The sequence below is a fragment of the Doryrhamphus excisus genome, linkage group LG3 (genome assembly GCF_037039965.1).
Source record: "Doryrhamphus excisus strain RoL-2023G ecotype Guam linkage group LG3, RoL_Dexc_Guam_v1.1, whole genome shotgun sequence".
Lineage (NCBI taxonomy): Eukaryota > Metazoa > Chordata > Actinopteri > Syngnathiformes > Syngnathidae > Doryrhamphus > Doryrhamphus excisus.
The window spans coordinates 12330719-12402807 of record NC_136359.1 but is presented as its reverse complement, the minus strand read 5'-3'; the positions used below and the strand labels follow the sequence as shown (position 1 = coordinate 12402807).

General features: G+C 40.8%; 2 protein-coding genes and 1 long non-coding RNA gene across 3 annotated transcripts; 1 reads left to right on the top strand and 2 right to left on the bottom strand.

The window, feature by feature from the left end:
- Positions 1-21166: 21166 nt before the first annotated feature.
- Positions 21167-36395, bottom strand: prodhb (proline dehydrogenase (oxidase) 1b). The gene is made up of 14 exons (XM_058072001.2): positions 36046-36395; positions 32239-32450; positions 30666-30700; positions 30160-30285; positions 30003-30067; positions 29801-29917; positions 29649-29719; positions 28665-28746; positions 28025-28117; positions 26886-27032; positions 26615-26790; positions 25686-25784; positions 25521-25609; positions 21167-24039 (listed from the first exon to the last, which is right to left on the bottom strand). Exons 1-14 carry the CDS (start codon positions 36337-36339, stop codon positions 23849-23851), a joined length of 1797 nt encoding a protein of 598 aa, XP_057927984.2. The 5' UTR covers positions 36340-36395; the 3' UTR covers positions 21167-23848.
- Positions 36396-40499: 4104 nt separating this feature from the next.
- On the top strand, positions 40500-61816 carry scarf2 (scavenger receptor class F, member 2). Its single transcript, XM_058071164.2, has 11 exons — positions 40500-41197; positions 45539-45597; positions 45696-45797; positions 45986-46505; positions 47759-47977; positions 48126-48254; positions 48710-48813; positions 50647-50761; positions 51053-51150; positions 55609-55764; positions 57007-61816. The coding sequence occupies exons 1-11, from the start codon at positions 41091-41093 to the stop codon at positions 58230-58232; spliced, it is 2835 nt and encodes a 944-aa protein (XP_057927147.2). The 5' UTR covers positions 40500-41090; the 3' UTR covers positions 58233-61816.
- Positions 61817-63374: 1558 nt separating this feature from the next.
- LOC131128378 (uncharacterized) lies at positions 63375-71114 on the bottom strand. The gene is made up of 3 exons (XR_009129635.2): positions 71023-71114; positions 70587-70759; positions 63375-64117 (listed from the first exon to the last, which is right to left on the bottom strand). It is a non-coding gene; the product is annotated as an uncharacterized LOC131128378 (long non-coding RNA).
- Positions 71115-72089: the final 975 nt, after the last annotated feature.

Here is a 72089-nt window from a genome sequence, read left to right as displayed (position 1 = left end):
GAAGTAGGAATGGTGAAGGTGTTGTGGAGAAAGGTGGTGATAATTGATTTGTCCGAGCTATAATAACCTGGACACTGACCTGATTCAAAATAAAACCATATTTCAATTACATTATTTAAATTATGGTGTTTCTCTACATTGTAAATTTGCATTCCATTCCCAGAGCCACTTATTTTAAAAATAATAAAAACATATATTGAAAATTTCAATGACAAATTATTCAAATGACACTTGTGGCAACCTTTATGGATTGTACTGAAAATGCTTCGAAGATATGCTACCATACATGTAATACAGACAAATGGGCAATGAACAATGGGTAATTAGTGACCAAGTCCAGATATTCAACCTTATGGTGGCCATGTTTCTCCACCAATCCTACTCAGATCTTACCTTTAGTCACCTAAAGGTTAAATCAGGGGTCTCAAACTTACAAATTTACAAACTTACAAATACTCAAATTTACCTGGGGGCCACTGGAGCTAGGGTGTGGGGAAGGCTGGGCCGCATCAGGTTTTCCAAAAAAAAAAACGCATTTATTAAAAACAGAAAAATATACAAACTTTTTCAGTGCTTTGGTTCCAATTTTCTACAATAAAAGCTCTGATAAAACATTCCACTGTTCTCAAATATCTTCATTTTTATTTTTCTGCACAAAATAAGATGAAAAATAAAAATATCAAATCAAGAATAAAGAAAATCAATCAATCAGTAATAAATAAATATAATAATAATAATAAAACAGCAAATAATAAAAACTTAAGAAACCACAAATAGTTGGTGGATAGACAAATTATTTTTTTCAGATTAAAATTAACAAAGCATTATTAGAGCCCTGTAGACATGACAAAACACGACTATAGTCACATTTATACTCTTTTTATTTACAACATATTGCGCAACTGCAGGGTCTTGAGACACATGCTAACTCGCAAACTAGAGAGCTAGCGACCTAAACGGTAGCCTTCAAGTTATTTCCTTTAAACTTAAATAGCCAAAAACTTACCACTTCCACATGGATAGGGAGGATAACTATTAACAGTTATTTAACCTTTAACATAAACATTAATCAAACGTAATATTTTTTTCCGGGTACATGATACCATACAGCATCCATATCAAACTTGCGTGGGCCGCACTAACATTAAACTTTCATATCAAGGCGGGGGCCTCAAACTAGTGTCCTGCGGGCCACATTTGGCCCACGGGCCGCGTGTTTGAGACCCCTGGGTTAAATCTTCTTGTGACAACAACCTAAATTGACAGCGGATAAGGTGGATTTATGAGGACTTTGCGTCAAACTTTCTGATTAAATAATAATAAATAAAATAATAAATAATAAGTCCACCAGCACAGATACTTTCAATTGAATTGCTGTCAAACTGTGTGTGTTCGGAACAGTATTTGAAATCTCAACATGGGTAAAAAAAAAATGGTTCCTCTCTTAATTTTTGTCACAAGCACATATTCCAATAACCTCAAAGCTTATGCACTGATGGAAATTTGTCTATGAACAACCAATCAAGTAGACCATGTTTACCATGTAGACCATGTGTGAGTATTCTATATCTTGACTTGGTTAGCATGTTGGCCACACAGCCAAGAGATCGGGAAGATCTGGGTTTGACTCTCTGCTTGAGCATCTCTGTGTGGAGTTTGCATGTTCTCTCGTGGTTCGGTACTCCAGTACTCCGGTTTCCTCCCACATTCCAAAAAAATGTTAGATTAATTGGCGATTCCAAATTGTCCATAGGTATGAATGTGAGTGTGAATGGTTGTTTGTCTGGCGACCAGTCCAGGATGTACCCTGCCTCTCGCCTGAGCATACCCCTAATGAGGATAAGCGATATAGAAAATTGATGGATGGATGAACCTGGTCAGTTAAGGTCAAGGCTGCTTAATCCAGGATGAGGTTTAACTTCTGCTTTTGTTCCCCTTCCACAACTCCTACAGTCACCCTCTGAGAAAGGAAGCGTGAATTTACAGGTGATGATAGGATGGAATACCAGATGAATTTATGTGCGAGCATGCATGCAAGATTGGGAAGCTGTGTGTACTGGAAAAAAAAAAAGGCGCCAAGTATCATCTGTAGACGCAGACAGATGTGCATCACTGCTCGTGAATGCCTTTGTTTACATTCTGAAATTGTTTCACGCTTTTCACCCACACCTCATTGCGTCCTACAGCTCAACATCGCAGGAAGCGTCTGTCTGTGTTTCTTTGTAGAGCGACAGAGACAGGCAAACAAATAAAAACGGCTTCAAAGACATTCCATCTAGAACGAGTCTTGTCAAATGAACACAGGAGATATATCGTTGCTACACTTGGTGGGTATTTTGGCTCTCTGCTTTTCCTATAGGCTTGGCAACACAAAAAACTGAAAGCAAAAGACTGATTTAAAAAAGGGGGGGTGTATCATCTAAAAAAAAAAAAATCCCTACTGATTGAAGATTATCCATCTAATGTGTAAAGCGCTGTATGGCGAGATCTAAAGATCATGGGATGCATGACTTGTCTCACTGTTTGAGATAAAATGATGGTTTAATACCTGCATAACATGAGGACTGTTGAAGATGTTGTTCAGTTTACGGCCATTGAAATAGCCAGTGGATGGCACATCAAGTACATTATCAGTATGAGAAGTTTAACCTGGATGTTGCAAATTATTGTGTCACTTCTTGAAGGTCTTTACAAAGACATAAATATCCATAGTTGGACGCCTCAAGCACTTTCCAAAGGAAGGTGACTGTGACAGTTGACTGTCACATCCATTAGGTCCCAATCAGATCAAGAAGTAGAATAAACTACATAGCAGCTGCCAGTGTCTCTTGCTCAAGTCACTCAATAATGGACTGAAAATATCCTGTCCATCAGAAAAAGGGTGTTCATTGCTCTTTTTCCAAATCAACACATCATGGCTGGTTCTGGAAAAACTGATGCTGTGGCAACATTATCCTGTTAATGTCTTTAGGGGTTGTTTGCAAAGTCAGAGCTGCTTCTGGTAATAGTAATTGTAATGGTTTTATTTCATTTGAACATGCATCAGATTACAATTGAGTGCATCACATACAATCAGTAACTGTTACATTTGTTCACTTCCTGCTTTCCATAATACAGTTTAAGGTTTTTTTGTTTTTTTTAAATAATGTACCTTGTACTGAAGTACGAGTTGACCATACAATGACATAATGGGTACCATAGTAACTGTCCATATAGTAATATATATAGCACATCATGACTTGTTCAAGACTCTTCATCCTTGTATTTAGCAAACATCAACTGCTTGTATTGTTTCTTGAATTGGCTCATCGTTGTGCATTGTTTGAGGTCCTTACTCAATCCATTCCATAGTTTGATTCCACATACTGAAATGCTATGGGTTTTTAACGTAGTCCTAGCATATAAGTGTTTCAAATTTAGTTCTTCCCTGAGATCATATTTCTCCTCTCTTTTAGAGAAGTATTGGATGACATTTTTAGGTAATTGGTTGTTTTTAGCCTTATGCATTATTTTAGCTGTTTGAAGATTAACTATATCAGCAAGTATTTTAGAAATAAGGAGCTTCTGGCTTTAATGTATGGTACATCTGGACTGTTGAAATTATTTCTCAAAGAGTGCTGATTGGGCAGGTCATTATTTTACGAAGGTAAAAACCTGACAATATTTCTCGTTTTGGGGAAAAACTGTTTTGTAGGAACAGTCCATCCAGAACTATCAGACTGTGAGCTATGGCATCGCTACTGTCAATGATAATACACATAATATGGAAATGGAAGTGCACAAAGGAGTATTTTAACACACATTAAGTGTTTTGTGCACAATATAAACCTTGTAAACCAACGTACCACAGTGTTTTCAGCATAACCAGTTTTTTTCCCCCGTCGGAGTTCAACAGCTGTGGCGATGTGGATGTCCAAGCAAATTCTGTACTAATTCTACATTTTATCACTACTTCCTGGTATGACATTCTAAGCAATATGAGACCAATAGATAATCCATTAATAACCAAGAGAAATTCACATTTCCAGCAGCTCTGCAGAAACATTTATGACATTTCTAATGCCTAATGAGGTTTTGGGTGGCTTCCTGTACCACTTTGCACAAAAATGCACCGTAATAACAAAAATGTAATCCCATTTTTTTGAGTCCTGCTGAATTGGTGTGAAAGGTTTTCTTCACCCCGTTTTCTCTGACATCCTACCCCAAAATGATTCATTGTACTTAGAGCTGTAAAAAATATGTAAAGCATTAACAGGGGTGACTAATTTATTATTTATTTCATGGACAATTTTAACATAATTGTTAGGTTTAGTCCACAGGGAGAGCTGTGTTTCCATCTGCATAGCAGTTAAAGCTGATGTTGAATATAGTGAAAATATGGTCACAGGAAAGTAAGTACCAGTAGTGAACTAAAGGGCCCGAAGAAGAGAAACCAGAGGAATGTCATTAGTAACAAAGGCTGAACGAGACTTAAAGGACTGAGTGAACTTTCCATGGTAATTGTGTGAATGCTGAAAGCTAATATGTGACTGTAGTCGGCCATTTTCATCAATTTATTTCTACTCTTTTTCTTTCTACTTCTTTTTATTCTGCCTCATTTTTTGTCCGCTAACTACTCCTCCATTTCTTAACCAATTCAAAGAAAATTCAAAGAAAATGATACGTTAAATATTCCCACATTTCGTCTAATTTCAGATTTTCTGTCTAAATTTTCCCTTTAACAATGACTAGGCAATTCATTTTTTTTTCAATAGGCAATTTAAATGGTGTCCTCTGCTGGTGAAAAATCACTTAAAATTTTCCATTACTTGTTAAATTCCTGCTTATGCATTCATCACCACCTATAAACTAATTGAGGCAGCGTTGCTTGCATTCAAAAGCGAACACTTGACCTTCCCTACCAAGTTCTGCTGGTCAATATTTTACAAGTTATGTTTAAACTTTTATTTTCATCAGGAGTTTTCAAAGAATGGGCTGAAAAATAACAACACAGCAGTTGCCTTTATAAATATCCAGAATAAACCCAGGATTTGCATCACAAATGGCAGATGTGCTATGCAGCTTCCCCCTGGGCTACGATGCATTCAGTGCAAGCAAGGAGATCAAGGTTCGAATGCGCTATAACGGCCACATGGGAGCAAGCAGATGAAGAACAATGGACAAGCGAGAAGTGTGTAAACTGAAATTGTTTTCCATAAAAAGATTTGTAAACTGCTGGCACACCTTGTAAGCAGCTTGTGCTCGGACCAAACAATTCCAACCAGCATTCTTGACTCACAGGTCTCTGCGGATGAATCTGTTTAGCTTACAACTTCTATGCAGTTTTGTCTTGCCTATTTTCTAATGGATGTTTATGCAAGCCTGACAGTGTTTATGTGCAGTTTGTGGTCCTCAGCCCGCAGCATGTCTCCTAGCTGTGTGTTTATTAACAGCAGGTTAGCAGAGAGAGGTGGAGGCGGCATGCAGCGCAGGCGAGGCTATAATGATGAACTTCACCGTGAGTGATAATCAGAGCTAAGGTAATCCTTGCATGCAACTATGCACACAGCCTGTGAATGAAGCAAATGCCACCAAGAAGGTGCATACACACCCGGAGGCTCCCTTCTTTGCAATCTGCCTGCGTCTTATCAGTCCAAGGATGCAGGGAAATCAGAGCTGCACAATCTCCCTCCCCTCAGGAGCCGAACTTGTGGCCCCTCAAAGGCTGTTATGATGATGCACACCCTGCTCCTCTTGGTCCTCCACTCGTACCCACTTTGTTCTGTTATCACACGAGAAATCAGACAGATAGCACTGCTCAGAAACCCTTCCTGTATCTGTAGTTTCAGGGACTTTGGAGCCAAGACCTCACTAATGCAGCCCAAAAGCCAGAAGCTTGTTAGGCAGAGCTATTTCTAAACAGAAAAATAGTGAAGATAGGCTGACAGGAGGCAAAAGTTGAGTGCTGGAGAGGGTGCAGTAGGGAAGATGGTGGAGGATATTGGCACGTTTTAATATTGCACTACAGCTATTACACAAATGTTTTTTCTATGGAGGACATACTGTACTGTAAAGCCAGAGTGACTTTGACAGATTTATTTAATTCATGCTGAACGTCCTAACATGACTTAATGTTGATTTTCAACAGCTTAATGAAATATCAGATCGGGAATTGGTATTGGCTAAAAAAAATCTAACTAAAACTAATTAATTCGCTACCATTTATACTTTTGCGTGAGAGGCACAAAGAGGTGGAGTTGCGCCAAGCAGGTTATACATTGAAGGGAAATTTTAACGCAGTTTAGTTGCAAATGTGAAAATTGTAAATAGTTCATTATATATATATGTTATATTTGTAAAAAAAAAAATTCATTTACCACAACCATTTGTTGTGGCATCGTTGGTTACACATTTTGTCTAAATATATATGTCTACATTTGTGTCAACGTGTAAGTCATGCTTCAAATGTCTCTTTTCTCAAAATGCTGTTCTTTTCCCTTTTTGTTAGGAGCCAATATTTTGCTGAAACGTACCTATGTTCTATTACTGATTACTAAAGAACGGAGAAAAGTAGAAACATGGGATGAGAGTCTGATCTTTCTTTCGGTATATACCATGTCTAAAGAATGAAATATGATGTGTGCCTTAAAAAAATCTGTCAAAATCATCATAAAAAAAGACCATACCAAGAAGGACAGCTTTTGAATTTTTTTTCATTAAACATTACAATACTTTAAATATCATTTAAAATTAGATTTCACAATTTACGTATGTAACCCATGATTTGATTAATTGTGTAATATTAAACATTACATGACATTAAACATGTAATACATACGCTCCTGATCACACTGTTAAGAAATAAAAAAACAATCATTCAACTTAAATAGGCTATTCAACGGCTGATCAAAAGTTTAAGACCATTAAAATCAAATGTTCAAACGATGACTCCGTAATGAGTGAGTACGCCATTCTTGTGAATCACCTCAAAAATGAGTTTGGCCATGCTTGATGCCAGTGTTTCCAGGAAGCTCATGGGAATGTTGCTCCAGGTGGTGAAGATGGCTTCAAAAATGTTTGAGTAAGCAATTTATTGCAAACAAAAGGCAAAAAAGCTTCTTTCTCTCTTTGAACATATCCAGATTGTTGAGCTGCATAAGCAAGGCCTCTCTCTGTTGAGGTTTATTTTAAACTTCTTAATGGTCCTAAAGGTTATGGAACAAAAAAAGCCAAGTAGTAGACCCCCCAAAAAATGTCACCAGCCCTGAGCCAGTGGATCAGATTGGCTGTCCGTCAAGGCATGAGATGATTCTCGACCTAAATGAATTTTTGTTGTTGTTGTTGTTAATCCTGTCCTGTCCAGCCAATGGGGCAAATAGTATTGTTGATCTAGATACCCTTTCAGAAAAGTAAATGAGGGTTGTTACTGGTGCTCAGTGCAGTCCAATAAGCATCAGACAGCATTTGAGAGAAAAGCATTTTTAGAAGAAAATACATCAACAGCCTCACAAAATTGCCTGTTTAGAATTTGCATGAGAGCACCAAGCATGGGATACTGAAAGGTGGAAGAAAGTTTTATTCTCTGATGAGACAAAAATGGAACCTTGATAGAAGGCGATGAAGGAGATACCGCCTAAGATGTTTTCCACACAGCACAGTGGAGGGGTGCCATCATGATCTGGGGGTTCTTCTCTGGGGAACAATGGAGCCTCAATATGTGGTGATGATGCAAAGGGGGCATCCCTCATGACTGAAGGTCCTCGTTTGTGTCGGAATTACTGGGTTTTACCAAAGGAAAAGCTCACTCTTTTGGACTATCCTCTGTGTTCTCCTGATCTAAATCCAGTTGAGAGCATTTGGGAATGGATTGCAAGGGAAGGTTACAAAATTCCAATTCCAGACAGTGGAAGACATCTTCACCACCTGGACCAAGATTCCCATTCATCATTCATTCTTTTTCTGCCGCTTATCCTCACGAGGTTGCGGGGGTGCTGTGGCCTACCCCAGCTGTCTTCAGGCGAGAGGCGGGGTACACCCTGGACTGGTCGCCAGCCAATCACAGGGCACATATAGACAAACAACCATTCACACTCACATTCATACCTATGGACAATTTGGAGTCGCCAATTAACCTAGCATGTTTTTGGAATGTGGGAGGAAACTGGAGTACCCGGAGAAAACCCACGCATGCAAACTCCACTCAGAGATGGCCAAGGGTGGAATTGAACTCGGGTCTCATAGCTGTGAGGCCTGTGTGCTAACCACTCAATCACCCACACTGGTATCAAGCATTCCCACACCAATTTTTTAGGTGATTAACAAGAGAGGTGTTTTTGAAAATCTATTTTATTATGTGTGTATGGGAGATGGGGGTTCCAGAGTATTTTGAGCTATGATCTTAAACTTTAAGATCCAACAGTGCAAAATGTAAATTCTTCCAATTATTCAACTGGTCTTAAAATGATTCTATTTCCTCCTATGGAGCAGTGTTTTTACAGGCATGCTCGGAGAAAAAGGCGCTGTAGTACATCAGCAGATAAAAAGAAGGCAAATCCCCTTCCTATGTGTCACAAGAGCGTCCCTTTCAATGAGAGCTAAATCCATCAAGTCAAATGGCGGGAACCCCCCATTTCTCTGTATTTATTCTCTCAATTCCTCTTTGATCTGATTATTCCTCTACCTCCTTGGACCAAATCAATCTGGAGCCCAAAGATGATTGAAAGAAAGTCGTGTGCAGGCCAGCCTTGATGGTAAGACCTTGGCCTATAAGTGTCTTATTACATGCACGGCAGCACTCTTCCTACTATGAATAAATATGATATTAATCCCAGAAACATGGGGGTGGGGATTACCGTGTGTTTACATCTGTGCACGTGTATTGAAACAGAGGAGCGATGGGGCCATTTCTCAACAAAAAAAAGGCCTATAATGCGGATATGCACTCTTCATAGATTGCCATATGTTCTTTATTGGAAATAAGAGCCAAGACGCTATTGCAATTCTATTTTTAGTCTTGAAAACCTTCTCTGGTGCTTCGGTGCATTTACCCTTGAAACTTGCCAATATTTATTTATCCTGCTTTCTTGAAATCCTGATTAGAGAGAATACGGGAGGAAAATATAAGAGTGAACCAAGCCAAGCCAACAATCTCCTAAAAATGGGTCAGTTTGCAAGCACCATGATTTTTCATACAGCCTTCATAAAAACGCATTTTAGGACTGAGGATTGTGGTGGAGAAGATGGTGCGGTACTGCGGATCTCTTCCACACACACACACACACACACACACCGATCTGAGGCAGTAAAGATTACTACTGCCCCCTAATGTTGAAGATTGGCATCCCACTTGGGCTCATATCCAGATGATTCCCTCCACTCAGCGTTTGCCAAGACTATTGTGTGGGTTCTATTTCCTTATATAGCCGTCATGATGGTGGCTTCACAGAAGGCTTCCAAAATGGGAAGTGGAAGCGATGACCACACATCTCTCCCTCACATGCCCTATTTCTATACCCAAGTACAAATCCTACACCAACACAAGCCGAAGGAATCAATAAGACATGCTAGACACGGCTCTCTTAACCGGAAGCAACGGCACCTCACGTTTAGCCCCGGGTTGTGAATATTATATAAAGAATAGGGAGGCACGTTCTGACTCACGAGCCAGAAATAGAACCAGCAATTATTCATATCCTGTTTGGAGGCGGCTCAAATAAGTTAATACTGCTGACTCTGCTCTCACTTCGCCTCTCACCTCTTCTCTGTTCTATTAAATACATCTGCCGAAGGTTCTGTATTGTTTACTTCTACAAAAGCTTAGCTCTCCTCTTGTTGCCAGAACAGCAATGGACCTTGGCGCCTTTCATACACACCTCCATCAAATGTGTGTTTTTCGAAAACGAAGGGGTTTTCCAGGTATTTGCTCGGCCTTCATGGGAGGTGCTGCAGTTCCTGTTTAAAGGCAAAATTATTTGATTTTTAGACCTAAAAATCAAGACAATTACATTTTATTAATCATATGTTCATTCATTCATTTTCTATTGCTTATCCTCACAAGGGGGTGCTGTCTTCGAGCAAGGACTGGTCGCCAGCCAATCACAGGGCACATATAGACAAACAACCATTCACACTCACATTCATACCTATGGACAATTTGGAGTCACCAATTAACCTAGCATGTTTTTGGAATGTGGGAGGAAACCGGAGTATCCGGAGAAAACCCACGCATGCACGGGGAGAACATGCAAACTCCACACAGAGATGGCTGAGGGTGGAATTGAACTCGGATCTCTTAGCTTTGCAGCCCTAATTTCAATAGTCCCTTAAGATGATAAAATGTGACTGGAATGTTAAACGAAACAAAAGAGAGGGTGCAATGTTTACACAAATAATTTGTTAATTCATTCATTTTCTACCGCTTATCCTCACAAGAGTTGCGTGGGTGCTGGAGCCTATCCCAGCTGTCTTTGGTTGAGAGGCGGGGTACACCCTGGACTGGTCGCCAGCCAATCACAGGACACATATAGACAAATAAACAAACAATAACTATGGACAATTTGGAGTCGCCATGGGAGGAATGTGGAAGGAGTCCCAGAAGAGAACCCACGCATGCACAAGGAGAACATGCAAACTCCACATAGAGATGGGTGAGAATGGAATTGAACTCAGGTCTCCTTGCTGTGAGGCCTGCGTGCTAACCACCCTCATCATTTTTTATTAATCATATTTGTGAGCTGATAACACATTTCCTGACTCTGCTTCATTGATCACCATTGTCTTAAATTTGGTATCATTACTCAACCTTTGTTGGTTTCAGTCATGGGTGACCTACTAGACATCCATATTGACCAACCACCCCCACCCTATTTGCATAAAATGGTTTGGGCTTAGCACACAGACCGGTGACAGTGTGTTATAGCAGCCAAAAGCCATACGATGTTGCCTAGTACTAAAATAACAAACCGTTTTCAAAAAGAAACGTAATGCAAAAAGGTATCCAAGTATCAAAAATAGTCTTCATGAATGTTCTGTGAATGTGTCAAAGAATTCACCATTATGGTATAATGTTATGTGGTTTAACTACATTAGCTGTGGACCTGTGTTCAATGCCCGGCTGTTTTTTTAGTCTTGTTATTTTGCACTAAAGATAAATTATTGAACAATGTGTTTACTACTCTAAAACATACACCAAACTAAATTCCTGTTCAAACAAATGCAGTAAAAATAGCCGAGGCCCAGAATTCCTGGTGGCACCCCTCGGTTCAGTACCCCGGTATGGACCAAATATATATAATAAAAAAAAGATTGTCGTCGGACCAAAGGCTGCAGAGTGAAACATGCAGAAAGTAAGGACAAGATTGGCCTGCGGCTTTCGTGACTTACAGTATGTGAAAGAACTCAAGTATTCCACAACAATACACTGAATATAAAATGACCTGTCTTTTTGTATTAAAAAAAAAATTGTACATTCAAGTCAGTATGGTATGTCCTCACTGTGCCACACTTGGAAAACCCTTGGGATAAGCTATTTTCATAACATGAGCTGAATAAGTATAATAATATTTTATATTAGCCATAAAATAACCACACATACAGTTTTTTATGATTTTGCCATTATACACCCTCACAATTGATTTGAAATAAAACAGTTGAGATTTAATCCATTTGTAGAATCCACAAATGTTGCATTGCTTTCAGCACAATCACTTATTTACAGTACATCTCTTGTTTCTATCTGCCACAAGTGAAAGAAATCATCACCATTCAAGTTCTTTATGCACCATACTTTTAGTACTTTTAGAGACTCATTTTCCTATTTCCTGAACAAAAAAATATATAGGGTCAGGCAAAATGATCTGACACATTTGTAGGTTAAATAAAAGGCAAATAAAGTAAAGAAACATAAAAGTGTTTTTGAGTACATATAGTAATGGCTGTTTCATTATGTTTTAAAAATTAAATCAGTTCTGGCGGTGCAAGGTCGGACAGTTGATTTTTGTTTCAATGCAGATCCAGCAGCTCTGAAGTTGGTAGACATGATCTTGGTAGATCATGTCTACCGATTGAAGTGCAAACGGAATGCTTGTTGAGTTGCAGTTACAGATTTGTTTGTTTTGATAAACGTTTCCACAATGAAAGCGCGATGCTCACCAGTCCAATTCATGGCAGCAACGGAAAAAGAAACAAAAAACTATGGCATTATAAAGAAACAAAGCAAAATGGCATTATATGTACTTTTCCAAAATAAAAACACTTTTTTGTTTCTTTACTTTATTTGCCTTTTATTTAACCTACAAATGTGTCAGATCATTTTGCCTGAGCCTGTATTAAGTATAATTACAAATGTCACTGTCGCGTAATAAAATGATATTTCTGACCAATGTATGTTCAGTTGCCATCTATCTTGTATACAAGTACCCAAGTGTCCATGCCGTCATTCAATCAGGCAGCTGTCCAGTGGTGGGAAATAGTTATTTTTCTTATCACAACAACAGGTGGCCATGAGATAGAAGAGTCATTTTTCACCACCACAGCATCACTCCATGAGTCCAAACTAATGATCGAAACAGTGAGACACTCCAAATCATCTCTCAGCCCAGAGAGTTGGACATGACAAATTATAAAATGATGAGTTTATGTGTGTGTGTGTGTTGTTGTGTTTGTAGCACTGGACAAGTGTAGACTCTAGCATGATGGAGCTTTATTCTCTGTGGTAGCAAGGTAAATTGCTCCACTGTGGTGCAAGTTTACCTTGTTTATACCGTAAATGCTCCAATGAATACCTCTATTCAATTAATCCCCGAATCTCCTGTAGTCGCTGGAAGTGTGCTCTGCATATGCAAATAACCGTCTGTGTCTCTCATAAACTTCGGGTCAAAAAAACACATTTGTGGCTGTAGGAAACCTCCAGATATAGATTTATTAACTCCACAAGATGGCCAATGCTGCATTTGAAGTGTCATGAGTAGTAGCATACATATATCTACATACTTGCTTTCTTCAGGGATCAAAACAACAAAGTTGACCAAACCATTGCAATGTTTTGGTAATGGCTGGAGAAACTAGGCTGAAGGTGATCGAGTGCTTAGCGCGCAGGTCTCACAGCTAGAAAACCGAGTTCAATTCCACTCTCGGCCATCTCTGTGTGGAGTTTGCATGTTCTCCCCGTGCATGCGTGAGTTCTCTTCGGTTTCCTCCCACATTCCAAAAACATGCTAGGTTAATTGGCGACTTCAAATTGTACATAGGTCATTAAGTTCGGCTTTTTCCCGAAATTGTACCAAAATTTACAACAGAATTTTTTTTTCCATAATATTATGGCTAGCCTGCACGGTGTGCGAGTGGTTAGCAGGCAAGCCTCACAGCTAGGAGACCCAAGTTCAATTCCACTCTCGGCCATCCCTGTGTGGAGTTTGCATGTTCACCCCGTACATGCGTGAGTTTTCTCCGGTTTCCTCCCACATTCCAAAAACATGCTAGGTTAATTGTCGACTCCAAATTGTCCATAGGTATGAATGTGAGTGTGAATGGTTGTTTGTCTATATGTGCCCTGTGATTGGCTGGCGACCAGTCCAGGGCGTACCCCGCCTCTCAACCGAACACAGCTGGGATAAGCTCCAGCACGCCCCGCGACCCTCTTGAGGATAAGCGGTAGAAAATGAATGAATAGTTTTAGTCCATAAAGACATGGCCAAAAACATGGGCATCTTTAGCATGCCAATATCCTTGGTCTTGACTGTACATTTAACTGAATGGCCAGATGGTTGAATAAGTGCATCAGACTTCATTATGCAACATCCAAATGCACTTGTTTTGATGTGGGTTTTCATTGCATTGGGTGTGAAGATTTTTGACTGGAACAATTCTTGACTCTGCTTTTTTTCCACACATTTTACAACACCTTCCTATACAATACACACACACTGTTGTTCTTTTATCCAATCATGGCTAATTTGTGCTGAGCCATGCCTATTCTGCTTTCAAAGGGAAAACAGCATGCATCTCAAAAACAGGAGATGAAAGTAGCTTAACGATCTATAATAGATGGGCGCTCCTCATTGGCACGGAAAATGATGGGGTGTTGAGGAGAGGTGGAACTTTTTCATTTATTTTTATCCTTACAGTGTAAGGGTGGTGTAAACACTACCTGTGCGCTGCTCATCGCAGCTTACTTGTAATAACACATTTAAAATACAGATTGCCTCATGTGTTGCGTAACTTCATTAAAGCTTGTCTTTTCATTATTTTACAACAGTAGTAAGTGTCCCTACTATGGTCATAAAATGAGGAAATTATGAGATAAGAAATTCCTAATTACGATATTAAAAGTCGAACTTAAAGTGTGTGCCAAGCGTCATGTGATGGAGGCTCTTCGGTCTTCGTCTGGCTAACTTTCTTTTTGTTCCGTGAAGTTGCACTTTTCATTTGTAGAATTTTTCTGTAGCATGTGTTTTATAGTGTGAGGTCAGTATGACTGTGATGGAAAATTTTATATTTCACAGGTATAACATAGGTTACACATTGTGTGAATTACTTTACGGCCTTTTGTAGAGCTTCAACGTTTGCATCCGAGCACATCCTGCTGTTCCTTCAAGGATGGTGGCACAGCAGGAGGCTATCTGTAACCTGGGGTTAGGGGCAGTGTCGGAGGAGGTCATTCTTTGATCAAAGCTCTACCTTCACGGGACAGGGGACATCAAGAGGTCCCACCAAATGGTTGACCCTAGGAGGTTATCTCACATGGGTGTGACAAACCGTGCCAGAGGAATGGGTGTGTAGGCTAACCCCCCTACATGAGGGCGGCATCGGGGGAGTGACATGAATGTCTCTTTTCTCTTGTAATGTAATTCATTTGCATGCTATGGAGTATAAAAGTTCCCACCAAGAGGCCACTCTTTGTCAGACACCTACAGACTGCCACGCATGATGTATGTTTCTGTCTGACCTCTTTTGCAAAAGAAATAAACTGCGCAACTCTGTCTTTATTTCAGGCATTCTCTTTTAGTAAGGTAAATTTTTTCCACAACAATTTGGTGTCAGAAGTGGGATTCCTTGGCTGATTGGATCTGGACCTGCGACGAACAGCGACTGATCATCCTGGAAGTAAATTCATTTTCCAGCCTCTACCTCATTGACTAAGAGAAGGGAGGGCTGAACGTCCAGAATCCAGACCATCTCCACTGGAATCTCTTATAAGAGTGGAACTCCGTCCTTTTCACGGTGAGAATCCTGAAATAAATACTGTATTCTGACATAATTTAACAATACACACACCTTAATATTTCCCATATATATATTTGGTCACGTGTCACTGCAGGGCTGGCTGGTTGAGAAAAGGCTCAACCCCGCTGCAGTGGCATTTATCAGCAGGTAGAAGCTGAAATTAATGAGCAAAACTTGTCGATGGGTATGTTGAAGCTGAAACCAGTTTTCAGATTTCAGCCATGCTCATAGACATACCTGCCATTCAATTTCAGGGTTGAGTACCGCTGTTAGGCAGGTAGAAGCTGAAATTAATGCTCAAAACTTGTCGATGGGTATGTCGAGGCTGAAACCAGTTTTCTGATTTCGACCATGCTCATAGACATACCTGACATTGAATTTCAGGGTTGAGTACCGCCAATGGGCAGGTAGAAGCTGAAATTAATGCTCAAAACTTGTCGATGGGTATGTCAAGGCTGAAACCAATTTTCAGATTTTGGTCATGCTCATAGACATAACTGACATTCAATTTCAGGGTTGAGTACCGCCAAAGGGCAGGTAGAAGCTGAAATTAATGCGCAAAACTTGTCGATGGATATGTTGAGGCTGAAACCAGTTTTCAGAATTCAGTCATGCTCATAGACATACCTGCCATTCAATTTCAGGGTTGAGTACCGCCAATGGGTAGGTAGAAGCTGACGTTAATTTATATTGACCTTCAGGATTGAGTACCACCTTTAAGCTTTTTCCAATTGTAGCAGGAAACAATTCGGATTCGGGGCGACGGCCTCGTCTAAAAGTAACTGTGCACAGGTAGTGACACTTGTAGATATGGGAAATCAGTCAAATAAACAAAAATTCAAGGACATTGTAGATGTCACAAGCCCGATCATTACTTGCATGAAAATTAAATACGGGGAAAGAGCTTTACGCCCAGTAGATGTATGGATAACTGAGTTTGGATTCCCAGAAAAGGGATCTCTCAGCCTGAACAAGTTGATTGTGCTTGAGGAAAAAATAAACCTTTACATAAGGTCAAAAAAGGTAAAAACAAAGGTGTCAAAGAAAGACTATGATGACATTGAAGACCATTTTACTGCACTGGCTTTGTGGAAGGAAGAAGCAGAGATTAGGGAGAGAAAACAGAATAGAAATATCACCACAAACAAAGCTGATACTCACACACAAAATGCACACACTTTTACTCCAACCATGCCTGAAAACACCAACAATCACACCCAAACACCCACATCTACTTCTTTCACAGAAGTAGATAACTCATCTCAAATGAGGGTCTCTCACAGTGACATGAATAGAACAGACAAAACTTCTCAGAATGCGGCTTCTTCTCTGTATCCTACAGTGCCTCAGTGTCTCAGAGTGGACCATGATCTTGATCGCACACCTCCACCCATGCTCTGCCAACAACCTGACAACAACATCCTGATACAACAACATGCACGATGAGTCCAATATCATCAGCCATGCCATTATGTCCAGTTTCATCATCACCAAGACCTAAAGAAGATTCATCAAATGAACTGTGTTCTGACTGCAAATGATCCCTTCCAGACATACATTGTCACTCGTATCCAAACGGATGCTTAGCAAGTATCTTGTGAATGACTGTGGAGACCATGAGTGGGACAATGGTGTAAGGAAGGCGTGCAGGGAGGCCATAACAGCCCTGCTTGTGTTTAGTGAAGTTGTCCCACTTTCCCTGACCACTGAAGAGTTCTGAAGACGTTTGCTGACATGGTGTTCACGGTGACGACAATCACATCACCAGCCACTAAAGCGGAATGTGGCCGAATTAGAACTGGATGGATCGCACCTTTGATGCAAGGACAAGCCATGCACCAGAATCAATGGGTGGCAACAAATGGCCACCTGCAAGGAGGACATCCAGAGAAGAGACTGGAACAGCAATATGACCCTGGCATGTGCAGCAAAAGGAGACTTTGGACCAAAGACTTGATGGAGGACTTTCTTAACAAGCATGGTGGAAGGAAGCAAGGAGGTGGGGCGTGATGGGATCGTGGCTACTCTGACTCATCTGATGCCAAGGATGATACTGAAGTTGACAGTAACGCACACACACACATATACATCTACATGCTCTGTCCTTTTCTTCCTTTTGTTTAGAGTCTTGGCTTAAATCAGCCCCTCTTGCTGATAACTACGTAGAATATGATCTACTTCTCTCTTTTAGAATATGCTATAAGAAGACTAAGAATACAAAATATGGCAAGGTTATTTCTTTTTCCTTTCGACTCTGATGAAACACACACTCACTAAGAGTGACAAATTCCTAACCTCTCCAAAGTTGAATGGCAATTATGTTAACTTCGTTGGCCAATCAGGTGAAGTGGTCAGAAGACAATTTACCATTGGATTTTCTGTTTCAGAGAAAATTCAACTTCAAAAATTAAGTTTGTTGGCATATGGTGCAAAGGACCAAATGGCCTATTTTCTAATTCAGATGGAGGTGAAGGTGTAAAAACTGACACTGACCCTGATGTTCACACTTTGGTGAAGCAAGATGCCAATCAGCTGTATGCATATCAAAGGAAGATGCAAACTGGTGACATGAGTGCTCAACTGGTGGAGGAGGTTAAGAATGTACTTTCTCACATGCACGCATACACACACACACGCACGCACACACACAATTATTGCAAATTGATGCTCTTCAAGGTCTTCAATGCACATCATACCTTTCTATGGTGATGAGAAGTTTGGTAAAAGATATCGACATAGGGATATCTGTTAGGGAATGTTTATCTCACAAATATTTTGTTCTGGGCATAAGTGCTGCCTTTATGCACATTTGGGTTACTCAGGTACTGTTTTTTTTTTACGTCAATGATTCCATTCCTCATGGGTCTCTATCTAAAAGAGACACAGTGACAAATGGAATAATGTGGGCTTTTTTTTTGTACAAGCATGCTATTTTACATTTGATTGGGAATGCACAAAGAATTTGCTAATTTATTACAGTCCGGAATTGGATTTTTTGAAAAGTGTTTTTGGCAAAAATACACTCCGAAAGGACTGTCCAGCTGGTTTTTCATTGTTGTGTTGTCTTGTTTGTCTGTGTGACTGTGAATGTGAGGCTGAAGCCATCCCTGACCATCACTTTGGGAAAGGGAAACAAATGTATTGCAATACAGAACAAACCCAATGATTAGTTTACTAATAGACGCATGCAAAAAACATATTAGGTTGTTCTGCTCTTTTAGCATCAATAGGCATAAATTACATCTGCTAAAATGTGATAGTTCATTTAGGGTATGCAGAACCTTCATCTAAAAATTAGCTATTATGAAAAAGGCCTTGTAAATTAGGACAATACGACTTTCAAAGGACCTTGGACCTTTTTAAGTGTTGCAAATGACATCCTGACATGACGACTATGAGTGCGACACACCGACAGCAGGGTTCTTCACGGGGGACAGTGGACTGTGACAAAAATTTAAATTGACTGAAATTTAAATGTGATTGTTTTTTCAGTGTTGTTCTTGTGTTGTGGGAAGACATCAACTACTATGAACTATTCCAGCCTAACCTTCATTGTTCCACTTTAGGAAAGCACATTCTCCTGGAGGAGGAGAAGACAAATGTCATATGTGGCCGAAACATGACATCCTTTTTGTTTAAAACCGTTTAACAGTACTAACATGTACTAACATTAACACTGTAACATTTGAAGTCATTCACACACCTGGCAGGGTGTGTCATCATTTTAACTTTTAACTTGTTCCACAGGACACTTCTTCAGGATCCAGAGTTTGAATTGTTGAACTTTGTTTGATGTGTCCAGCTTCATATATTACTGTTTGCAGATGTATAGGAAAGATAACCATCATTTGACTTTACAGGGAACTGCCAATGCTTTTGGAAGTTGACACATGGGAAATACATGTGTCAAAAGGGGGGAGATTGTGATTTTGTTGAGTAATCATTGTTAACAATTGGTCATGATATATTTTTTTTTTGCTAAAATTGGTTTCTCCAAAACCAAAGTGAGTGAAACAAAGGTAGGTATGAGTTCCAACATTAGAGGTTGATAATGATCAGTGATCAGCAGTAGTAATGACACTCCATGGATTGTACAACACGCTGAAGATTTTGGTAAGTTACTGTATCTTGTTTTTTCTTGACTATATTACAGTATTTGGTACTTTGCCTTCCATAGTGCCAATGGTCATGCTAATGAGAGCAAATGGTTCATTGAAACCCAAATTTCCAGCTGTGAGCAAGGAACACTACTACAGTGTGATAATGCAAATTCAGGCAGAGACCAGACGGTGTATTGGTTCAGGGAAACCTTGTGTTGTTTGGCAAAAACGTAAATGCGGAGAGTGGATGTTAAAAGACAACTTTCGAAAATTCAAGTTAAAATAGATATTGGTGGCATGATGGCAGAGTGGTTAGCACTGCTGTCTCACAGCAAGAAGGTTTGAGAACCTTTCTGTGTGGAGTTTCATGTTCTCCTCATGCTTACGCGGGCTTTCTCCTGACGAAAATTTTAAGGCTCATTTACAATCAACTTCAATGGCCAAAATATGAACAAAGTGTTGGTATTCAATCAGACACTACATGATGGCTGCCTACTGCTCTTAGGTTGCCTACTGCTGTAGAGAACACATCTGACATGTATCGCGTAATGGTAAAATGTTGTGTTGCTCATTCATTTCTTTCTATGTTCTTGGTGGGTGTCGAGTGACCTGACATCTGTTGGCCCTGGGGGCCATGGAGAGGACGTGTTGGAGTTCCAGCAGAGGGAAGACTCCACTGTCAGCGTGGTCATATGAGAGACCTGCACACAGATCGGTCAAGGCAGAAAGACACTACCTGAACACTAGAGGACTACAACTACAACGACAACCAGAACGGAGAAATGTCCATGACGCACTCAACCTTCTCAACTGCGTGTTTGGATGGAGCTCACGAGTTCGCACCGCGAGCTCCGGCAGCCTAAGAACAAGTGCTACGATCAAGAGGATTGGCTGGCTGACTGACTGACTGACTGATTGAATACAACACGATAGAACAACAGCAAACCATCAACGGAGGCACAAGGACATGATTCGCTTTAAGACACCTGGACATCCATTCGTCTTTTCCTGTGTCACTTATTCTCACTGGGATTGTGGGTAGGCTGGAGCCTATCCCGGTTGACTTTGGGCAAGAGGATGCACGGACTGCCAACCAATCACATGGCAGACACCAAATATCAAAATGAATTGAACTGACTGTCGATCAACACCTCCACCATCTATCGCAACAATTGAACACATTATAATAAGGTTTTCCACATTCCTAACTTTCACGATAATTAGTTTACTGACAACCCCGGTCTGATGTTTGTTTATCTGTAAATGTACTGTAATTCGTGATTAATTAATAATCAAAAGGGAGGAGTGTGATGGAAAATTTTATATTTCACAGGTATAACATAGGTTACACATTGTGTGAATTACTTTACGGCCTTTTGTAGAGCTTCAACGTTTGCATCCGAGCACATCCTGCTGTTCCTTCAAGGATGGTGGCACAGCAGGAGGCTATCTGTAACCTGGGGTTAGGGGCAGTGTCGGAGGAGGTCATTCTTTGATCAAAGCTCTACCTTCACGGGACAGGGGACATCAAGAGGTCCCACCAAATGGTTGACCCTAGGAGGTTATCTCACATGGGTGTGACAAACCGTGCCAGAGGAATGGGTGTGTAGGCTAACCCCCCTACATGAGGGCGGCATCGGGGGAGTGACATGAATGTCTCTTTTCTCTTGTAATGTAATTCATTTGCATGCTATGGAGTATAAAAGTTCCCACCAAGAGGCCACTCTTTGTCAGACACCTACAGACTGCCACGCATGATGTATGTTTCTGTCTGACCTCTTTTGCAAAAGAAATAAACTGCGCAACTCTGTCTTTATTTCAGGCATTCTCTTTTAGTAAGGTAAATTTTTTCCACAACAATGACTAATACTAAGTATTAATAATAAATATACAGTATTTTGTAGGGGGTCTGCCAGTTTGGCTGCCAATCGAGTGTGGCTGCTGGAATCTGAACAATGGAGTGGGAAATCCATCCAAATTTGCTTCTGTCTTTCCAATTGTTCAGTCCATTTCACACTAGGCTCGGCAGATGTAGTTGGTACTTGTGATTTTTTTTTTTTTTTTTTAAAGGCACCAGACTGCTTTGGGCGCCCAGGGAAAACACAATGCCAAGGGCAAGCAAACAAACAATTTAATAAACACAACCACAGAGAACCAGTAGTGTAGCTATAAGGCCCAGAGAAATCTGCTAAATGAGTCTTTTGCACTTCTCGTGTACAACAAAGTCAACATTCATTATGGAAAGCAAATTAGCTCTGGCTGCTTCCACGACTGACTTGTGTGCTTTAAATGCAAGAAGAATGTGTTGAGCCCATGCTGTTTTTTGACTGACTTTACTGACTTGTGGCATTTTTCGCACTAAATTATCTTCACAACTAAAAAGTGCAGCTCTTTGTAAGAAGGAATTATTGGCAAATGATTGCCTAAAGGCACGTCTTGCATCAAAAAGAACATGATCTTTAATTAAACAAATAGAATATAGAGGGACTGGCAGCTCTGTGGTGCTTCTCTACAAAAAAAACAAAAAACATCTACACAAGTTTCTTCTGAGCGATGATTAATTCATTGGTCTTCTGTGATGTGCATCGAATGAAGCGTTGACTGTAATTAAATTATATTATGCAGAGTGCGGATGGGCCAAATCAAAGGCTATCATTATCTTGAAGCTGTGCAGTCGTCAAATGCTGATTGTGTGTCAATTCCAAGTTGGAACATTTCACCGGATTAAATAAAAATAACCGTTCACATGATAAGTTCTTTTCATTTACATTTATTGCTCTTAAAACCCTTAAATGTAACTGCATGAGACATTTTTACAAGTAATAATCCATCCATCTATTCTCTTGGCTGCTTATCCTCAGTATGCTAGAGCCTATCCTAGCTGTAGATGGGTGAGAGGCTGTGTACACCCTGGACAGACAAGAAACAGCTCTCATTATGCACCGCAAACTACAACCACGGTAATAACAATGTAATATAGATACTAGTAATGATCCACCGATCCACAAGTTTTGCTTTCCAGTTCAATCCTTGTAATGATAATAATAATACGCTTTTGTTAAAAACATGAATTTGTGGAATTGAATATGGTTATGGGCGGCACAGCGGTCGAGTGGTTAGCGCGCAGACCTCACAACTAGGAGACCAGGGTTCAATTCTACCCTCGGCCATCTCTGTGTGGAGTTTGCGTGTTCTCCCCGTGCATGCGCGGGTTTTCTTCGGGTTCTCCGGTTTCCTCCCACATTCCAAAACCATGCTAGGTTAATTGGCGACTCCAAATTGTCCATAGGTATGAATGTGAGTGTGAATGGTTGTTTGTCTATATGTGCCCTGTTATTGGCTGGTGACCAGTCCAGGGTGTACCCCGCCTCTCGCCCAAAGACAGCTGGGATAGGCTCCAGCACCCCCCACGACCCTCGTGAGGAAAAAGCAGTAGAAAATGAATGAATGAATGAATATGGTTATGAAAACCATTAACAACAATACAACCAAAGTATTGCTGAATTAACTTTTTTAACTTTTTTACCAGCAATATTTTTTGGCTTTTGCAACAAACCTCTGTGAGTCAGGTCCTTCATTCAATCAAAAACAAAATTGGGAAAAAATAGGTGTGCAAAAAATGATAAATCAATTTGTGGTGTAATTTAGAATACATGATTATTATTCTCTTCAACAAAGCAGTAATTTATTGTCGGTCCGTAGTATGAGTGGCTTTGCAAGCTCGCCGCAGCATAACACAGTAGTCCAGGTACAGTGAAGGGTAACTACCCATGTAGCTACGAAGCACCTATCATGTAGGTGTGCGGCTCTTTGTGGCAGAAGCCGATATTCAAAATTCAGCAACTCAACAGCCGATCCCCATCCTGGAGATCGAATGTGGACATCCCTTTTTTTTTGACATCCCTGATAGATACAGTTCTTCTATTGGATCTCATTAGACTATGAAAGTGAACATGTGAGTCTTGCCTTGTGATAAGACAAAATGACAAGAGAGGCTTGCAGGCATTTGTATTAAAAGTGAATGTCCCTTCCTGAACAGAGCCCTATATAGTCTCAATATAAATATATATTCTTTCTTCCTGAAGGCACAAATAACAGCACATTCTCTGAGAAGAAGAGTCATTTGTTGTAATCTTGTTTATGGTGCCCCTTACTTAAAAACAAAGAAGAATTGCAGATGATTCTTTCATTAGCATTTAAACAAAGCCTTTAAGTTGTGTGTGCGTCGCTGTCCTTGTGAGTGATGAATAGCTGGATAAAAAGAACTTTCCATACAGGACTTCACATTTTCACGATTCCTGTTGGAGCACTAAAGATGTCCACTTGATTGACGTGAGAGCTTTGCAAACAAAAGAAGGGCAAAAGAAAGAATGGACACAGATGTATAGCGGGATAGAGCATCGACAAGTGGAAGACTCTTGTGTATTGCAGTGGGAGACATAAAAGAATGAAACGCAGTCACAAGGATAAAACATGAAGACAGGTAGGAGACGGCAAAGAAGATGAGGGGGAAAAAAAACCTTGACATTATCTGCTCCTCTGTGCTTTCAATATAGCGGCCTATAGAGAAGCTCTCGGGAGGCGATTCTACGTTTCAGCTCCTTCCACAACAGCTCCCTCTCCTTTTGGGCGCCCTTCATAAAACCTCGGTTCTCCTGGGCTCTCCGAGTCAGGTATGGCATCACCTCGTTCACTGGGCCATAGGGGACGTACTTGTAGACAGGAAAGCCTGCTTGGCCTGGGGTTACATGGAACATGGAAAAATAATCTTGTTACATACTGTAGATAGCTGGACAGATACAAACCATGAATGCAAAATGTATAACCATATGATTGGTCATTCTTTGTGACCACATAAACAGCAAGTCTCATGTCAAACTTCTGAAGGACTGGCATTGTAACATGTTGTGAGGAGGACAAAAAACACCACACACAGTTATGGAAACGTTAGAAGTAGCAATGGTCATGAAATAATTGATATAGTTGAAATTTCCTATATTGGCTAGAACAGCAGAGCTATACTGCTGGGATTCAAAGACCGTCCACACTGGTTGCTCGATCCCTCCGGAAAACATGTCTGTTTCCATCAATACAAGAACCTTTCAAGTGGAGCAGATAACTTCCTGCTGCCGCTGGTTGTGTGTGTGATTGACAAACAGCAGGGCAGGAGCCGACAGCAGCGGCTCATGGAGACAAGTCGTCAATGCCTAGGTGTCTCGTTTCATGTGTTATCGCATTGGGCTGCCTCGCCCAGCCTGTGTGGTCGGCATATAAAGTCAACTCAGTGATGAATGCTCAGCTAGCCGATAGCATTAAGGCGCAGTGTGGACTTAAATCAGGGGGGTGTCCAAAGTGCAGCCCCGGGAGGCATTTTGTGTAAAAACTGTTGTACAAGAATAACGTTTTTTTTTCCTAGCCATAATATTCATACATTTATTCATTTTCTACTGCTTGTCCTCACGAGTGTCGCAGGCGCGCTGGAGCCGATCCCAGCTGTCTTCGGGCGAGAGGCTGGTCGCCAGCCAATCACAGGGCACATATAGACAAACAACATCCACACTCACATTCATACCTATGGACAACTTGGAGTCGCCAATTAACCTAGCATGTTTTTGGAATGTGGGAGGAAACCGGAGAAAACTCACACATGTATGGGGAGAACATGCAAACTTCGCACAGAGATGGCCAAGAGTGGAATTGAACTTGGGTCTCCTAGCTGTGAGGCCTGCCTGCGGACGAGTGGTTAGCGCGCAGACCTCACAGCTAGGAGACCGGAGTTCAATCCCACCCTCTGCAATCTTTGTGGAGTTTGCATGTTCTCCCGTGCATGCGTGGGTTTTCTCCGGGTGCTCCGGTTTCCTCACACATTCCAAAAACATGCTAGGTTAATTGTGTGCCCTGTGATTGGCTGGTGACCAGTCCAGGGTGTACCCCGCCTCTCGCCCAAAGACAGCTGGGATAGGCTCCAGCACCCCCGTGACCCTTGTGAGGATAGAACTGAATGAATGAATGGGATTTTCACCTATATCACAAAGCTGAGATGCAGTTTTTTTCTCCCAAAATATACATCATATCATATGTACATATGTTGGTTTACAAAATATCAAAATGGTCCTTGCATCATTTCATCTTTCAGTACGTGGCCCTTTGTGGAAAAAGTTAGAACAACAACCTAAAGTATGGCATGAAAGTATTGGTAGGTCATTATGAGGTTCTCACCCAGTGGGAAGCTGATCTGGTCACACATGCCCAGTAGTTGGCCAAAGAAAATTTTGTTCTCTCTGGGCAGTAGAGCCAGCTCGTTCATTCTGATGGTGAGGTTTAAAAACATAAGCATTTATATACAACAGGTTCACCCAAGCATGAAAAGAAGTGAAAACATACCTCATCAATGTGTGTTTCACCGTGTTCTCATTATGAGTTGCAACCATAACATTGGCATTGCGGTGAAGTGCAATCTCATCCAGCACGGAATCTAAACATCTGGATATAAACAAACCCAGTTTTATAAAACTTGTGATTATAATTTTTAAATGCATATAATTGGAATCCTCAGAAATTGTGTCACCATGTTGAAATAAAATAATTGTAGCCTATAACCATGGTTATTACATCATGATGTATCATAGCAATTCTCAGATGCAATGCATATGCGCCCCCATGTGGCTGTGAGCAGTACAAAAATGACATAAATCTGACTGATAAGTGGGATTTGTGTGAGTCCTCAACATGTATTGTTATTTTGGCTGGACAATTACACAATAAAGTGTCAAAATGCTGCAAGAAGTTAAGTTAGCGATTCCCACCACTGCTAGTGTTTTAGTATTTTGATCACTGACAATTTCAAGGAAACATCATTTTGCACCTTCCTAAGGGAAGGTGATGAGAATGGGCAACGGTGGGTTAAAAAAAATGGCGGAGGGGCCGTCTATGTATACAGTTTATGGGGTGTCAAGCAGAATGACATACGAGCTTACGAAACTAAAAAATAAAAATAAAAAACATCCACAGCAAGTTAACACATCACATGAAGCAACAACTAAGTACAGCTAGCGACAATATGAACTATAAACAATACAACACTGACTGTGAAGAGCATGCTAACTCCTATTTGTTTACTTATATAATGACCTACTCAATATATTTTAATACACAGCTGGGAGAAAGACTACCACAAGCTGCCCAGCATGCATTGCGGTTGGAAGATACTTGTGTTCCGGTAAATGAGGGCATAGGCAAAACAGATCATTAGCTTTTTTTTTTTTTAACAAAAACATTTTTCAGACTAACATTTCGAACATATTGTTTCTTACCTGTGGTACATTGTGTTGGTAGACTCATAGTCAGGGTTAATGGGGTCCTCGTAACCAAACTCGGAGGCCCTTTGCCGCTCCTGATGCATGTAAGCACCCCGCACCAATTTGGCAGCAAAGTGCCAGCCCTCACGCCGAGATACTTCAACATCTAAAGTTACGTTATCATAAGCCTCCTGCACACAAACAGTAGAGATGAATGACCAAATAAAGAAAGAACAAAATTACCTTCAAGAGAGTTATTGAGATGTTGACAAAATTGATGTCTGACCTTTAGGTAGCATTGGTATGTATTGAAGATGACCGGCTTGTCTTTATTATAAATTCTCTGCATCTCGAGAGTCAGTCTGCTGATGGCCGGCTGCATGTAGGTCTGCTCTGCATCCACCATTAAGCGAACGCCATTCTCTAAGGCATGCTGGCATAAAAAATCCCCACTTGTTACTATGGATAACATGCAGACCTGATCAAAATCTTAAGATCAGTTGAAAAACAGCTAGAATTTACTTTTTGCACATTTGGATCTTAATGAGGTTTTAAGAAAAAGCAAGAAGCTTTTGGCAAGAAGCCATTTTTATAAACTTCCCTTGCTATCCATCCCCGAGTGTTCTTTATGAACTGCGAGCCTTGTGAACAATGAATTGCAGTCGGCACCAGTGAGAGCCTTAATTTGGGTCGAGGGCCGCCCTGTGTCTTGATGGACAGCCAATCAGATCCTCTGGCTCAACGCAGGTGTCGGGGTCTACCAATTGACTTTTTTGTTCCGTAATGTTCAAAAAATGTTGAATGACTGTCTTACTGCATCCGACCTCAGCAGCAATGTCACGCTGCAAGAGGCCTTGCTTATGCAGCTAGCCGAGCCGACCACGCTCAAGAAGACAAAGCTTCTTAGCTTTAGCCATCAGGAGGGAATGACCCTGGGAATGCCTGACAGGAAATGAGAATTTTTTGCAGATTTTGGCCTGTTATAGATACAGCCTGTGGTCTTAAACTTTTGATCATGTGAAAAACAACCTAGCATAAGCATATTGTAGCTATACTTACAACCGCATTAAGGTCCAAATGTGCAAATGCATATTCTAGCAATTTTTCAATTGGTCTTAAAGGGGAACTACACATTTTTTTATTTAGCTGCTACAATAATACTATCACTGTAGCATGGTTAATATACAAGTCAGTTATGTAAATGGAACATTGTTGCCGTTTTTTTTGTGAAGGCTTTAGCATCATAGTTGGTATTTCCCATACATTAACTCATTTGTCATGGTAGAAGGCACAGATAAGGGAAATAAATGTGTTCATGTTTCTCATGAGGATTCTGAATGATGGGCAAAATTCCTCAAAAAAGAGCACTTCCCCTTTAAGATTTTGATCAGGTCTGTACCTTGTGATCAAGCGGCGGAAGATTACCTTTGCTAAAACATCCATACGCTGCAATATCCTCTTCATTTGTCCCTCCTCCTCTGCACTGAAATCTTTCAGCAGAGGCTCCAGCTTACCAAGCTGAGCACACAACCAAAGACACCATGAGAAAATGGATACAGTCATGACCTGTCTTTGCATTTTCTCTCAAAACAAGTGATATTAAGTTTTACGGGTGTCAAGATAAAGTATTAATTGCAATAATTTTGTGCTAATCTAATTTTTAACCTCTGACTTTAGTGTTTCTTTATGCAAGTTGTCTTATTATAAAAACTGTGGTTATACATTGGGCTTCTTGTGATTGAGTGGTTCGGGAGTGGAAAACAATGGTCACTCACACCCTGTAGTGGACATTGATTGGCTATTATTGTGTTTGGGCTTGTTTAGCATGACCTGATAGGCTCCCATTGTAATTGGAAGGGCATGGTGAGTAGCGGTGAGGAGACATGAAGTAAATGTTAAATTGTGGTGATGATAAAGGGGCGTATACAGAAATTAGATTTTGAGTCAGTATTCTGATAATGTCCATGGCTTTCAGAAGTAAAGAAAGAATAAAAACCAGTAAGCTGCTCACAATTTATGCATTTTTGATTAAACTTTCATCCCCAGCTTTTTCAGCATGACTGACCTTAACATTTGGTACAACAAGGATTTCCGACAGGTTTGTTCTATCATCTAAGAGGCTGTTCCAGTCAATGAGGTCAATAGTTCTGTAAAAACAAAACATTGGATATAAGACCAGCACATAAAACATATTAAAACATATTATTTTGGTTGCAACTGCAGTTCTACAAGAGGGCAGTGGCTGCATTTGACATATGATTGGTCAGCATCCAGCAGCTTTATCTACATCTGCATGTCCTTTAAAGCATTGCTCTATTGTTGATGTTAAACTAAACTTGCCATACTGTTGTTTGTAATGAAATCCATCCATTTTCTATACCGTGGGCATGCTGGAGCCAACCCAAGCTGTTTTCAGGCGAGAGGTACACCGTGGACTGGTCGCCAGCCAATCACAGGGCACATATAGACAAACAACCATTCACACTCACATTCATACCTATGGACAATTTGGAGTCGCCAATTAACCTAGCATGTTTTTGGAATGTGGGAGGAAACCGGAGCACCCGGAGAAAACCCACGCATGCACGGGGAGAACTCCACACAGAGATGCCCGAGCGGGGAATCGAACCCTTGTCTCCTAGCTGTGTGGCTTGCGTGCAATTAACTCATCTGGGATATTCATGCTGACTGAACATTTTGCTTCAAACTACTATTTCAACATTGGTTCTGTTGTTGCTCTTTATTAAAGTTAAAAAAAATTAAGTTGTTATATAAAATGAGTTTTCACATTTCGGTGATAACGGCTTCTCTGCTATTTGGCTTCCAATTAATGTCCCGTCCTCTTTGTGGTTTGGGTGAATTAACGCCCCGGCTGTAATTACAGCATTTATAGAACAATATGTCTCAATAGTTAAATTACCACAAATCAATTCTGACTTTCAAATGCATATTTAACTTAAGGAATAGAAATATAAGAACACACTGGCTTACAATTTCATACAGCGCATATTAATGTGCAAAAGTTGATAAAAGAGATGTTTTTACTCACCCTGAAGGTTCCTTTTTCCTTCCAGCAAACACACTGTAATAGTCTTTTTCACCCAATCGGTTTAAAAATTCCTAAACAGACACATTGCATTGCAAACACGATCAACAAGTTATTTACTATTAACAAGTTCAGTATCAGAACAAAGAGGCCACCTGCAACTGTCTCAGGTCTAGCTTCTGCTCCAAGATGTCAAAACCATCTTGACCCTGCTTGGATGCCAGGAAGCTAAAAAAACGTCGCCATTTCACCAGGATCTCAGAGTACTGGAGCTTAAAGAGCAAATATCTCTGTTCAGCACAATGCTACAACAAGAGCGGTGATGACATTTGAACTCATCAAACTGAAGCATCTCACCAGCAACTGTGGTCGTCCCAGAGCGGTCATTTTGATGGCGGAGAAGCCGTCTATTGAACTGCCACCTAAAGGTAGACAGGGCTAATTTTATTACGAATCAAAAGAGGCGACTATGAGTACATACGCTTCACGATCACATGAGTCAGTGCCTGCTTACCAGATGCTTGGATACATTTAATGAACGTTTCCATATGTTGGTCGCATTTGCTCTCATCTGCATAGAAATATGTATTGGATCCACCGAATTCCTCATTGCAGTCGTTACCTGATGATGACAACAAAATTGCATGTGTTTTATTATCTTGAATCGCAGTTTGGTGAGATACACCTGAAGAACAACACAAAAACATTTCATAGCAATCAGTTTTGTCCAAGGCAGTATTATTACTGTGAATGCTGTGTGTGATACATAGAGTAAGTAGGATTTTTTTTTACCCACAATCAGACATTTTTAAGAACACAGAAACCGTATTTGAAACATAATGTTGGATCATATGTTTATTGTTGCTGCATATGTCTCCATATGTGTTTATTTACTTTAATCCAATCTGAAAAAGAGATTTTTAAAAAAAATTGGATACATATAAAAATAAAACCTCATACGATTAGGAATAGATTCTCCTATTGGTATTGTGTATACAAAAATCAAGCAATGCAACAAACCTTTTCCCCCTCTCTGTTGACCAGATGCACTTGAGCTGAATTAAAGAAACAAGAATCAATTTAATTATTACTTTTTAAAAACATCCATTTAAAAAAAGGCCATGTAGGAGTAGATTTTTTAGACATTTGTTTGAAAATGAATGATAAATGAATCAATGAACTGTTATTTTTCAAAATATTTTTTCAATGGGATGGGAGTATAGGTCTCTGAATGTTCTGGACTCCCATTTCCATGCTAGTGTCTTATTATTAATGTGTCAACAGCTGCAAGATTCACAGTGCTGTTTGATGTGATGATGTTAAGTCTGGCACGTTTGAACTTTTAAGTCAGCTGTCAGCCTGCGTCACCGTCATTTAAGCACTTGTACAGACTCATAGCAGGCTTTGTTTTATTCACAACGTCTGACCTTTATTTTACTACAGATGTGTGAAATATAAAAGGTCATGTTTTTTTAGAGCTCAGGGCTATCAATCTGACAAGTCCATTTGTCTTGTTCTGTCAACGTAATTAGCAGCAAATATATTCACTGAGTTCAAAGCACATTGCATGACTTTGTAGAGCTCCAAATGGAGTGTCCTTGTTGTTGCTGTCTGGATGTGAGCGCTCACATGCTTGTACATGAGGTCACGCCAGCTACGTGCTCCTCATGTGACAGAATTCCAGACAAGTGACAAATTCTCCTCAGTAGCCAATCAGAAAAGGACTTTATTTCCTGATTGTGATTCACAATTAGGACACAATACTCCTATAAGACTGCAATTATGGACAATAAAGGGGCACACCTGTGCCACCTACAAAAACCTCCAACAAGGTTTAATGGTTTTATATACATTCTGTGACCACGTAGTAACTGGTACATCAATAACAGCATGTAATATGTATAGTATTGTGGTTCTTTTAAGCATTATGGGAACTTCCTGGGCGCAATGATTTCACATAGCAACACAGAAACGAACGCTTACACCTAGCATTAACGTTTCCAAACTCAGAAATAAACACACAGCAGCAGCTCCAATATGTGGCTTAACCTGTCATTAGCGGCCTGAGGCGTTGTGATGCGAGTGGCTAGCCGGCTTGGAGCTAGATGGTGTGATGGGTTAAGGTGTCACTACACCATTAACGTAGTTTGATCGGTGTAATAACATCAACATTAATAAAAATTGTAGCTTGGTTAATATGCATTACATTTTGGTGCTTTTTTCCGAAGCCTTTATAGGCGGAATAAGTGATCTCATTACATGCTTTTTCCTTCAAACTTTGGCTGTGCCTCCTCTCCCTGTCTTTATGTAATGTATGTAGAACAATCAATTGTCAATGTCCAATGACAAGACAATCAAGAAACACTCATTTCACTTAATATTTTTATGTCAACGTGTTTCACACAGTTGTATTTTGTTACTTCAACACAAAAATTATTAGTTGATCCAACGTTAATTTTGTTTGTTGTGTGTTTATAGTACAAATTTCAATTGTTTTAAAAGTTTTTGGTCAAATTGCACCACTGTTAATTTCCAAGTTGATGACAGTTGATGAGTAATATCCTCCTAATACGTAATAATAGTGTGACATTACCGCATTGTTTTCTGCTGAGCCTCTCCCTGGCTGCTGATGTCCTCCTCCACACTGTAGTCCAGCACAGACCCCACACCAAAAGCAAGGTTCTTCTGGATCAGCGGCCTGATGGCTTTGTGGTCCTCGCCGGCTACGAACTGGCCGTAAAATGTCATTTTCATCAGCTGATCAAAGGCTTTCTGACCCAGCACCTTCTTCCCAAAATCCATTACCTGAGCAGAGTGAGAGACAGGATGACATAACCTAATCACTTTAATGAGTCATTTAAATACATTCAATCTGGTGGTACATTGGAAAGAACCACTTCAACTTTGAATACCATACATAGCAGGCATTTTATTGCTAAGAATCACACTTTATATCCTGGTGCCTGCGCCGCTTCATCAGAGCTATTTGACAACACTTTTGATGATGTAAGCCACTCCTCCGCTGGAATGTCAGTCATTATGTCCCCGGAGCCACAGGTTGTGTCTCGGCATGTTTTGAAAGAAAGTGGCTTGCCTGACAAGACTGTCAGGTGAAAACGTTAAAGCAGCAATGCGCCCCCTTATTAGCAGTCTCAAGGTAGAAACTCCTCTAAAACAGGGACACATAAAGCAGGGGAACTGATCCTGTAAAGTGAGAGGCAAAGACAGCTAAAAGGGGAGCTTTTTTGAAGCAATATAATATTTCATACAAATCTCATGAATGCAAAATGATGAGGCCTGCTAATATGACAGGATAAGAAGTGCGGTAGAACCTCCAAAGTCTAATGTTGGTATGTTCCAGAGTTGAGCGGTCGATATCATAACACCGCATAACGGGTCACGGAATTTTTCTAGTTCTAAGATCAATAAGTGTCAAATGGGTGTAAAAAGAAGTTAACGCACATCCATCTTTGATGAGAAAATGTGGTAACCTTCCATTATTGTCAACTTATTGTTGTCTTAGCTATTTTGACTTAGCCTGGACCAGGGGTCAGCAACCCACAGCTCCAGAGCCGCATGTGGATGTTCAGCATTTTTGTTGTGGCTCCCTTTGCAATGCTCTAATATTTTTTTAACAACCGAATGGTGAAAATGCACGTCTTTGTAATGAGTTTAAAAAATCCAACTTTGTGTGAGACCATGAATGCATCTTGGCTGAGTTCTGACTGGTGATTGAATGAGCACGAGGATGAGTTGTCTCTCTCACAGGTAAACATGGAGGGGACAAAGTAAATTAAATAAATTAGAGATAATTTAAAAAAAAAAAGGGCATGGGAACTTGTTTGCCCCAGAGTAAACATATCAGGTAAGTTTACAGTAATTTACACATACATTTATGTAAGTTTATCCTCAATACTAGCAAGAGTACTTGATCAGCTCGTCTGAACTACATTGATACACCAGAATTCCCTCCAAATTTGACAGCCAAAACCATGCGAGAACCATGCTAATTGGCTCAGCATGGGAGCTCATCACGACTGTTGGTCGCCATCTAAAAGAAAAAGGCTGTCATTCACAGTGCTGCACATTTCTTCGGGCATCAGGTAGTGAGGTTTAACCAAGATGATAACCATGATAACCCTACTAGTGCATACAAGGTAAACTCACACAAAGTAGAAACAAAAAGCCAGACACTTAGTGCATACTGATCTAGAGAATGCCATGCAAACTAGAAGGTCACAGATATAGAACATTTAGTCCTTAACAGATGACTACTCAGGGTACCATGTTTGTGTAATTCCTTAAATCCAAAAGTCAAGTCAAGTGCATCTGTTCAAAGGTTTGAAACCAAATGAAAAATAGACTCAAACATCGAAACCATACATTAAAGCAGTAATACCTGCCAATAATTTGTGGTAGAAAGCAGAAAGAAAAATAGAAACAGAATCAATTCAAGATAAAAAAAAGTGGGGTATAATCCAAAACAAACTGAATTCGCTCAGCTAGGAGACAGCTGTGAGAGTATGACACAGAACCCACAAAGGTCCAGAAAGAAATCAACTTACCCACAGGTCCACAGGTCCTTGGAACAGAAGAAAAGATGGACAAACTTCAAACATGTATAGATTGCTGTTACAGAGCCGTGTGTGACATGCCTACAAAGACGCCATGGATGAGATGCAGTCTACCACCGGGCAAACAAGCAGTAGGGGGTAAGAGGGTGTATGCCATCAAACACAAACACTGAAGGAGCACAAAAATATAAAACACAATTTGGGGGAAAAGGCTACAGTCAAAAAACAGGAACTGACTACGAAGAGACATTCTCACCAGATAACATTGACGGTCGACTGAAAAGTAAAGATAAAGAAATTGGGACGATCTAAACATTTTCCGGAAACAGATTTTGATAATATGGAAGGTTGAGTTGTTAGGTCACAGATAAGATATCTGTACAAAATACTACAAAGATTTAAAATGGAATGGCAGCTTAGTAATATATCTGTCCACGTGCACTAGACCGGACCTAACTTTTGCGGTCAGTAAACTCCTTCAGCATTTTAATGAGCCGACTGAAGAGGGCTGTAAAACACTTCAGGTATCTGAAAGATACGACAGAACCAGGTTTCAATTTGAACAGAAATTGAAAGTAAACTGGGATTGAGAGTGTAAAGTGATGCAGACTGACCATCGGACAGAAGGTTATCATCAGGTTATTGTTTAAGCCTAAAATGTGAAGGAAGTGCTCAGTTGCACTCTCTATACCTGTGAAACTGTATACATTGCATTAGCATCTGCTAAAGAAGAATGTATGTATTTACAACATTTACTGAGAGGAAATGTATTCAAATTGTTCAAAGATAATCAAGGCACGAAAAAATGACAAAGGCCCAAACATATGGACAGTTTTTTCTGTATTTCTATTTCTTCTAACACATAGAAAGGATAAAGACATGGGTTCATGTTTGCACATAAGTATTATGGATGAATTCCCAAAAAAGTACAGTTTTCCTTTAATCCCAGTTAGGCAGCAACCTTCTCGTGAGTGAAATTGACCGATACTGATACATACATACATTCATTTTCTATGCAGCTTATCCTCACAAGGGTATCGGGTATGCTGGAGCCTATCCCAGCTGTTTTTGGGCGAGAGGCGGGGTACACCCTGGACTGGTTATCATGCATGTTTTTGGAATGTGGGAGGAAAACCCAACACATAAACTCCAAACTCCACACAGAGATGCCCAAGAGGTGAGTTGAACCCAGGTTTTCTTGATCTCCTGACTGTGTGGCCATCATGCTAACCACTTGCACACCGTGCAACCGCTACATCAACTTAGATCTTGAAAATGACCGCAATATGCTCCCATACCACAAGTGGTATGTGTCAGTTAGCCTGTCTAACTGTGTTGAGGGTCACTGAATGCAACATGGTCTGCACAAACAGGGTGGCTGTCATGACTGGAAAAACAAGTTGTAATTTGAGAAAGGTGGTAGCTATTACCTAGCAGTCACACGCAACATGCAGTTGTTTTGCTTAAGCATACAGCATCTAATATACTAGCTGTGTTTAAAAAGCTGACATTTAACAATGTGTTTATTACTGTGTAAAGCTGCATTATATTATGCTGAGAGTTGTTTCTAACGTTCTGCCCTTCCCATGTAACTAAAAGGGAAATCCTAATATTGGTATCCTCATATCAGTATGCATGCACGCTATGTTGAATGTTGTGTAAGTGTAGTGGACAGTCAGTGTACACTTCAATCCTAATGCAACTTCCTGGAGGAGCAGGAATAGCTAGCAAAAACGTATTAAGTTAAACTAGTGAAAACTATTATTATACTACTGGGGAAACATGCTAGGAAGGGAAAATGAATGTGCCATTTAAAAACTATTTACCTCTTGGTTCTTATCAACCAGGAAGTCGTAGGAGCACATCTTCAGAACCACCAAACTCCTGAGTATCTCCAATGAATCCTTACTCCTATAAGCCTCTCTGGGATGGTCAAAGTCCACGAAGGTTCCCTCACTGGCCTGTCCCGAACCACCGGACCGTGTTGCTGCGTCATCACCGCCTAAGTCAACTTGCGTGTGGACTTGGTTCGCTGCTGCTGGCCGCGGTCGTAGGCTCGAGAATATCCGCCTGATAGGCACTTGGGCCCGGGCCCGTGTGAGGGCTACTGCCGGTAACATTAAGCGTGTCTGCTGAGTGTATGGCGCAGGACGCAAGTTATAGCGTGTACAGTCTAGTGATGTGCGGATCGATACTGAAATGTCGATACTGATGATACTAGGGTAACGCTCAAATCAAAATATCGACACTTCCGATTCTTGGCCAGTGAGTGGAGGTAATGTTTATCTGTAAGACTTTTGTAAATCGCCAACTGAGACTTGTGAATAGTTGTCTTTCTTATAGTAGCTCTGAAAATTTTAAATTTAAATAAGTTTACTATTTTTATTCAAATCCAATTTTCTTACATTATACATGATTCTGTCCTCTGTTTTTTTCTGTTGTTTTCGCTTGGCTGTATTGTAAATCCCCCCATTACCTCAATATACTCCAGGGTTTAAAAATTAATTATGAAATAGTGTGGGGTCAAAAAACATTAACATTAAAAGTTGTGGTTCTAAGGAACTAAATTTGTTGTCTGCCCTTGTATTGTATCTTAATAGTCTGTGTTGTGACCAGGAAGCCTATTGTTTTAAATTGATGCAAATCTCTTCATATTTTGGGTTGTATTATGATTTTTTTTCAGCTTCCGTTAACTATTAGATTTATGAATGTGAAAACAAATCCTTCTTATTCCCTTATTTTTTATGTTTTTACAGTGTACCTGATGTACACAAGTCATCAAGATGTGAAAATGTTATGACACTGTAAATAGGGATATTTGCATATTGCATAAATCAATAGACATTGTTAGAGTTCACAAATTTATGTCACTCCACTGGTTCATTGTACAAACAATATGTTATGAACTTCTTCCTCCTCCCACCTCGGTGTCAGCCACATTGCAAAAGTGTTTGGATACGAGTCAGGGCAAGCAAAACCTTCTCTGATGGCCTAACCATTACCAGAAGCACTGACTTCAATTGAAGTATTGTAATATTTTACAATTAAGAAATACATACAGATTATTTTTTATAATTTTATTATTAGTATTTAATAAGCCCTGTTTGTATAATATCAGGTTTTTCACCCATCCTTTTTCTTAGGACAAGAGGCGGGGTACACCCTGGACTGGTTGCCAGCCAATCACAGGGCACATATAGACAAACAACCATTCACACTCACATTCATACCTATGGACAATTTGGAGTCGCCAATTAACCTAGCATGTTTTTGGAATGTGGGAGGAAACCGGAGTACCCGGAAAACCCATGCATGCATGCACGGGTAGAACATGCAAACTCCACACAAAGATGCCCAAGCGGAGAGTCGTATCAGGTTTTTTTGTTGTTGTTTAAAAAAATCAGTCTCGTTTTAGTTAGTTTCCAAAGGTGGGTTCTCATTATGTACTTTGTTTGCTCTGACATGTTGTCACTGCAAAAATGCCCAAATAGTATACTACCTTGCTGATTTTACTATGTATCTTGGTGTTTTGTTATTTGATGTTCATTACTGCAATGCAATGAAAGTGGGTTACATACAACTCCTTACTGACCATCAATGTTGACTCGCTCCCTCAGCCCTCCCTTCCCTAATCATGGCAACGCAAACTACTATTGGAATGCAGCCAATATTATTAATTGGGTTGTCTTTTTATAGTCAATCAAACTTTGTGATTTGCCACTCTGGGCCAGCTTTCAGGCGCCTATTTCTGATTTGTTGATCAGAGCAAACAGGCAGGCTCCCAGTCCAGTACTATTACCATTACAGTATATCACGTTATCAGATAATTATTAATTGTGAGATACTTTAGATGATGTTGTAGTGTAGGTGCTTGGTGTTGTCTGAACCCTTAATCATCGAGCCGCTTGCTATGCTAGTCATATTGAGCTAAGTGACGGCTTTACAAGTACACATGCACTGCTGAGTATTGGTGGAAATTAGCCACTGACTGAAAGTTACTAACTGTAATGTATAGGGGACTTATATTATTAGCAATAGAGTGTTGGTGTCACTGCAATGTGGCAGTCACTTGTTGTGATGGACCTCTACCACACTGTATCTGACAGCATGGCACAGCAATTACATTACTGACCATGTTTTGAGGGCACGGTCTAGATAAGTCATTTTGACACATGGAGAGTCCCCTCACACAACAAAACCGATTTTCTAAAGCATTTACTTACTCACTTGTAGGAACTAAAAATCACCTAATTTTGCCTTTTTTGAACCCCTGCTGTAGACACAGTGCAATAGGTCACATTTACATGTGTTGAGCGCAGGCCTCCACCAAGGGAAAAAATAGATGATAATAATAATAATAATAATAATAATAATAAAGCACTGTATGTGTTGTATCTATTTGTTAGTTAGCATTTCCTTGTCCGTGGAGGTGAAAGAACAAATATGTGTCCATCTTTCACTGACTTCACTGACTATCTGCTCCTTGATCCAGATGCTGACCAAAGTTGACCAAGTTCTTTCTTGACCCAAGCACCACTAATTGGTTTTCTGGTATTATCCCGCCAGTCTTTCCTCTTATTTACTATGTGAAAATGAAAAAAGTTGGCCATTAAACAACAAAGCTAGTGGTGGCCAAAGATCTTTCCCTGATTCTGTACATAATGAAGCAATACATTATAACACGCTTTGCAGTCATTTCATTCAAAGAAGCTCCTGGGAGTCACATCTTCTTTTCAGACACTTTAAATGGATCATTAGGCCTACCAAGGATGGTAATGTTGTGCATCATTTTCTTTCTTCAAGCACAATCACTTGTTGTCATGGTGAAGGGATGTTGCTTGAGCCAAAGAACAAGTCATGAACTCTCATATCCTTATATCCTTTGCCATTCAGTCTTTTTGTGATAATGCGACACATTTGTTGCTAATGACAAAAATGTAAAACCATTTTTTTACCCCACATTTATCTTAACATAAAGGAATGCAGCCATTTAAGTCCATCCATCCATCTTCTTCTGCTTATCTGAGGTTGGGTCGCAGGGGCAGCAGCCAAAGCAGAGAAGCCCAGACTTCCCTCTCTCCAGCTACTTTGTCCGGCTCCTCCTGGCAGATCCCAATGCGTTCCTCGGACAGTAAAGGGGCATAGTCTCTTCAACGTGTCATGGGTCTCCCCTGAGGCCTTCAACCAGTCACACATGCCCTGAACTCCTCCCCAGGGAGGTGTCTGGGAGGCATCCTGCCCAGGCACCCAAGATACCTCATCTTGTTCTTCTCAGTGTGGAGGAGCAACAGTTCTACTCCGAGCTTCTCCTGGATGACAGTGCTTCTCATCCTATCTCTCAGGGAGAGCCCACGTACCCGATGGAAAGAACTTATTTTGGCCATGATCCTGTCCTTTCATTCACTACCCAAAGCTCATGATCATAGGTCAGGGTATAGGAACGTAGATGGACCAGTAATTTCAGAGCTTTGCCTTTTGGCTCAGCTCCTTCTTTACCACAATGTGGAGTCTGCATAACTGCAGATGCTGCACAAATCTGCTTGTCAATCTCGCTTTCCATCTTTCCTTCACTTGTGAACGAGACCCCAAGATCAAGGGAAAGCAAGTTTCTCCTCTCATTCAGTGTGACAGTGGTATGTGTTACTCCTCCACTTCAGGCAGGATCTCATCCCTGACCCGGAGATTGCACTCCATCCAATAAACAGTGGAGTGGAATCCTTTAAAATTTGGACAATCAGCTTTCAATTTGTAATTTTATGTTTGCCCACCACTTTTTTCCACTGAAAGGATGTAGCAAAATTACTGTTTTCTGGAATGGTGCTACTGAAATGATTGTGTTTTAGGTTTTGTTTGTTTTATTCCATTATAAATGAGATATGTAGACACACTGGCCTTAAATCTTAGGACTATAATTCATATTTGACATGTGTATTTCTGGCTGAAGTCGTTTAAAGTACAACAACATTAACGTAGAATATATTTGCAGATATTTGGGACGCTAAAATGTCTTGGAGGTCCAAACAAATGAGTGATGCCATTGAAGGACTTAGCTATGTAAATGCAACAAGTCTCCGTTCTTTTCTTTTCCACCAGAAGGGGGAGCTATTGTCTAAGTGTAACAACCACACATGGCGTTGTTGCATCACTGCAAAGTACACACACACACACAACCAAAAACTACCCTAAGTGAGTTACACAACTTACACTAGTAACCATTTGACTACCAAATAGAAACAGGTTTTATTATTGCACATGATTGATGCTTGGCCAAGCATTTATCCTTAGAATTTAATAGGTCATATATTGAAATTTATATTTAATTATATCCCGCCACAGAGTATATCCTTCTTTAAATTACAGGGTCATATGATTGGTTACTGTTTTCGTCCAAAAGTTGGAGGGCAGACCCTGTGGCGCACACTATGTAAATCTAGTGGCGCACGCATGGCGCACACAGCCAAAGACAGAGTAACAAATCAGGAATTTCCCTCCTGCCACTCCTGAGAGCGCGAGAGGACAAAAGTGAAGTAGTTCTCCTCAGAGAGGGACAGCCAACGCGGGATCTTGTACTTTTAAATTTTAGCCCCAATTAATCATAAGGAAATTATATGTTTTTGTTACATATTTCCTCACTCAAAATTAATCCGGATCCATCAGTGTTCTCTTTTTGAACATTTCATGGAAGTAACGGTACAGTCTGCGGGAAAACGGTCTTTCTTCAGTTTCCTTCGGGTTGGAATGTTAGTGGATGGCGTAGGGCTGTTTTTAAAGTTATCCGGACACACATTTGGATTAAGTGCGCAAAACCAAGGTGCTCAACTTGGACATGTGGAATAATAACGGCGTCTAGAAGGATGCTGCTGCTTGTACAATGGAAGTGAAGAACATTTTCGCTTTGGTGGTGGTTTGTCTTCTTTTTTGCTTCGGTGCGAGTCAGGAATTGAGCCTGAAAGGCAGAAATGTTTGCAGAGCAGGGGGGTAAGCATAAACAAATGTGTTATTTTAATGCTTTCTAACTGAGACTCTTTAGTTGTGACATTTATTTACAGCATTTTCAAACCCACTCTGAGTTTCTTATTGTACCTATAAAGTGAACTACAAAAATACTTGAAGTATTAGGTTCCTGCTTTGGGGTCCAAATGACCTGGTTCCACATGGAATGGTCAAACAGAATGTGCCAATAGCACAAATATTGATCATATTTTTACGATTTCTAGTTAAAATAGGAGTCCACAGGTCAAGAGGTACAGATGTGTACATCTGTATGGCGCAGTGTTAGCTTTACACCACTAGGGGCACTGCCTTTAATTCCATCCATCCATTTTCTATGCTAGGTTTGCAGGCGGGTATGCTGGAGCCTATCCCAGCTGACTTTGGGCAAGAGGCAGGGTACACCCAGAACTGGTCACAAGTCAATGGCAGGGCACGTATAGACAAACAACCATTCACACTATGAACTATTTAGAGTCGACAATTAACCTATCGTGCATGTTTTTGGAATGTGGGAGGAAACCAGAGCACATGGAGAAGACCCACACACACGGAGAACATGCAAACTCAACACAGAGATGCCCAAGCATTCTATTATAGGAGTATAGGCATATTTATTTGCAGTCGTCCCTCATTTATTGTGGCTACTAACATAAAATAGCCCAGTATAAAATGGCCTGCAATACAGAGAGAGGCATTTTGCATATTGCGGATGAATACTAAAATGCTAAAATGTCTGCCTGGATGTTGTAAGGCTGACAAGGAGCTGGTCCATCAACAATCTCTTTATTGAAGCAAAACTGGGTACTGTTGTTGTACCCAGTCCATCACTCCATAACCGAAAAAAAAACAGAAAAAAACGACCTGACATCCACCTCACACACACAGGACTAAGCTGGCCATGTTCAAAGACCGTTGGAAATCCTGAACGCTGACAGCATACAGAACTGCCAGGTTTCTGCAATAACATCATTACTAAGGCAAGAAACCCAGTTAAGCCTTATACTATCATTCAATACATTGCTGCTGATACGTACATCTGAGTTACATTTCTCCTGGCAACTTCAAGCGATACAAACTAACTTCCACCTGTGATTGCTGGCGCCTGTAAATTTGGCATTCGGTCAATGTAACGATGATAAAAGGCTCAGACAACGTCAAACCGCGATACTAAAACATCATCTGGAGCAGTTCAGATTAAGTATGGATCTAATAACATGACAAAAATGTAAAACCGTTAAATAAAATACATCTACTCAAGAGAGCTGTTAGCCCCCCCCGTCATAACTCGGTTTGTTGAACAATTTTGCCCTGATCAACCAATCAGAGCATAGGAAATTGTTCATTGGTCAGGTCAGGATTCTTATTGGTGAAAGATCGGTTAAAGAACCGACCTCATTGTAATATGTCATATGGGCCAGCACTCCTCATTCTGAAGGCCCTGAGTAGATTTAATTGTCATGGCACCACATAGAAGCTGCAGCTACACATACAGTTGAGGATAGTAGCCTGTTGGGAAAAAAATAATACAATTTCTTGGAAGAAATGCTAGAACTAGTTGCAAATGTACATCAATGCTAGTACAGTGTAGGCCAGCAGAGAGGTTTTTGCTGGCCCTGATGGCACATGAATGGTATTTTCAATATCCATATCTCAAAATGAGTTAACCTCCAACTAGATTTACTTAAAGCTTTAAAACTGGTCACATGTGTGCTTTTATTGTGGTTAAACCTATTCCCTAACATACGACATAAAATGTTTATTTTTGTTTTTGTTTTTGTTTTTTTTGTGTACTTAAGGACATCAGTAACTTAAAATAGTTGTAAAACAGCAATCGTAAGTCAAAGGCAAAGCTGCTGCTCAATTGTGTATTTATTTTGGTACGTCCAAAGCCTGTTTTGTGGGCCACATACAGTATTTTAATAATAACTATTTGGGGGTACTTTATGTTTTAGGACAGTTTTTAGTTTTGTTTCTCATCTTCTTATCTTATTCTTATCTTTTCGTTTTATATCCAACAATGCCTGTCCATTGCAAGCTACTCTAATGTATTTTTCCCCATTGCATGTTTTACTGTATGGGCCTTTTATTTACTTCTAACCTCAGTCAAATGAATAGAAGGAAGCAGTTAAGCGTTTATCATAACTTGTCAGCATTTCCAGTCCACGTCTCTGTGTTACAAAGTCAACAAAGTGATGCCTTCGCTGTTCACTGTATTCTCAGACCGGAGTCTAGTGAGGAGTGAAACATGCATACAGGAAAAGTAAAGTTTGTTTTTGAATCAGTGAAAGAGCCTCTAAGGCTATGTCCGCACGGATACGGGTATTTATGACAAATTATCATCCCACATATGCTATATCTTCATCCACAGTCTGCACGGCAAACAAGTGGTTAGTGCGCAGGCCTCACAGCTAGGAGACCCAAGTTCAATTCCACTCTCAGCCATCTTTGTGTGGAGTTTGCATGTTCTCCTCGTGCATATGTGGGTTTTCTCCGGGTACTCCGGTTTCCTCCCACATTTCAAAAACATGCTAGGTTAATTGGCGACTCCAAATTGTCCATAGGTATGAATGTGAGTGTGAATGGTTGTTTGTCTATATGTGCCCTGTGATTGGCTGGCCACCAGTCCAGGGTGTACCCTGCCTCTCAACCAAAGACAGCTTGGATAGGCTCCAGCACCCCCACAACCCTCGTGAGGATAAGCGGTAGAAAATGAATGATGACTGAACATACATATTTGCTTTTGTGTCATATTAGGTATCATGTGTAGTAATACATGATAACATTAGTTTCATTTGTTTATGTGGGTAGTATGTTGTGTCGATCAAAATGTCATTTGTCCAGGAAATATGTCACAGACCTTAATTACTATGAATGAAATATCGGGAAATGTCGGTAATCCCCCCCGGAAATGGTAACTTCAAACCACAATGGCTGATTTTCTGTTTGAAAATTTTCAGGCATACACCATTTTGACACTTTCTGGAGGGAGCTAGTGAGACAATTATGGTGTGTGGTGTTCAGAACCCCTAAATTACATAAAGTCCTACACACACAAATTTGGGGAGTTTTTGAGTATGGGAAAACCCTCATAAGGGCGATTATACCTGATGAATAATGTCTTGGCCCTAAAAATTAGTTAACAGCACAGACTATGAAGTCAAACAGAGGCCTCGAATATCATTTAGGAGTGCACAGACCTCCACCAAGGCCAAACAATGCTAAACATGTTTCTCTCTGGCTTTTTTGATTGAATAATTATGAAGCAAGGTCATGAAGTTCCACTTCAGTTGCTCTGCTTCTTTTGTTTGGCCCAAATATAGTGGACTATAATGGTGAAAATTGAGTATTTGTGTCCCTATACCTTCCTTTGACCTTTCATTCAGTTTAATACATTCTCGCTCTGAATATGTGTTCCCCATCTACAAAGTTTCATGGAACTTGGTGGAACTTTTTGAATAATCCTGCAAAATAAACCACAAAATCACAATTAAAACAATGACTCTATCTTGCCCTAGTGGTTTTGTGCTTGACAGACGTAAAAACTATTTTTAGTGGTGTAAAAACCATAGAAAAATATTGATTTTTTTTTAAATACTTGCGGTCTTTTGGAACATTCAGTCACTTTCAAGTTCGATTTTTCTGCTTGTGAACCCCAAACTAATTCCACCAATGTAATTTTTCTCTGAGTGCTGACACAGATTGGCTCCATGTTGAAAGTTCAGTAAGAGCCAATGCCACTGGAGTTTGGAGCAGCTCCGTTAAAGTTAAACCCAGCTTCGTAGTTTATACATAAAGTAGTAAACACATCATTTGAAAAAAAAACTCCTGCAATCATGTGAGGGTTGACGTTTACCACACGCCTATTTGTCAGAATAAAAAAAACAGCATTGCTCCTTATGAGCAGGCCGCCATCTTCAACATTATGAGGCCAGCTGATGTGTTGCAGGGTCCCAGTAAAGGTCACAGGCGTGGGAGGAAGAGCAGACGAATTTATCCTTTCCTAACTGACCCCAAAAAAACTTGGCAGCGTCTCAGAATATTTGGACTCCTCCATTGTTTTCCTTCCCAAAAAGCCCAAAAAGGCAAAAGAGGCTGATAGCGATGGTTGTACTGGACTGCACTGGTGGAGACACATGCTTCCCATAATTGCACTACCATGTGCTCAGTATTTGCATAGTAGTGATGATACTTTGCCGTGTTTAATCTCCCAGATGTGACCCAAAAAAAAGCCACATTGAGTTGGGGCGTGGATGCAGCAGCTTTGATATGTCAGGTGCCTCAACCCCCTCTCTGCCTATTATTTATACTTTGGGAATTCTTTTCCAGCTCTTCAAAGCTGGTGTGCTGCAGTGGATGGGCTCAGCTAGGAGATGAATGCCTCACACGTATGTACCCCATGTAGCTCAATCCACTTATACATATTGAATATACAGTAACATAACAAGCACTGTTAAAAACATGTTCTTGTTTTCCCTCCTTCAAGCTCTTTGCGAGGGTAACTTCACCTGCAAGGAAAATGAGGTGTGCGTCAGGCCTAACGAATGCCGCTGCCGCCATGGATACTTTGGAGCAAGCTGCGACACAAGTGAGTGGTCTTTGTAAGCATTTTAAAATATTGGAGATTAGAGGTTCCTCTGTATGTTGGTTGCATGAGGCGTACATTTTAAAGAAGTAAATGATAACTAAAATATACTTAGTGACCTTGGGCTTTTGCACACTATGGACACACATGTGCTGGATTTTCATTGATATTTCTGCATTGTCTCTAAACAGAGTGTCCGGCCCAGTTTTGGGGCCCAGACTGCAAAGGTAAATGTAACTGTTACCCCAATGGCCAGTGTGATGATTTGACTGGCAAGTGCACCTGCAACCACAACCGCTGGGGGCCCAACTGCGAGAATGCGTGCATGTGCCAAAAGGGCAAATGTGACCAGGACACGGGCCTCTGCACTTGTCACCCAGGCGTCTGGGGCCCTCAGTGCAATAACAACTGCTACTGCAGCGTCAACTCGCTGTGTGACCCGATGACGGGGCGCTGCCTGTGCAGCCCTGGCTGGACAGGGCGGAACTGTGCCATTCAGTGCAACTGCAACAACTCGCCATGTGACCAGTTTACGCAGCGTTGCCAGTGCCGGGAGAGGATGTGGGGGCCGAGGTGTGAGCGGTATTGCCAGTGCGTCCACGGAAAGTGTAATCAGGTGGATGGCTCGTGTACCTGCACACCAGGGTACCGTGGGAAGTTTTGCAGGGAGCCATGTCCTGCTGGCTTCTACGGGCAAAACTGCAGGAACAAGTAAGAAATAATTTGTTTAATAAGTTGTTTTTCGTTAGAGCAGGGGTCTCAAACTCAATTTACTTGGGGGCCACTGGAGCTAGGGTCTGGGCGAGACTGGGCCGCATCAGGTTTTCCAAAAAAAAACCCCAAAAAAACGCATTTATTAAAAACAGAAAAATGAATAAACTTTGCTTTGGTTTCGATTTTCTACAAGAAAAGCTCTGATAAAACATTCCATATCTTACTTTTTATTTTTCTACACAAAATAAGATGAAAAATAAATGAACAAATCAAGAATAAAGAAAATCAATCAGTAATAAATAAGTAAATATAATAATAACAATCAAACGGCAAATAATAAAAACTTAAGAAACCACATATAGTTGGTGGGTAGACAAATTATTTTTTTCTGATTAAAATTAACAAAGCATTATTAGAGCCCTGTAGACATGATAAAACACAACTATAGTCACATTTATACTTTTTATTTACAACATATTGCGCAACTGCAGGGTCTCGAGACACATGCTAACTCGCAAACTAGAGAGCTAGCAACCTAAACGGTACCCTTCAAGTTATTTCCTTAAAAAAACTTACCACTTGCACACGGATAGGGAGGATAACTATTAACAGTTATTTAACCTTATCATGAACATTAATCAAACGTAATAATTTTTTCTGGGTACATGATACCATACAGCATCCATATCAAACTTGCGCGGGCCGCACTAACATTAAACTTTCATATCAAGGTGGGGGCCTCAAACTAGTGGCCGCGAGTTTGAGACTCCTGCTTTAGGGTATATCAGACATGCACAACATAAAAGCAGACTTGAATGAAATGAACATATTCAAATAAAGTAGCCCTACAGTAAAGTACAGCCATGATACCAAATCAAGTGCAGCAAACAGATGGTACATTTTCAATTACTATATGTGCTGCATGATTGGTAGCTGTTTTATAGTTTCAATAAGATGTGATATATATGCTGCAGTTGATAACCCTTAAAATAGACTTAATGAGGCAGCGGTAAAGTGAGATTTGGGAATTGGTGTTCACATTAGCCAAGATGTGAAAACCATTTGCCGTACGTTAAGTGATTTACCTTTTATTGACCGCACACAATTCAAATGCTATAAACCGTAAAGGATAAAGTTAAAATTCAATCTTATTCGCACCATTAAATGATCATCAGGGCAACAAAGCTTTAAATCAAGCCTTTGCATCGTTGTAGCACAGAGGAGTGCTAAATGTGAACCATGTTCCTCAGGTGTGGCCACTGCAAAGGTCAGCAGCCGTGTAAGGTGACGGAGGGACGATGCGGCACGTGCGACAGAGGCTGGAACGGGACACGGTGCGATCAGCTCTGCTCCAAAGGCTTCTTTGGCGAAAACTGTCAGGAGGTGTGTCCCACCTGCAAGGACGGCCACCACTGTGACCCCATTCAGGGCAAATGCACACATTGTAACCCCGGCTGGATTGGGGACAGGTGAGAACACGCCCTGTAGTCCTTTCGCACTGCCCTGTTATTCAAACAAATAATGGCCACGACTTTAAGTAGTAGCTCCACATTGTCCCAATGCCTCTGACTCACACCATAATCACCACCACTACTGCATGCTTCTTTTATGTGATAGGTGTGAGGTGCGTTGCCCCAACGGCACATACGGCGAAAATTGTGAAAACAACTGCAGCCACTGTTTCAACGGCAATTGTCATGTTGTCACCGGAGAGTGCCTGTGTGACCAGGGTTTTTATGGAACCTAGTAAGTCATAAAACCATCATCTGTAATCAGAAAAAGTGTTGGAAATGAATAACCAACTTGTGTATAGTTAGCAACATAGAGGTGGACATTACTTTTCCTTGATGCCTACAGTATAAAGTAACATTATCAGTTAATTAAATTATTGTAAGTTGTTAAATATTGTTGTGTATTAATGTTAGATGATAGCATTTCCACATTGATGTGTTTACGTCCTCAAATGCTGTATAACCAAAACAATAGATGACACTGTATGATTCGTCAGACAGCAAACTCATTGAATCAACAGTGCCCCTGCTGGTTGCACCTGAGTAGTGCACTCAATTTTGCCTGAGTTACTTCAAGGCATGATTAATCAACAGTAAACTGCATATATTATTTATTATTATTAACCATATATATATATTATTATTAGATTATTAACCAATATCTAACAAATGTCATGTCTTCTCATCTAGCTGCAATATGTCCTGTCAACCTGGACAATATGGAGTGAACTGCAACCAAACTTGCTCTTGCCATGACAAGAACTGCGACCCCGTATCCGGTGCCTGCTATCTTCGTAAGTAACGTTTTTTTGTCCTCAAAAGAGTGTCACACATGTTCTTCAAAATAAAATACCCTTCTTGAGACCGAAAACACATTTTCTTCTGATGTCCAAAAAAGCCATAAGCTCCTGGATCTGAGTGGATCGTAAGTGACGAATAGTTGGCTGTACACGCAGTACCGACAAACATCTTCCCTGGCCTTGTGTATGTGTGTGTGTGTGTGTGTGTAGTGGGAGAGTTTACATAGCCTTGATAGCTTTTCCAGACTGATGTCCCGGTGCGCTTGCGGTTTTTGGCTCTCACCCAGCCAGTCGGAGAGATAGAAAGGAGATGGAGAAAAAGGGGGAAAGAGGAAGGGAGAACGATGAGTTGACGATTTCATTATTAGACATGATTGAAGCAGGTGGGGAGGATATTGTTGAATAAGGCTCGAGTGCCATAGCAGGAATCGACTAGCGCTGATCAAGTAAGACCTTTTCCTCCCTCTTCCTGTCTTTTATTGTCTTTTATCCCCCAATCCACCAGTAAGCACATACCACAACAATTTATCTTTGCTTTATGTGACAGCGTAAAAACCTAAGCGATAGCCTGAGTTACCCCCAAAAGCCACAATATGGAACAACTTGCCAATGAGATGCATTTTTCTCCACATGTCACCACTCACTTTTGTTGTTTACAGTTGTCCCTCATTTATTGCGGTTAATTGCTTACAGACCTCACCACATTAAGTGAATTTCCCCAAAGTAGGATTCATTATTAATACATGTTATAGTTTTGCATTTAGAGCATAGAAAACCAGTCCATGACCTTCTAAATACTGTTTTTACCATCATAGAGCCCTGTAGACATGAAATAACACCCCTATAGTCATCTACACTTGTATTACCTAATATGGTAGATATAATAATAGAAAAAAAGCAACCCTAGACATAAATAAGATGTGATAAACTTAAATGTTAGCTTGGACAGCGTACCTCCTTGTGGATGTTATGGTGTTACTGACACTTGGACTTCATTCATTCATTCATTTTCTACTGCTTTTTCCTCATGAGGGTCGCGGGGTGATGGAGCCTATCCCAGCTGTCTTAGGGCGGGTCGCCAGCCAATCACAGGGCACATATAGACAAACAACCATTCACACTCACATTCATACCTATGGACAATTTGGACTCGCCAATTAACCTAGCATGCTTTTGGAATGTGGGAGGAAACCGGAGTACCCGTAGAAAACCCACACATGCACGGGGAGTACATGCAAACTCCACACAGAGATGGCCGAGGGTGGAATCGAACCCGAGTCCTCCTGCGCTCTGCGCGCTAACCACTCAACCGCCGCCCCACCTGCACTTCAATCGCTTTATTAACAAGTACAGATGACATATGCAGCGAACATTCACCCAGGAGCTGCTGTCAGCCACTCTCACTCTCAGCTAACAGGGAACTCTAGCTACCTGTCTTTGAGATTTACGTAATGCACTTGAACGCCTCACATGGCACAGCAAGTACTGTCAGTAGTACAGTGCAGAAGAAAGGTGACAGCATGAAGTTGTTCATTGTTTATGTGTGTAAGATGAGCAAATATGTACGTTTGATGATGTAAATTTATGCTTTCATGAATAATAATGCATCTTGTTTGGGCGTTGCGGCCACTTTGTTTGGCGGTCCTTGAACACACCATCTGTGAGGCACGTTGAGACTTATGTGTATGAATTCACTGTACCAATCACTGTTCTAGACACAATTAGCCAGTATTTGTTTTTGTTTATGAATCAGTGATATACGTATAATAAACAAATACAAAGACTGCAGAATAATCCAAAATTCCCTGCTTCTCTTCTTTTCCCCAGAGCCTAACCAACGGATGGGCGTGATTGCGGCAGGAACCCTGGTCTCCTTTTTGCTGATCGTCCTGCTTTCGCTGCTGTGCTGCTGCTGCCTCTGTCGACACAAGGATGACCACAAGTGAGTGAGAAATAGGTCATGATGGTGCATGATGGGAAGTCTGGAAGCAGCACAAAAGTTAAATATACAGTATGTGGGGTTGTATTTAATTCTTATAGGCAGCAGTTTATTAGGAAATAACTGTATGTAAAGTGTTTTATATGTAGATATGAGAGCGTGGGGAGCAATGTAAAAGCAGCCCACCAGGACTCCGCACAAAGCCAAGTCTAATAATGCCTCTTTTAAATGATTCATTTGGATTTCCATGCTGTCATCCTACCTCAGTTCTAACCCAGACTGTTCTTCCAACAGCAAAAAAGCCAAGCGCATCCTGTGCGGACGATTTAGCCGAATCAGCACTAAACTTCCCCGTATTCCACTGAGGAGACAGAAACTGCCAAAAGTTGTCGGTAAGCCCCAAAACGCTCTCTGTCTCTCTTACTCATATCCCACATAAAGCCGCCAGACGTTCGCTGCCTGTGTGAGAGAAAAATAACATCTTTTGCAGCTTTTGTTTAGAAACTGAAGACCCGCATGAGAGTTAGAAGCCATGTATTGCTTATTGTCTTTCGTCTTAGGCCACTGATTGAAATACAATAGATGATTTTCATGGGCCACCAGCAAATGTCCAAAACTCCCAGTAGTTGGTACAATCCATAAAATCCTCAAATTTGAATGCTGAATTGCAAATATGCGGGCAGTCACTGTACAGTGTTGAACACCGTTGAGGTAGTACAATTCAGAATTAACATATCTGGGGACAAAATACAGCTCTCAAGTCACACAAAACTTTTAAAAGTTTTAAAATGTAAAGTTGACAACCAGCATGTGTTAAATCATAGAGGTTCTACTGCACTTGTAGACAGTACTATGTATTGAACAGCCATTTAAAAACAAAAATCACAACCACATATTACCATATATGGTTCCTTGCACAATAAAGAGTAAAATGTCTTCATCGCAACCCAGAGGATAACATTTTCCCGTGTTGCTACTTTAATTTGCATCTTAGGTGATGATGATTGAGGAGGGTGGAAGTGGTGACTGCCACACAATTGCGGGGTTTTTGTTTAAAAGGAATGTACCACATTTAGAGACTCTTATTGTTCTTGGCACCCTCAAATGCCCCTGTGTTCATGTTATTCCAGGCCCAATGCTGCATTTTTTTTCTTCTTTACTCGCATCCGTCCTGGTCTTCAGCAAGCAAAGGTTTTCTTGGGCTGAAGTAGAGAGCGTGTTATTAAGAGAAGGCTAGTGGTTGTCGTGGGGGTTGGGGGGGGGGCTTGGTGGGGTGCTGAGAGACGTGCCATCAAAGGCTGCAGTGTTTTGGTGAAGGCTGCAGGGTCCATGTGGAGGCCTCGTGGTCCGTGATCTGTCTCTGACCTCAGTTTTGTCAATTCCAGGATTTCCAAAGATGCTGATGTGTTCAACTCTTAGCATTGAATTGACACTTACTTTCATTGTGCCAGAGACATTTTAAGTTGTAGCTGTATCATGACAAATCCATCCATCCATCCATTTTCTATACTGCTTATCCTCATGAGGGTCACGGGGGTGCTAGAGCCTATCCCAGCTGTCTTCAGGCGAGAGACGGGGTACATCCTGGACTGGTCGGCAGCCAATCACAGGGCACATATAGACAAACAACCATTCACACTCACATTCATACCTATGGACAATTTGGAGTCACCAATTAACCAATGCAACCCAATAATATGCATACATTTCTACCTCAATGTTTCTATTGACAGTCAGCATATTCATTTGGATCTTCCCCACACTGGAAATAATAATAATTTAAACACTGCCACACAAAGGTAAAAAGAAGGTAACCACTATTAAAACGATAGTTCATATTTTTTGCCATGAAGTTGTGCGACACCTCCATAAGCAGTGAAGTCTGTCAACAGCGACTCGCTCCCCACTTTTTGTCCTGTGCCAAGTTATGGTTGAATTTCGGTGCTGAGGAAAGTAGTTCAAGCTAGTTGCTGGGCATAGTGAAGTAAAGAGTTTGGCTTCTCAAAACAATGTGCGTTCAAAAGTGTAATATATTTGCATCACAAAAATGCCTACAAGAAAAAAATCATACCTCACAAATCACTCGGCCTTGTGAAACATAATGCATGATGTATTTTTCTCAAAAGCACCGCGTTCAGTAATATACTCGTATCTGGCAAAAAGGCATTATCCATAAACGAGTATCCGGCCCATAGCTATTGGTTAACTTCCTGGCAAAAAACTTTTCCACTGTATTTGCCTTGGCCTTTCTGTATCAATATCAATGTTTTGCTAAATAAATGTAAATACTATGAAAGAACATTGGAACTGCTGCTTTCATCAGAAACTAGCGACTCAGTCAGCCCAGACTGTGTCCTACTTTTGATGCTGTGATGAGAGAGTTAAAACACAATGACCTGGTTTCTTCTCCACGTCTGAGCAGCATGTGCTTCCTTCGTTATCCTGATTATTTAAGCTAGAGCGTGACTCCATTCTGACCTTGTTCTATACTCAGACAGGGATGTCTTTGGCATCACAATGTTGGATATCAAAATACTTGTTTTTAGAAACTTTACCATATAAGTCCAGAAAAGTTGCTCTTTGTTTTGCACATATGTGCTGTTTATAGTGCAATTAAAGAAGAATGTTTGCACTTTTACATCCAAGACATCAGCATAAATGATTTAAAATGCAAACAAGATTATCAATGTAACTTTTTGAAAATAATTTATTCTACTTCCTGGTTTGTTCCAGGCAATTTTTTTTGCCACATAAGCAAGGTCTGCCAACAGTTAGAAACTCTCCACTGAGGCTACGCAGTCCTGCACACACACACACACACACGCACACACATTCCAGAGGGGGCCCGACAGGGCTGGAAACAGGAAGTGGTCAAATTTACCCCAGCCCGTGTCAGAACTGTGATTTATCCCCACCAGGGCCAGTGGCAACAGATGTGGATACATTAAATGAAAAGGGAACAAGGAGAAGAAGCGAGGAAGGAGCCAGACGTTAACTGACTAGCCAACGTAGCACAATATCACTTTTGGCAACACTAAAGATATGTTGCATTTTGGCATTCCACTGGAAGCATATTTACCCCACACCCTTCATTTTCACGTCTGTCCAGCATTCCTTGTGTCCTTTTGCATCCAAATGTTTCCTGACGGATGAGTGCTAAGTGTAGCACCGCCCGCCTTTTTTTTCTTTGCAGCTGGATTAATCCCAGGACACTTGACCAGAATTGCAGATGTTGTAGCATTTGTAGCAGCATTCAATAAATTAAATTGCTAATAAAAGGAGACAAAACTTTTTTTTTGTCCTCAAAAAAAGATAGGTTTGTCATCCAGTCAAGCAGCCCTCTTGGACTTTGTTGTTCCAGCAATGCAAAAAAAATACAGACAAGTTTATTTATAGTAAGTATAGTACTGTTCGTACACAAGGTGATTCATCGTGCCATATTACCATTCTAAGCCCTGGACAAATCCTTTAAACTAGCTTTAGAGTACTGTTGCACCAGGTCTGTAAAAATGACACCCCGCCACCCCCACTACGCAGCTGTGGAGTGTCTCAGACATGCCCTCCCAGCGGCGTCCAGTCTGCAGAACAAGCCACAAGTCTGGGGCTAGGGTTCAGGTTTTGGAGGGTTGGGGGAGCAATGGGCTTTATTTGAAAGGCATCAGTTGTTCATCATGCTGCAAATTGTCCATGTGTTGTCTTGTTGACGAACACAAATGCACTCCTTGCATAGATTGGCTGCTTAACATTCCTTGGCTATACAAAGAGGACCCTGAGCAAGAAATATAACACATTTGTTCCCATTAGTTCCCATCCTTACAATGCAAACACGACATAAGGCTATGAGCAAAAGCACATTTAACATAGTTTATTCATGTTAAAATAAAGATATTGATCTTTATTTATTGTATTGTGATTATTATGGCTGAGGAGTCAGTTCCTGTTTTTTGCCCATATTTTTTTTAAATGTTTAAAAAAAATGTAAACAAGATGTTTTTTAAATTAAAAAAAAATTTTAATTACAATTTTTTTTAATTAAAAAAAATCGGGGTACAGCGATGAAGCAACTATATTTTCTTCCATTTTCACTTATTTTGGGGACAATGATCATGTGACCAAAAGCTTTCATCTATATATTATATTGTTCAAAAGTGTCGAAAGCTAAGGTTTTTTCATATTAAGCAGGTGATTGACCTTTTTAGCTGTCATTAAAGTGTAAAACTTTTTGGAAGTGCTTCTTAAAATACACAAAACGCCAAATAAAAAGTGTTGTGGTTCAACTGCACTGTCAGACACACAAAGTGAAGTCGCAGCTATTTGCATGCTTTCATTATCTCCAGGTACTTAATGATCACGGGAAAAGGCAGAGTCTTCTTTTTTGTCCATACCACTTTACTTTTAAGTAACCAGGAACTAAATAAATTCAATCCATGGTGGTTGCGTTGTTGATGTCAAACATATTTGACTCTTTTTTCTGGTTCTGAATAGAAATGACATATGTGCATCATATTTTCACTTTGGTCCTACAATTGTTCAAAGGAGCCGTCTACTACAATTTGGAAGATGTGTAAGTGCAACAAAGAGCTGGCTTAGTTATGTTTTGTTGGCAGTTAATTCCATGTCTAATGGTCTGTCGACAAAATATCAATATGACTTATAGTCTGTAAGGAAATCATTTGCATGTGGCATCAATCAAAGTGAAAAGACCAAATGTTGGAAATCATACTGGCTTTTAATGTGGGACTCTTTCGTTAAGTCCAAAGCAATACAAGAGAGCAGACTGTTGTTCTTGTAACACGGTACAGTACCCTCTTGCTGACCTCGGGGCTTCTGCGTTTGTTTTGTGTTCTCAGTAGCCCACCACGACCCTGAGCACAACTTCAACTGCAGCTTCATTGAGCCCCCCTCTGCGGCCGAGCAGCCGTCCCCTTCCTCCTGGTCCTCTCAGGAGTCCTTCTCCTCCTTTGAGAGCAACGACGAGGGCCCAGTTTACTGTGTTCCACATGAAGGTGAGTCATTGTGTGAATAAATAAACACTTAAGTTATCTGGAGTAACATACACATAGGGATCCGTAATTTGTTGTTGGCATGAGAGGCCTCGCCGCTCACACACATGTTGCTGACACACACGTTTTGTGAAGATCTCCAATGCAATGACTCACACACTTCTGCAAATGTCATTATGGGGAGACTTGCTTCTCATCATGTGCCATCTGGGTCTTGCTTTGAGAGGGAGAGGAGTCTAAACAGGAAACAGTATGGTCAAGTCAGCATGTGGCTAAAATCCAAACTGTGAACTCGCTGATGTTTGGCAAAGGAAACAATTTCCATCCGTTTTTTTTTTTTTTTTTAGGAAGTACTGGATTTGTTGAATTTAGTGTGCACAGATTTTCTTATTTTTTCCATCACAGCAAAATTTATATTTTTGTAATATTGCAATCCCGCAGACAACAGACAAATATGACCCTAGTGGTCTGGAAGGGACGATATTTGAGCAATTTCGGAGATGTCATGACATCACTGCCATTTCATTAACTATATATTTATTTCCCACTTGTCTCATTATTGATTTCTTGTAGTCTAATATTTGGGTTTTAGTAAGTGAAATTAACCCAACCAGTATTTAATAAGTTTTGTGTGTATATGCATTCATTTGTAATAATAATAATTACCAGTAAGGATGCGCGATCACAAGGACTGACATCCCTGACAACCTCTGACTTCACCTCACAGGACAAGCCAACAATCCAACACTAGCCCGCCAACTCCAGTCACAAATCATCACCTAACTTAACATTACGGATATTTACCTTTTTTTGGTCGGGATTTTTTTCTTTTTTTATTAGTTGTAGGTGTCGACCAACAATGAAAAATAAAAATGAAAAAAATTATGGTTAATCCATGTGATCAGTTTCACGGATTTCACTCATGGATGATTGTCAGAATACAACCCTGATCGGAGCATACCTAGTCACCAGTCAAGCATGGTGGTGGTAGCGTCATGGTTACATGGCTACATAAGGCAACATGTTCTGTGACATTCTGAAGCATAACATGATTCCCTCTTTTTGGGAATTGGGTTATGATGAGGGAAAGGCATTTTTTAATCGAATAGCACTGAAATCACACAGGAAAACGAAAGCTTGAAGACCATGATAAAGTCACCAAACTGACAAGATAACATGATTTCCTAGAAGCAGTCTCTTTCTTTTGTTTGATAAGTAATGCAAATTTCTATTGATATGCCACAGAATCTGTGAATGAAAGCAAGGAAATGCGCAGCCCCAGTCCAGAAACAGACAAAACAGAAGCTGGTCTTAATGATGAAGATGCTGGAGAGTACACTTCCCTTAAGGACACTGGAGTTACCAGACCTGAAGGCATTGATCAACCTGTGCTGAAGTCTTCAGATAGTGAAAGCTCTACCAGTGGATCAGAGTCTGCAACAGCAACCCTCTATGCTCGCATCGCTCGCCTCTCGAAGCAGTCCAAAGAGGAGGAGAATAGTGCCAAGGATGGGGAGACAGCTACCTCAGAGTACAAGCGCAACGGGAAGCCACCACCATCACCCGGTAAGCCCAAACCACGACCACCAGACCCCTCAACCAAGCCAAAGGTATCGTGGATCCATGGCAGCACGACAGGAACTTCCCAGCCGGACCATCAAGTGCAGGGTGGCATGAAAGCACTCACTGTTCCAAAGGGAAAAAAGAGAAGTTCCAGTGATGTGTCAGCCAAGAGTGAGGAGCAGCAGAAAGTAAAGCAGAAGAGCAGCGATCAGCATAGGAAGCAGGAGGGTGACGGCAACGCATCACCCAGAAAGCACAAACCTCTGCGAGGCAAGACGTCTGGGGATGAACACAGCAGTCCCAGTCACATGGACCACATTAACGGTGTGGTTCAGAACGCGCTCAGGAAGATTAGCAGCTTCCACAGCTCTTCATCTGAGAAGAAGAGCACTGACAGTGCAAAGGAGAACCCCAAGGAGCCCCCCAAGAGCCCCAAAGTAATCCATCCTCATATGAACTCTGAGGCCGCCACTCTCCTGGCCGCTCAACTCAAGGAGAAAACCCAAAGCATCAACAGGAACGAGGGGACGGGTCTGACCAAGACCAATGGACTCTCAACACCCAAGGGATCCCGGGAGAAGCCCACACCTCCACAAAAAGCCAAGAGGACCCCGTCTACCGGCTTGAACCAGCAGGGGTCTACTAAACCCCTACTGCCAACCTCCAGCAGCCTCCAAAAGATGGTGGCACCTGTCACCACTGATCAAGTGGCCCCCGAAGCCAAGAGCCCGGACAAGCAGGACTTGAACGGCTCAAGGGTCGGGGACCCGATAGTGGAGGCCACACCAAAGAAGACTCCCATTAAAAAGCCACCGAGGAAGAAAGGCAAGGAGGCTACTTTGGATACTCCAGAAATGAAAACACCCCAACCAAAGACAGCCATCATGCCACCACAGATAGTCAAGTAAGTGGATAAACTGGCAAAGACTGTACGCAATGAGAAAAACATGGATTTTTCAGAAGGTGAGCTAAGTATGCTACGATGACGCACATCATTCATCCGGAACTCAAATGTCTCATCATTCGTCTCAAACCGCAGAGCCTGTATTTGACAGAACTGAGTAGTGTCAGTCCATTGCATCACAATTAAGTATCTTTAATTTGCTCTAAGTAGAAACAGCAACAGCACTTTTTTCTACTCAGAAATATCCAATTTCCCATTTTTATGGGATGCAGCATTCGGCAGACACAATAGTGCTGCATTCCTGAATACTCTTCAGTGGTACTAATTCCTCTGCAAGCTAGTTTTTCTCTGATTTTAATGGGCCAGCATGCACACATACAATTTTTTATACCTTTTATAGAACTACAGTAAATGATCATGAGGTACTATGATAGCATGAAACATAACTTTCTTTAGACAATGTAACAAAACAAAACAGAGGACATATTTGGACAAGGCAGCATGGTGGAATAGTGGTTAGCGTGCAGACCTCACAGCTAGGAGACCAGGGTTCAATTCCACCCTCGGCCATCTCTGTGTGGAGTTTGCATGTTCTCCCCGTGCATGCGTGGGTTTTCTCCGGGTACTCCGGTTTCCTCCCACATTCCAAAAACATGCTAGGTTAATTGGCGACTCCAAATTGTCCATAGGTATGAATGTGATGTGATGAATGTTTGTTTGTCTATATGTGTCCTGTGATTGGCTGGCGACCAGTCCAGGGTGTAGCCCGCCTCTCGCCCGAAGACAGCTGAGATAGGCTCCAGCACCCCCCCCCCCCGACCCTCGTGAGGAAAAAGCGGAAGAAAATGAATGAATGAATGAATATTTGGACAAAGTCTGTCTTGTTTGCCGTCCACACTGTCCTGGCCGGTAAACACAGAGAGTGCATACTTTCTGGTAATGTATATTGTTTCAGTTGTTGCAGCCCTGAAAACAAGTCAAGTTTACAATTCCAAAGATGCGACAAGCTCCAAATCACTGCAACGCTGCTCTCAGGGTCACAAATCAACATATTAAGCTAGAATCCCAAGATATTCTTGGTCTCCACATTTTTTTTTTTTCCGGTCATGCTTATGAAGCCTCCGTTTTCCAAACCACAGCCATATGAAGTTAGTGTAAGCTTCATTTAATAAAACATGACCTCAGTTTAATGTTTTGTCTACAGATGCGAGTTTAATAACGACTGTTCTCTAAAAAAAATGAATGTGATTAGATTATTTTATTACAGGTTGTAATGAGGAAAAAAAAAACATGAACCGTATTGGCCATATTGTGATGATTTTATGCCAAAGTAACAAGCTGCTACTAACGGGTGGCGTATTGTAGTGTGCCTCGACTGTGGATCAGTTTAAGCAAAATAAACGTTTGTTAGCTACTTTGTCGAAGTTGGCGTTACAGGTACTTTAACTGGAATGATTCATGTTTTTTCAAGCGGAAACAGTTCAGTTTTTTAAGGTACACATTTTATGTTACTTTTGCAGCTTTAAAAAAAAACATGTATACATTGTGTACTTTTTACTCAATCTTTGTAAGCTGTGCTTATATGACCCTCTGTGTTTTTTTTGTCTGCGTGTCAATGAACTGGCTTTCATGTTGTATGTTACAATTGGGGTATTAGGTCCACACTGAAAAGAAACAAATCAAGAAAAAAGTTATACATTTATATGAATAAAGTTGGAATTCTACAACAAAAAGTAGGAATATTCTGAGAAAAGTTGGATTTTTTTTTTTAGTAAATTTAGTAAGTGAATGTCCAAATTTCCACCAAGCGCCTTTTGTATTTATTCTCTTAAGATTACAACTTTTTTCCCCCAAAATTACATTTTATACATTTTATACAGTGCTACCTCAGTTTTCATAATTAATCAGTTCACATAAAAAGTAAAAAATAAAATAAAAATAACAATTACAATGTTACCTCGTTTATCGCAAGGGATACATTCCAAAAATAGTCCTCAATAGATGAAGTTCGCAAAATCGACAACTTTATTTTTTACAATTAATATATGTACAGTTTTCTCAAACAGGCATTAACATTTTCTCACATTTCCTGCTTGATTAAACACTCTCTATGGACTCATATAGGGCAGCTACACAAGATAAACCGCACAGAAAGCTTTCTAGATCTTCCAGATTCTGCACCTCTTTCTGCCATGTTTGCATGGATTTCCTGCTTTTGATGCAAATGGTCTGTTTAAAAATTTAAAATACAATACTTTTTTTCAGGTAATATTTTATTATAACCGAGACATTGTACAACTTTTTTTTTTCGAGATATCATAAATAAAACTTTCTTCTTCAAGGAGACAATATTTCTTGCAAAAATCAAACAAACTTATTGTAATAGTGTGGGTTTTTTTTCTTGCAATATTACTTCATTTTCAACTTCAGATAATTGTTTTGTCAGTGTGGGCTTTATACCCCTTTGTGTTATTTTGCTTATTTTGGACTTTTTTTTCATTCCATCCTGTAAAGTTCTCATAATTGTACTCTGTTGATGTTATTGTTTATGTAACTGCATGACGCAGAGTGTAATTGTAAGGCATTTTTTTCAGGAAAACTGTAACCTCCTTACCTCCCCCCCTACTCATTACAGGAACGATTGAACAATACTATGATACCACTGATGACACCATGGCATACATAAAACCATAACCTTTGTGTAAGAATGACTCTTCTTTTTATGGGCCTGCATTTGGACCTCAAAATGCTGCAACATGGTTACCAGCTGTAAAGTGTTTTTGTGTCCCTTTGTGGTTTGTTTTTAGAATATTTGTGTATGGTCACAAATATTCTCATTTAATTACCTGGAATTAAAAAAAGAAATACAATGTTGCTACTGTGAGACCAATTGTAGTTCTCTACAGAGCAGGGGTTGGGAACCTATGGCTCGCCAGCCATGTATGGCTCTTCCAAGTATTATTGAGTGTAAATCAGTGTGGCCTGACCCATATTCATCTTGGAGACAGTTGTTATTGCACGTCTAGAACATCTGTGCAGTGGAAAAAGTACATATTGACTCATAATCCAATAAACGTCCAATTGTGTTTGGTCCTTGATATGTGACCCTTCCTCTGGCTTTGGGCCACAGGGTCCCAGAGTCGATAGGAAGCCCTTCAAAGAAACAGAGAAAACAAGGGGACTGTTAGTTTGAATCATTCTGCACCAGGGACAAGAGCTCCTTTCACAAAGGAAACAGTGGAAAGTCTGTAATGGGACTTAATCACACGCAATCATACATGTCCTCCTTAGAGGGACACCACTGTGACAGCATTAAAGATAGAGGATGCATAGAAGAATGGGCATGGGGGAGACGGTCATGTGATTGGTAATTGGAGCTTGGAGGCAATGCAGCTTTGTTTTGGACTCGCTTTTTTTACATGCACAAATGCTCTTTTGAATATGTGGTCATAGCCACAGAAGCAATGATGCCATAGCGGCAGAGATCAGCTAAGCTGAGGAGCACAAACAATATTTTAAAGCACAAGGTGCATCCGGAAAGTATTCGCAGTACTTCACCTTTACTATATTTTTTTAGGTCACAGCTTTATTCCAAAATGGATTAAATACATTCATTCATTTTCTACCGCTTATCCTCACGAGGGTCGCGGGGGTGCTGGAGCCTATCCCAGCTGTCTTCGGGCCAGAGGCGGGGTACACCCTGGACTGGTCGCCAGCCAATCACAGGGCACATATAGACAAACAACCATTCACACTCACATTCATACCTATGGACAATTTGGAGTCGCCAATTAACCTAGCATGTTTTTGGAATGTGGGAGGAAACCGGAGTACCCGGAGAAAACCCACGCATGCACGGGGAGAACATGCAAACTCCACACAGCAATGTCCGAGGGTGGAATTGAACCCTGGTCTCCTAGCCTGTGAGGTCTGTGCGCTAACCACTAGACCACTGTGCAGCCCTGGATTAAATACATTTTTTTTTTTAAACTACACACAACACTACACACAACGACTGACGTGTCGGAGGAAGAGCTAGCTAAACACAGAAGATTGTCACTCCTAATGCATCAAAGGCAATGGAATGGAGTAAACAAACAAAAGACAGGACATGAACCCGAACGCAGCTTCTCCTTCTAATAAACAGCCATGTGCCCCGCATTCTAACCCCGGGCTCACACTGAATCCGTTGCGGCTCTGACTCGGCATGTGTTTTCTTATAAAGTATGTGTTATGTCAGAGTCAATACAATATTTGCAATCAAACCCACGTCCTCTGCTTTAACAGAGAGAGCAGTAACTACCATTTCACTGACAGGAGAACAGGTGAATTCTGCAATTGTATTCTCAAATTAGCTGCAGAGCTTCAGGCTGACTTTATGCGCCATTTGTTGCTTTGCGCATATGCTGAGAATGCGCCCCCTTGGGGCAAAATCCCAGACTGTGCCAACAACTCACACTCTCAGTCGTGTTGTATCTGCAGTAGCATCTTCCCGGGCTGACCAGGCAGAGTTAGTTACCGTATTTGTTAAGGTAAGATAAGGTAAAATAAATAAGTAAATAAATAGCTATCAATCGGTCTAGTGGTTAGCACGCAGACCTCACAGCTAGGAGACAAGGGTTCAATTCCACCCTCGGCTATCTCTGTGTGGAGTTTGCATGTTCTCCCTGTGCATGCGTGGGTTTTCTCCGGGTACTCCGGTTTTCTCCCACATTCCAAAAACATGCTAGGTTAATTGGTGACTCCAAATTGTCCATAGGTATGAATGTGAGTGTGAATGGTTGTTTGTCTATATGTGCCCTGTGATTGGCTGGCGACCAGTCCAGGGTGTTCCCCGCCTTTCGCCCAAAGACAGCTGGGATAGGCTCCAGCACCCCCCGCAACCCTCGTAAGGAAAAAGCGGTAGAAAATGAATGAATGAATGAGGATAGCTGTCAATCACCTGTAACTGAACGGCCCAGCGGGAAAACTCACACGACACCTGATGGCCAGTTATTGAAAACTTTCATGTACAGATGACAAAATTGTCAAAACAATCCTTGTTGATTCCAAGCTACAAAAAGAACATAAAATAAATAATCTAATATGCAATTTTTAATACACTATTGGCGTAAAAGTGGTCTATATCATAAGCAATACAACAACAGCTCTCCTTTTCCATAAACAAATGGTTTAGATTTTTTTTTTTATCCGTCTTAACGATAAGGGTTCTGCTTCCAAATACACCCTTTTAGACCTGTCTTCAAATTTTTGTGGTTTCAGGCTCTAAAAAGCAGCTGAGATGTAATCTAGTAGCCAAAGCCACAGTATAGTTGAAAAGAGACATTTGCAAACGTTCCCTTGCAGCTTCAAAGCAAACTGTGGCAAGCTTGAATGAATTGTTGCACATGGTGGAACATGACATTCAACAGAATTAAAACACTTTTGCTTTCATCCAATCAGGGAAATTCCTGTCATGGTGAAATATATACATCTAGTACAATTTCAGTCTTTCCTTTGTCTGGGTCTCTTCTGAATTTGATTATCTCCAAATCAATCTTGTCTGTCACTTTTTTTTGAATACTTGGCACTCGGTAATTGTTTTGGCTATGCAAGCCCACAAGAACACAAAGGAGCGACTATATGCTACAAGGCACAGTGTGGTCAAAAAGTCTGAGTTATAGGAGTGTGGGAACTGGGGGGGGGGCTCAGTGACATGTTGTCTGCCAGTCCAAACATGACACGGAGCACGCCAAGCCTATAGAAACAGCGGCGCTTTAAAAACCGGGGCCCGCATGAGTCAGCCAAAAAAACCCTCTACTGCAGGACCCAGAAAACCTATTCCAGTCCCAGTGTTTCCATAGCAACCGGAGCCGATTGGAAGCACATCTGGTAGCCATTTCAGTCCTCCTGCAACGGAGAGGAAGAAAGAAATTTATGAGCAAGGGGGAAAAAGATAAATATTTTCTGCAATGCAAAGCAGAAAGAAAGTAGGCTCAAGTTACACTTTAAAGCGGTTGCAAATATTCATTTGAGTCGATGGTGGACTTGGCTTCAGTCAAACTTCTGCAAGTCTTAGGAGGTTAAGGATGTGTACAGTTATACAAAGTATTTTTACACTACATGAAGTAGAACGATCATACTTTCAAACACAAAAGTGTTGTCATTTCCTGCCATGCCGTCATTTCCTCCTTAGATCAAATACCAGGTTTGTTTTTATCGCTGTGCTCTAATTGCTGCCCTCCTCACACATTAAATGTCCTTTCTCAGCAGTCAGTAAATATGAACTGGTATTTACTGGAAAAGGGAACTGCTTGAGGTGGGAGCACAACCAGAAGGGACGCCAGCATTAAAAAGGGTCTGCATGTGTGTGTATTTACATTTACAGTCACATCTACTTACTGCTACACACTGTCATTATGATAGAGGCGGAGCTCCCTCACAGTGGCACCAAGCTAAAATAAGCTATACTTGATGCTCAAATGAAGGGAAACCACACTGGAAAGGCCGACCTCCCAAATAGGCGGCAGAGTTAACGATGTAGTGCAACTTGAGCAGGAGTCTCATTTTGGGATGGATTCATGTCTATAAAACACACATTTCGTTCAACCCACAATTGAATGACTCAGGATTACTTCAGACATGTTGATTTAGTAATTAAATCAAACAAAAGCTTTGTAGATCTTCTAGAATCTGCACCTATTCAACTTGTATTTCCTTAGATTTCCAAAATGGTCTGTTTTAATATACAGTAAAGTCTCGTTATATCGATATCGGTTATATCAAAGTACTGCTTATTACGATACTATTTTCATTTCCCGGCAAATTTCTAGTCTTTTATGATATAATTAGTTCCGTTAGTACGATACCCGGTTATTATGATAATCCGGTTACTCCGATGCCCTATTCATCTCCTGCCAGCCAATTTGGTCTGCTTATATTGATACAAAAGCAGCTTAAATCAATCTTTGCTTAAGGATTTCAATACCAAAAAAGAACACGGCGAACGGCTGCTTCCAGTCAACTTTATTTTTCACACTTCCACCACCAGAGCGCAGCACACACACCGATTCCCGCACTTCCTGGTTCACAGGTCATGCTCAACCCGCCCCACATAGCTGGCCAAACACATGCCTGCAACAGAAGAACTAACTGACATAGCATACACACCTATTCCAACGAAGACACAAGCGTACAAATACATGTATTTAATTGTGTTGTATTCAGATATCTTTTTATCGCTTGCAATAATCACTGTTTTTCATATGTACATGCTGTATAGATTCTATACACACGAGAGAAACCACGAACACAGTTGGTTCTTCTGTTTTGTTCTATAGTATAGAACAATGTCGAGCAGCTTAAATCATGAATTCTATACTATAGAACAATGTCGAGTGCATTATTGCCCACTTTTAATGCAGTTCGGCGCAGGATCAGATATATCGACAGTCCGGTTATATCGATATTTTTTCTGACTCCCGACAATATCGATATAACGAGACTTTACTGTATTCCATCTAGGGCACACCGACTCCGCTGTGATTGGTCACGCTCCCAAGCGCTCCCGAAGACTTTCAGACTACTACCGAACCCCACTTTCATATTTTGTCGGTATAGGAGTTGATAGTAAATGAATAAAAGTGAAAAGTGGTTAGGAGCTACTGGTAGTGTTTTTGTGGGAAACCCGTGTTTTAAAAAAACTCATGTATACCACAGACTAGTGGTGAAAAAAGGCTACTAGCAACTCCAGACATCAGTGATCGTGTAATTTGTATGCACACTCTATAATGCTACATAGACAACCGTTTATACTTACTCAAAATAAACACAGTTAGGACCCTCACTTGTCCTTGACACGACTCACTTGCAAATACGCAAATCTCATTATCTGAAACTCTGTTGGGGGGGTTGGAAAAATTGAAAAAAAGCATAATAGGTCCCCTTTTGAAAATGATATGATTCATATGAAATAAAAGACACTACAACACATCATGTTTTGCTGCTTCACCGTCATGGTTTTTGACATAATCAGTGTTTTCATGAATAGTTCTGACATACACTTTCGGTGCAACTTAGACACATCATCAGTGTTGTATCCTGGGTTTACTGGGTGTTTCGGGTCTCACAACAAACACCCTCGCCCAGGTGACCCAGCCGGGTTGATCAGTCCCGGCTTGTGTCTAAGTAGCTTTTGTTGTTTTCCACGGATCTCCTCGCTTGATCCACAGCCATCTGGACGCCTTTTCTGCTGCGTCAGTGATGTTCTTGATGGCTCTTTTGTTGTGCTGACCCTTCACTCCCAGCATCTTGAGTGCTCTAATGAGAGACTGGCCTACAAATCCTCTGCACCCGACCTCGATGGGGTTGCATCGGGTCCTCCACCCTCTCTGAATGAATATCATTCACTTGTTAGCAGACATTCATTCATTCATTTTCTACCGCTTATCCTCACGAGGGTCGCTGGGGGCGCTGGAGTCTATCCTAGCTGTCATTGGGCGAGAGGCGGGGTACACCCTGGACTGGTCTCCAGCCAATCACAGGGCACATATAGACAAACAACCATTCACACTCACATTCATACCTATGGACAATTTGGAGTGGCCAATTAACCTAGCATGTTTTTGGAATGTGGGAGGAAACCGGAGTACCCGGAGAAAACCCACGCATGCACGGGGAGAACATGCAAACTCCACACAGAGATGGCTGAGGATGGAATTGGAATTAGCTGTGAAGCCTGTATGATAACCACTTTTGTAACTGCCTCTCAGTCAGTGTATTCTGTCAGTTTTAAGTTCCTCCCTATTTTCATTTTTGGTTCCTACCGAGGTGTATACAACTTAATAAGGCGGAACTAATTTTGTGTTGAATCGTTGTTTCCACATGTGCATGTTTAATTGTTACACCAATAGAAATTAAGATCAGTTGTTGCCATTAGAGCTCAAAGGCGAATAGGTGCTAAAGGATTGAAGATCTTCTCTATAATTCCCTCCTAAGGCATGTGTGCAGCCATTAAGGTACAGTATATTTGTTTTGTATTGTTTTCCTTTCAGTCTCTTAGTGTCTTAGTTTAGTTATTAGCCTTATTAGTCATATTAGTTATTAGTCTTAGTTATTGTATATATGTATTATATGACCTGTAATTGATTGTATTTTGTATCCTTTGTACCCTTTTAGTTCTCACGTTGGTTTTGTAATAAATCCATCAGTAAAAGACAAGAACTAGTAGCTGTCTGATCGTTGCAAAGTTACAACTTTGTTAGCAAACAGTTCAGTAAGTTAAAGCTAAAGAAAGAAGCCTAGCCAATGAAGGTCCTGCATGTACTAACAAAACAGCATGTCTTGAAATAAACATTGTATCGTTTTTTTAGTGTGCGAGTAATATTGTTACAAACACTGCAGTGTAACTACGCAGAATAAGTGTCCTGGTTGGTCTATCAACCTTACAGACCAGTAAAATGTGTAATTAGTACCATCAACTTTTTGTTGTCTTTTGCTCCCCCTCTGCTTGTGAGCGCTAGTCTAGTGAGCACACACCCATCCAGCTGCTATCTGTGCGCTAAAGTAGGACTTAATGTGGCTTGAGGTTTCAGCTTTCACGTTAATTCCACAGCCTGACCCAACTTTTTTCTTTTCTTCTTCCCGGGAAAAGGGAGAGAACGTTGCTCCAGATATGAAAAAGGAGGGGGAAATGATCACAAGGGCTGTACATGTCACGGGGAAAATACGCAGTTTGACTTGAAGGTTATTATGTTTTAAGATCTTCTCTTACAGATGCAGAAAAGGAGCAGACGGGCCTCACGCTAAGGTCACGTGTGAAGTTTTACAGTGTGTGGATCCTGTCAGAAGAAGCACAGGCATTGGCAGGAAGCGTGTGCTGTATATTTACATGCCTGCTCGCGTGTGCTGCACTACACGGGATAACAGTGCGGCCATTATAGCCAGCCATGTGGTTCTGATTACCCGGACAGAGATTAGAGGGAGGGGAGCAGGAGTTTGGTGTCTGCTTTATATACCCCCCTTTCCTTCTTCCTCTTAGCTTCCTCCGCACCCCCACCCCCACCCGGCTTCTCTGATGTGGACATCCATCAAATCACCCGCTTCACACTCTTCTCCAAATTCTCTGCCACATCCGCCACTATGTCATTACCAGACTCATCTGTCAGTTGGTATGCGTACGACTTTCATTTATTTGTGGCTGCACGAACAAGTTTGGACCTTCACAGATAGATTTGGCGCTCCCTTTTTAAACATTTGCCCTCGCTCATGAACCCATTATAAGGGGACTTTCTGTGTAGTTGGTCCTTGACAATCCGCAAGCTACCCGCTTTTAAGAAGATAAAGTGAACCTATTTTCTATTGCTGTGCAACAATCTGTATGTTTCCATGCACTAAATTAGTCAGATTACTAAAATAATCTGTTTTCTCCTTTTTTCACACCGCAGCATGATGGCCCTGTAATTATATGCTCTCCACTGTGATTACTGGCCGTACGCAGTGTGCCTCCCAAAGATCTAGGTGGCGCTTATGTTGTTTTAGGTGCGGGTAAAGGTTTGGCTTTTCTGGTTGACCTGTTACATCACATATAAACAAAGCCTCTAGGTCAATGTTGTCTTATTTGTTTATTATAAGGGACTTTGGACTTGTTTTTTTTTAGTTTGAAATTCCCCAATGTTGTTGTTGTTTTGGGCTATTTTTTGTACATTGGCTTGCAAATCCCCATTTTGCCTGCCATTTTGTTTTACTTCCTCCATTCATATGTACTGTACTTTATGTCTGTAATAGCCACTAATGGTAGACACAATTGTCTCTCTATATCCATAAGTGAACTGGCAACAATTGAGTTTGTAGCTAAAGTTATATCCACCAAACACAAACACATATTGAGCCTCGGTCGCAAGCAATCATATGGACTTAACAGATTTTATTTAATCAATCTAATGAAATTGATTCTGATATTTCTGAGGAAAAGACGACTACTACTGTTTTCCTCCTGCCCGGTCAAATGACCCCATGAGTCACCACTCGGACACGGCTGCCCCAAAGCAAATAGTCGTTGCATGACCCTGCACGAGATGTGTGGCTAAATGACAATGTGATACTATCTTGTGACAAAACAACACAAGAGACTCTTCATAATGTTCTCCTGGAGGCTCAGCATCCAGACCGAGTGAGGAAGATTAACCACACAGTTCATGGACATTTTGGATGAGTAAATTATATATGACTTGTTAGGGAGTCAGAAACAGATACAAAGCAATGGTGACTAAACAGTCAGCAAAGGAAAGTGTCAAAAGTGTGGCCTGAGGGCCATTGGCGGCCTGCGTGTGTTTTTCAAAATATATATAATTTGACAAAAAAAACAAACAAACCCAACAAAACCAAAAATGGAAAAAATATGCAGCAATTTTACGAGAATAAAGTCAAAATATTGAGAACAAAAGTTGGACAAGAATGTCATCATTTTACAGGAATAACGTAATATCATGACTTGAAATATTAAAGAAAAAAGACAACATTTTTGAAAAATTTGTGAAAGGCCGTGTGGTTAGCGTGCAGACCACACAGCTAGGAGACCCACGTTCGATTCCACGCATCTCTGTATGGAGTTTTCATGTTCTTTCCGTGCATGCGTGGGCTTTCTCCCGGGACTCCGGTTTCCTCCCACATTCCAAAAACATGCTAGGTTAATTGGCGACTCCAAATTGTACATAGGTATGAATGTGAGTGTGAATGGTTGTTTGTCTATATGTGCCCTGTGATTGGCTGGCGACCAGTCCAGGGTTTACCCCGCCTCTTGATGGATTTCCCATCCTGAGCATAAGCGGTAAAAAAATGAATAAATGAATGAATAGTTTGCGATAAGAGCTGCATTGTCACAAGAATAAAGTCAAACTATTATGGGAATAAAGTCATAATCATGAGTAGAAAATTTACAAGAAGAAAGTTCAAATAGTTGCAAATTAAAAAAAAAACAGCTAAAATATCGAGAAAAAAGTTGTATGAAAATTAATTTTAAAAAATGAATGAAAATGTGCAATTTTATGAAAAAAATATTATGTGATTTTAGGTGCATGGCCAGCAGCGTGCTTCAGCCGTCTGTGTGCATCTCTCTAGTTGCTTTATCTCAGGCCATTTGGCCAAGCTAACCACAAGCTAAATTACATTTAGTTGTCATTTCCTGCCCATGCTGTAAACTGATGGGAGTCACTTGGTTGTCTTGGGTAGCAAAGCAGCACTGTTTCATAGAAATGCAACCACAATCACATTGATGACTTGTGTTGTGTACGATCAGCACTTTTTTCTGTCATAGTATAAGGTTTCACACCTTGAAAGACACCATATATGCACAGTAAGAATATATCCATGTTTGAATTACTTTTATGAGGTCCAAGAAACATCCTCTTTGTAGCGGAGAGGCTTCTCTGGTTGTGAGATCGTCTCCCAGGATGCACTAGTTTGGAGCGGTCAAAGGTGTAGGGGGTGTGTTCAAGTCAAAGAACACGGAAGGTTGTCCTCTTTTGGTGATTTTATTTAGGTTATGATGTGGTACTGATGAGACACACATACAAAGACAAATACACAATAAATGATAGGTAACGTAATGTAACTCATATTACACAAGTATAATGATGAGCTAAAGGCACGCTACACACAGAAATTCAACAAAGAAATCAATCAAACATGACACTAGAATAACCGTTAGTCATAGTTAGCTTAAATACTGATATTAGCACCGATGAAAAGGGAGCCTAGCTTTGTGAAAATGGTGCCCAAACTACTCCACAGCTCCCACAATAAGCCAAAAAACTCACCTTTATGCATTCACGCACAGCATCAACCTGATGATATGATGTATGACGCGCAATAAGGCTAAGAGATCTATATATTGTTCAACCGAAAAAACGTCCCGCACTGTGGTGCGTTTACTGACCGCTGAACACCGTAGGACAAACGATACTCTAAGTCGAACATACAATGCAATGTAAATTATGGACTTTCTAACAGTCACAATGTTTATGAAATTAATATCAATGCGTTTTCTGTATAATAAGTAACAAAATGTAATCTTGAATACTGCCTGAGAACTAACACTCCTGAACATACAATGCAATGTAAATTATGGGCTTTCTAACACTCTTAGCTTCGACAAATAATGGCACTCGTACGTCTGATTGGGCCTTTTTGCTCAACTTGTCCCATTTATGCCGGGTTCTTTGTTGTTTTTCTTTTTTTTACACATATTGTGTTATAATGACAGAAATCCCCAGTATACCTGCTAATAGTCATGATAGTGCAGGGTATGCTGCTTTCCCTCACAAATAAACAACATAAGGGATCTAGTCATCAGAAATAAATGCCTGACTAGTAGGCAGCCTTTGGTACCTCAGGGGAACAGGAAGCGCTCCCATGAGGAGGCAGAGGTGTTTCAACGTCTGATCTTTTGCCAGCTGTTGCACATTGAAGGCGCTACTGGAAAAGACGCTGTTCCCTACGTTTTCTATTCCACAGACGTGGAGAAAAGGCGTCTTTTTTCCACCCTGTCAGCAGATGTGTGCAACAACATCACTGCTTGGCGTGCACTACGCAATGTAAGCTTGAAAACTGCTGATCCCCCCCTCCACCCCCCCTCTTTTCCCCAACACATATGGGATGCATCCACGTACGCAGAGGAGTCTGAACACCACATCCATTCTTGGCCAATCAACTTTCTTTGGAGATATCAACTGTTTAAATGCTCTTGCGGAGATGTTGAGATGTATGTGTGTTGATGTCTTGTACTTCTGCATCATTCTAAACAGTATCAAAGATAAGACAACTTAAAGTCAGCTTCTTTTGTCCCTGGAAAAATAATTGTTATGTGGCTCAGATTGACAAGTAT

Excerpts from the sequence above, each read along its gene's own strand:
- prodhb (XM_058072001.2), bottom strand. The coding sequence starts at position 36,339 with ATGTTACCGGCAGTAGCCCTCACACGGGCCCGGGCCCAAGTGCCTATC. Across the intron at positions 32,451-36,045 it reads TGGTTGATAAGAACCAAGAG|GTAATGGATTTTGGGAAGAA; the intron begins GTAAATAGTTTT and ends CACTCTGCTCAG. Across the intron at positions 25,610-25,685 it reads GTGAAACACACATTGATGAG|AATGAACGAGCTGGCTCTAC; the intron begins GTATGTTTTCAC and ends CCTCACCATCAG.
- scarf2 (XM_058071164.2), top strand. The coding sequence starts at position 41,091 with ATGGAAGTGAAGAACATTTTCGCTTTGGTGGTGGTTTGTCTTCTTTTT. Across the intron at positions 45,798-45,985 it reads TGGAGCAAGCTGCGACACAA|AGTGTCCGGCCCAGTTTTGG; the intron begins GTGAGTGGTCTT and ends GTCTCTAAACAG. Across the intron at positions 46,506-47,758 it reads GGGCAAAACTGCAGGAACAA|GTGTGGCCACTGCAAAGGTC; the intron begins GTAAGAAATAAT and ends CATGTTCCTCAG.